This window comes from Mustelus asterias, chromosome 17 (assembly GCF_964213995.1).
Source record: "Mustelus asterias chromosome 17, sMusAst1.hap1.1, whole genome shotgun sequence".
In the NCBI taxonomy this organism is placed as follows: Eukaryota; Metazoa; Chordata; class Chondrichthyes; order Carcharhiniformes; family Triakidae; genus Mustelus; species Mustelus asterias.
This window is the reverse complement of record NC_135817.1, coordinates 84,388,317-84,452,317: the sequence shown is the minus strand read 5'-3', so window position 1 is coordinate 84,452,317 and position 64,001 is coordinate 84,388,317. Positions and strand designations below refer to the sequence as shown.

General features: G+C 45.8%; 2 protein-coding genes across 2 annotated transcripts; one reads left to right on the top strand and one right to left on the bottom strand.

Moving 5' to 3' along the window:
- Positions 1 to 5,206: 5,206 nt before the first annotated feature.
- On the top strand, positions 5,207 to 13,881 carry LOC144506655 (lysozyme C, milk isozyme-like). Its single transcript, XM_078233058.1, has 4 exons — positions 5,207 to 5,370; positions 10,396 to 10,572; positions 12,777 to 12,858; positions 13,627 to 13,881. Exons 1-4 carry the CDS (start codon positions 5,241 to 5,243, stop codon positions 13,691 to 13,693), a joined length of 456 nt encoding a protein of 151 aa, XP_078089184.1. The 5' UTR covers positions 5,207 to 5,240; the 3' UTR covers positions 13,694 to 13,881.
- Positions 13,882 to 20,079: 6,198 nt separating this feature from the next.
- hspa13 (heat shock protein 70 family, member 13) lies at positions 20,080 to 39,700 on the bottom strand. Its single transcript, XM_078233057.1, has 5 exons — positions 39,495 to 39,700; positions 33,314 to 33,654; positions 32,136 to 32,349; positions 27,518 to 27,685; positions 20,080 to 25,255 (listed from the first exon to the last, which is right to left on the bottom strand). Exons 1-5 carry the CDS (start codon positions 39,517 to 39,519, stop codon positions 24,669 to 24,671), a joined length of 1,335 nt encoding a protein of 444 aa, XP_078089183.1. The 5' UTR covers positions 39,520 to 39,700; the 3' UTR covers positions 20,080 to 24,668.
- Positions 39,701 to 64,001: the final 24,301 nt, after the last annotated feature.

Here is a 64,001-nt window from a genome sequence, read left to right as displayed (position 1 = left end):
CACGCACACACAGAAACACAAACACACACACACGCACACACAAAAACACACACACACACTCACACACACACTCGCACACACACACACACTCATACACACACAAACACACATACACTCACACACATACACTCACAAACACACACACACACACATACATGCACACACAAACTCACACACACACAAACATACACAAACACACACACATAAACACACACATACACACTCATACTCACACACAAACACACACACACACTCACACATACATGCACACACACACAAACATACACACACACGCACATACAGACAAACACACACATGCACACACACGCGCATGCACGCGCACAAACACACAGACATGCACAAACACACACACACGCACACACACATACAGTCAGACACACTCGCACACACACACACAAACACACTCACACACAAACACAAACTCACTCACACACAAACACACACATGCTCACACATACACACACTCACGCACATACAAACACACATACACTCACACACACACATTCTCACACATGCACACACAAACACAAACACACATACACTCAGACACCCACATTCTCACACATGTACACACAAACACACACACACACAAACGCACACACACTCACACACACACATGCACACACACACAAACACAAACACACACTCACACACATGCACACACACACACAAACACACACACAAACACACACATACACACTCACACACACAAACACACACACACAAACACACACAAACACACACATACACACACACACTCACACACACACACTCAAACACACTCACACACAAGCACACATGCACATACAAACACACACACACTCATGCACATACAAACACACACACACACTCACACACACACAAACACACATACACTCACATGCACACATTCCCACACATGCACACACAAACACTCACATGCACACACACACAAACACACACACACTCACACACATACACGCACACACACACAAACACACACACGCACAAACACACACACACTCATGCACATACACACACACGCACAAACACACTCACACACACACACTCACACACAAGCACACACACACAAGCACACACACACTCATGCACATACAAACACACACACACACTCACTCACACAAACACACACACAAACACACACACGCACAAACACACACACAAACACACACACGCACAAACACACACACACAAGCACACACACACACACACACACACACACACAAGCACACACACTCACGAACTCACACCTCCCCCACCCCGGCCCTTGTACCATCAGCAAACGGGAACTGTTCATCCTTGTCCCTCTTACTCAAACCTGTCACAAGTCCTGTACAATTCCATCATATGTCCCTCTCAATCTCCTCTGCTCCAAGAACAAGCCTTACTCCTGCTCCCATTTCTTATCTTCTTGTGTTCTGTTCCAAAAGAGGTACAGGGGAGAAAGGACAGTCAGAAGACCATAAAGAATGGAAGCAGTTTTCCAAATGGACCTTAAGCAGTTTTGCTATTCAGAAAGATCTTTTACCTCAATTCCATCTCCACACCTCATTCCCGTTTCACAGCATTCCCTCGGCGTCCAAAAATATATTGTTCTCAGTCTCTAACATACTCAACGGATGGGAATTTCCAGTCCCTCCCAGCCACCCCAGAACCCAGAACTCCCACCCGAGGTCAACGGACCTTTGACTTGTCTGTCACATTTATCAACCTTCCTGCGATGATTTCTGTGGAGAGTGAACTGGAAGATTTAGGCCAACGATTGAGTAGCCATAACTCTCCGGGATGGAGAATTCCAGAGATTCACAGACTTCCGAGTAAAGATATTTCTCCTCATCTCAATCCTAAATGATACAGACCTGGATGTACACAGCATAATATCAACAGTTACAGATGACACAAAGCTTGGAAGTATTGTGAATGGTGAGGGGTAGACACATGGTTGACTAAATTTAACGCATTGAAAACAGGAGGCACAAAGAGAAGCAACATCAAAGAACAGTGCAGAAACAGAGGGACTTTGGGGGTATATATATACAAGTCAATGAAAGTGGTAGAACAGATTGAGAAAGTGGTTAATAAGGCAAACAAGATCTTGGGCTTTGCCAATAGGGGCACAGAGAAACAAAAGCAAGAAGATTCTGGTGAAGCATTATAAAAACTGGTTTCGCCTCACCTGGAATATTGGGGCAAAATTTGCCATTCCGTCCGCCGCGGGAATCGGACCAGGTGAGGGGCGGACCATGGAAATGTCCATTGATCTCGGGCGGGATTTTCCAGTTTCGGGTGCGAACGCAGCCGGAAAATCCCACCCTATGTGTCCAATTCTTGGCACCACGTTTTGGGAAGGATGTGATGACATTGGAGAGGGTGCTGATGAGATTGATTAGAATGGTTTGAGAATGAGAGACTTCAGGACAGATTTCCGAAACTGGGATTGTTCTCTTTAGGGTAGAGACGTTTGAGAGGGGTTTTTACAGAGGTTTTCAAAATCATGAGGTGTCCAGACAGAATGGATAGAAACTTGTTCCCATTGGCCAAGCCAACATTTGTTGCCCATCTTAGCTACCCTTGAGAAAGTGGTGGTGAGCTGCTTTCTTGAACTGCTGCAGTCCCGAAGCTGTAGGTGCACCCACAGTGCTGCTAGGAAAGTAGTTCCAGGATTTTGACCCAGCCACAGTGAAGGAATGGCAATAAAATTCCAAGTCAGGATGTCGAGTGAGTTGGAGGGGAACCTCCAAGTGGTGGTGTTCCCAGGTATCTGCTCCCCCTGTCCTTTAAGATGGTAGCCGTCATGAGTTTGGAAGATGCTGTCTAAGCAGCCTTGGTGAGTTGATGCAGTGTGTCTTGTAGATAGTACACACTGCCATTGTTCGTCAGTGGTGGAGGGATTGAATGTTTGTGGATGGGGTGCCAATCAAACGGGCTGCTTTGTTTTGAATGATGTCAAACGTCTTGTGTGTTGTTGGAGCTGCACTCATCCAGGAAAGTGGAGATTATTCCCTCCTGACTTACATTTTGTAGATGATGGACAGGCTTTTGGGAGTCAGGAGGTGAGATACTTGCCACAAGATTTCTACCTTCCGATCAGCTCTTGTAGCTGCAGTATTTATATGGCCAGTCCAGTTCGGTTTCTGGTCAATGATAACCCCAGGATGTTGATAACAGGGAACTCAGTGATGGTAGTGCCATTGAATGTCAAGGGATAATGGTTATATTCTCTCTTATTGGAGATGGTCATTGCCTGGCATTTGTGTGGCATGAAGTTACAAGGGCCGGCACCGTTTAAAAATTAGGTGCCCCCATTTAAGACTGAGACGAGGAGAGCATTTTTCTCAGAGGATTGTTTGTCTCTGGCATTCTCCTTCCCAGAGAGAAATGGAGGCCAGGTCACTGAATATATTCAAGGCCAAGTAAGCTACATTTTTGATCACTAATGGAGATCAGGTTAATGGGGACAGACAGGAAAGTAAAGTTGAGGCATGGATTAGCCATGATCTTCTCAAATGTGAAGCAGGTTTGAAGGATCAAATAGTCTATTCTTGCTACTTATTCTTGAGCTGCATTTTAGCCCCACCCCAACCCCAACCAGGTGTGTTTTTAGTAGTTGGGGTACATAAAATATGTCAAGTGGCCAACCCACTCCCAACGGCATGGTGAGTGGGTAGCGAGGCAGTCTACCCTTAGGTCTATTGAGGTCATTGACTTAATGAGGTGGTAGCTAATGTCCTCAATCAACCCCTGCTGCGATAAATTGCAGGTGAGCCAGAGTAAAATGGCCATTTTTAAAATAGATCCTTTTGAAAGGTGGGAAGAAATTGTGGAGAGAGGGCTGGGTACATATCAACTGGGATGCGCCCTGTCTGCATTAGTGACACTCTACCTCCAAGATGTCAACCCCTTCCATTCCTCTCCCTGGCATCCAAAATCCCTACCTCCCCCATCCGATCACCCCAACCTCACTAGCATCCCACCCCCTGTCCCTCGGGTGCCTGATCCTTTCTACCCTAACAGACCAGGAGCAGTTTGCCTCATGGCCAAATCCAACCCCTTTCATATAAACGATCTGGAAGAAGGTGGAACTGGGGTGATCAGTAAGTTTGCGGACTACACGAAAATGGCTGGACCTGCAGATAGTGAGGAACATTGTCAGAGGCTACACAAGGATATAAATAGACTGGAAATTTGGGCAAAGAAATGGCAGATGGAGTTCAATCCAGATAAATGCGAAGTGATGCATTTTGGTAGAACTAACGTAGGGGGGAGCTATACGATAAATGGCAGAACCATAAAGGGTGTAGATACGCAGGGGGACCTGGGTGTGCAAGTCCACAGATCCTTGAAGGTGACGTCACAGGTGGAGAAGGTAGTGAATAAGGCATATGGCATGCTTGCCTTTATAGGACAAGGCATAGAGTATAAAAGTTGGGGTCTGATGTTGCAGTTATACGGAACGTTGGTTCGGCCGCATTTGGAATACTGCGCCCAGTTCTGGTCACCACATTACCAGAAGGACGTGGAGGCTTTGGAGAGAGTGCAGAGGAGACTTACCAGGATGTTGCCTGGTATGGAAGGGCTTAGTTGTGAGGAGAGATTGGGTAAACAGGGGTTGTTCTCACTGGAAAGACGAAGGATGAGGGGAGACCTAATAGAGGTGTATAAAATTATGAAAGGCATAGATAGGGTGAACGGTGGGAAGCTTTTTCCCAAGTCGGTGGTGACGTTCACGAGGGGTCATAGGTTCAAGGTGAGGGGGGGGCGGTTTAACACGGATATCAGAAGGACGTATTTTACACAGAGGGTGGGGGTGGTGGGGGCCTGGAATGCGTTGCCGGGCAAGGTGGTGGAGGCGGACACACTGGGAACTTTTAAGACTTATTTAGATAGCCACATGAACAGAGTGGGAATGGAGGGATACAAAAGAATGGTCTAGTTTGGACCAGGGAGCAGCGCGGACTTGGAGGGCCGAAGGGCCTGTTCCTGTGCTGTATTGTTCTTTGTTCTTTGTTCATTCTTGTCTCCTCCACCTTGTACTGGAATGTTTGTTCAACCACGGCATGCTAATCAAAGCTCAACACTAACCTGGTAAACATCGCTTATCTTGACCTTTTTCCCGGTTGTTGTTTGTTTAGTTCTGCGGAACTGATAGCTGCAGGTATGATCCTGTATAAAAGTGCAGTCACTGCCAGACCCACACACACGCATCTCCTGCTGACAAGATGAAGACTCTTATTTTCCTCAGCATCCTCCTCACGGTCTCCAGTGCCAAACTTCTTTCACGATGTGATGTTGTCCGTGCTGTAAGGAACTCTGTCCTGACCGCCTTCCCCAAGTACAGTGCAGCGGACTGTGAGTAACATTTCTCTATTCTGTTAGAGCAGAGCTGAATGAGGTTTCACCTGTCAGCTGACAGGCCCTTGATATAAAGTTGTAAGACTGAGAGAGCATCTCTTTTGTTAGAAAGTCAGAGGGCTGCTTAGTGTTGAGAGCAAAGTGTTGAGAGCCAAGTTCCGCACACATGAGGACGACCTAAACCGGGATGTTGGATTTATGTCACATTATCAGTAACCCCCACAGCTTGCCTCCTGGACTTGCAGGCAGTCCTGTCTGGAGACAATACACATCTCTTTAACCTGTGCTTAATGCTCCCTCCACCCACATTGTCTGTATCTTTAAGATCTAGCTGGTTGTAGGGATTCGCATTCTAATCAGTATTCTGTAACTTGATTTTTGTGTCTCTGTGCCCTGTTTGAGAGCACATTTCCACTCCATCTGACGAAGGAGCAGCGCTCCGAAAGCTTATGGTATTTGCTACCAAATAAACCTGTTGGACTTTAACCTGGTGTTGTTAAAACTCTTACTGTGTTCACCCCAGTCCAACGCCGGCATCTCCACATAGTGTTGAGAGCCCAGATCAGGGGGGGCTGGGATTCCTCAAGGAGACTCTTTCAGGTAAGTTCCTCTTCAAATTCAGTCATTTGCTTCCCCAGGGCAAGCTGGGAATGGACAGATTGCTGCACCTCACTTAGCACTCCCCATGATGGCCTGTTCGACCCACCCACTGCCCACCTTCCGTCTCGGCATCCCTAGTGGAGCACTCTTCCTGAGCAAGATCTAGCAGCAGACATCCTTTGGATCAAGGAATGGGGAACAGAGGAAGTCACTAAAGGTCCCTTAGGACAAACCCAATCTGTCCGAGAGCAGGCTTCGAACTGCCCTGGTGAGAACAGTGCTTGTTAAGCAGGTTCAGGACAAGCCAGGGTCCCTGTGCAGCCAACCCCCATCACTGGGGCCTCAGTACAACCCCCTCTGTTACTAGTGGAAAGACACAAGCAATGCTGAACATGACCCAGGAGTGTCCCCTTTACAGACTTATGGGGCAGACTAATCCATTAAAACTCAGAAAGTAAGGAGGCTATTGCTTGGCTTCGGGAATTTGCATTTGCTAAATAATTGAGCTGAATGCACTTACTGATTTTGGTGTGTTTTGCTTAGGTAGTTCTGATGTCAGTGGGTGAGTGTATGTTATGTTGATGAGGCCAGGTAATGCCTGTATTTGGTCTGGCCTGAGTAAATTGACCTTTGATTTTAACTATGTAAGAGTATAGAACAAAGAACAAAGAACAGTACAGCACAGGAACAGGTCCTTTGACCCTCCAAGCCTGCGCCGATCATGCTGCCTGCCAAAACTAAAACTGTATGCACTTACGGAGTCCGTATCCTTCCATTCCCATCCTATTCATGTATTCATCTAGATACCCCTTAAATGCCGCGATCGTACCTGCTCCCACCACCTCCCCAGGCAGCGCGTTCCAGACATTCACCACCCTCTGTGTAAAAAAATCTTGCCTCACACATCTCCTCTAACCTTTTCCCCACGCACCTTAAACCTCTGTCCCCTAGTACTTGACTTTTCTACCCTAGGAAAGAGCATCTGACTATCCACTCTGTCCATGCCACTCATAATCTTGTAAACCTCTATCAGGTCACCCCTCAACCTCTGTCGTTCCAGTGAGAACAAACCGAGTTTATCCAACCTCTCCTCATAGCTAATACCCTCCAGACCAGGCAACATCCTGGAAAACCTCATCTGTATCCTCTCCAAAGCATCCAAATCCTTCTGGTAGTGTGACGACCAGAACTGTACACAATATTCTAAATGAGGCCTAACTAAGGTTCTGTACAGCTGCAGCATGACCTGCCAATTTTTATACTCAATGCCCCGAACGATGAAGGCAAGCATGCCATATGTTTGCTTGACTACCTTATCCACCTGCGTTGCCACTTTCAGTGATCGGTGGACATGTACGCCCAGATCTCTCTGCCTGTCAATACTCCTAAGGGTTCTACCATTTACTGTATAATTCCAACATGGTTTGGACCTTCCAAAATGCATTATCTCACTCTTGTCCAGACTAAACTCCATCTGCCATTTCTCCGCCCAAGTCTCCAATCGGTTTATATCTTCCTGTATCCTCTGACAATCCTCTTCACTATCCGCAACTCCACCAATTTTTGTGTTGTCTGTGAACTTACTAATCGGACCAGCTACATTTTCCTTCAAATTATTTATATATACTAGGTCCCAGAACTGATCCCTGTGGAACACTGCTAGTCACAGCTTTCCTTTCAGAAAAGCACCCCTCTACTGCTACCCTAGTATAGACTGGATATTGGCCAATTCCTTTCACAGGATACTGAGTCTCTGGATTACACTGTTTGCCGGTGTGCTGACTCTCTCCTTTCAGGAAAGAGCTGGATTGGTTCCTGACTGGAGCAGAGGTCACATTGTTCGGAAGGTCAGTATCTGTAGAGATAATACTTAGTCCATCTGATCTCCTAGACTGGTTTTGATCGTCTGAGGGAATAGAGAAGTAGTTTCTCCCAAATATTTTCCCCCTCATTTTCTCTGGCTAGCCGTTGTCTTCAACCAGAGACCCCCGCAATGGTCATGATAGGGGATGGTGAAGGAGCAGTGGGGAGGAATTGTTTAGTCATGATGGATTAGTCATCCAGGTGTGAGACAGATCTGATGGACCAGCTGGTCTTTTCCAGTTCACCCATTTTGTGTGGTCACATATATCTCAGTCAAGCCAACAGAGACCAAACCACAGAACTATACATCACCGCAGAATTAGGGCAGAAAATGAGAAGGTTTTCACTGCCCTCTGTCGCCTGTGACATGATGCTTTGGGAAGTTTTCTTTAATTCATTTTCACTCCAACATTTTCCAAATCCAAAGATGTGCTGGTTAGGTTGACTGGCCATGCTATATTGACATTAGTGTCAGGGGGATTAGCATGTGGGGTTGTGGGAATAGGGCCTGGGTGGGATCGTGGTCGGTGCAGACTAAATGGGCCAAATGGCCTCCTTCGGACTGTAGGGATTCTGTGGATTCTATTCTATGGATTTTTATGATTCCCAATTCCTTTCCCTTCAATAGGTTTACAATGTAACCAATTTATCAGGTACGGTAAAGTCGCCAGAATACCAGGTGACCACAGGCTGCTCTCCACTTTGAGGGGGAGAGCTGACTGGTAGTGATTTAACCTGAAGATCACCACACCTCAGACTAGGGGCAAGGTTGAGAAGGTGGGGCCTTCATGAATAATCTCATTCACACCCAGAAAAACAAATTGAAAACTTGAGGCAAGTGATTGTTCCACCTTGGAATAATTTCTATCCATTAGATTGACCTAGGTTAAGCAATATCAGATCAGAGCACCTCCCTCCATGTCACCACCACCCCCCCCCCACCCCGCCCCATTCCCCCCGCCCCATTCCTAAAAGCGAATATGATCTAAGGCTGCGTAGGTGGATCTTAAATCTCTCATGCATTCTCTGTGTTATGGGTTAGGGGACCAAAGCAGGAAAGAACTGTTTCACCTTTATCAGGATACAGATATTTAACAAGGATAAAATCCAAGCAGAAAGTCTAGAAATTGCCAGTAAGTCAGGTAGATCAGGTTTATTTCAAGTCTTGTATTAGTATACAGTGAAAAGTATTGTTTCTTGCGCTATATAGACAAAGCATACCGTTCATAGAGAAAGAAATGAGAGAGTGCAGAATGTAGTGTTACAGTCATAGCTAGGATGTCGAGAAAGATCAACTTAATGCAAGGTAGGTCCATTCAAAAGTCTGACAGCAGCAGGGAAGAAGCTGTTCTTGAGTCGGTTGGTACATGACCTCAGGCTTTTGTATCTTTTTCCCGATGGGAGAAGATGGAAGAGAAAATGTCCGGGGTGCATGGGGTCCTGAATTATGCTGGCTGCTTTTCCGAGGCAGCGGGAAGTGATGACAGAGTCAATGGATGGGAGGCTGGTTTGCGTGATGGATTGGGCTACGTTCACTTTGTAGCTCCTTGCGGTCTTGGGCAGAGCAGGAGCCACACCAAGCTGTGATACAACCAGAAAGAATGATTTCTGTGGTGCATCTGTAACAATTGGTGAGAGTCGTAGCGGACATGTTATAGCGAAACAAACTGTAAAGAAGAGGACCAGCATCCTATCCTGTGCTGCTACTTTCCATTCTTTCTCTCATTTTGGTTCCCCCGTTTATATTGAAGTTGTGGTGGTTAAACACAGTGATGCAGCTAAGACAAGGTTTACTGGAGACTGCCCCCCCAACCTGTGTGGTGCATTGTGAATCACATTTGTGTTTTCCATATATTCTAACCTACAGCACCTTAAGAACGTGAGAACATAAGAACTAGGAGCAGGAGTAGGCTGTCTGACCCCTCGAGGCCGCTCCGCCATTCAATAAGATCATGGCTGATCTTTTTGTGGACTCAGCTCCACTTACCCGCCCGCTCACCATAACCCTTAATTCCTTTACTGTTCAAGAAGTGTACCTATCCTTGCCTTAAAAACATTCCATGAGGTAGCCTCAACTACTTCACTAGGCAAGGAATTCCACAGATTCACAATCCTTTGGATGAAGAAGTTCCTCCTCAACTCAGTCCTAAATCTGCTCGCCCTTATTTTGAGGCCATGCCCCCTACTTCTAGTTTCACCCGCCAGTGGAAACAACCCCCCTGCTTCTATCCTATCTATTCCCTTCATGACCTTATATGTTTCTGTAAGATCTCCCCTCATTCTTCTGAATTGCAATGAGTTGAGTCCCAGTCTACTCAGTCTGTCCGCATAAGCCAACCCTCTCAACTCCGGAATCAACCTAGTGAATCTCCTCTGCACCCCCTCCAGTGCCAGTATATCCTTTCTCAAGTAAGGAGATAAAAACTGTACACAGTACTCGAGGTGTGGCCTCACCAGCACCTTATACAGCTGCAACATAACCTCATTGTTTTTAAACTCCATCCCTCTAGCAATGAAGGACAAAATTCCATTTTGCTTTGTGTTCATTTTAATTCCTAGGGGCATGCCTGGCACATCATGCAAGTCAGTACAACACACTCGCACAATACGACGTGAAAGACAATGAAGGAATTGTCCAGTCAAGGGACTACGGAATCTTTCAGATCAACAGTAAATGGTGGTGTGCAGATGAAAACTTTCCAAATGGCCCAAATGCCTGCAGCACGAACTGTAAAGGTGGGTGAACCAATACAATTAGGGTTTAATTTCTCATTCCTTTTGTGAATAAGGTATATGCAGTTGGGAGTGCTGTGCATAGTTCTGGTTGTCAAGTTGCAAAACAGATTCAGAGATAGTGGAGAGGTGGCAAAACTGAGAGACGCTTGGAAAGGCTGAACAATCTGGGTCTCTTCCCTATTGAGAGGAGGAAGCTGAGGGGTGATCTCCTTGACGTATTATTCGAAGCTCTCACATCAAGGTTCCACCTGTGGGGAAGAGTAATTCATCAGCCAGCAATATAAGGTGGACACCAGCACATCAAACTTTAATATTCATGCTTGGAATGTGCATCACTGGTCAAGCCAGCATTCACTGCTGATGAGTAGGTAGTGTTGAGCTTGCTAAGCCATTTCAAAGGGCATTTAAGAATGTACTTCATTGCTGTGGGTTTGGAGACGCAGCAAGGTCGGGGCAACTAACGTCAACAGATTTCCTTCCCTGAAGGACACTAATGAACCGAACGAGTTTGATGACAATCCAATGGTTTCATGGTCATTGTTACTGACGCGAGCTTTTTATTCACATTATATTTAATGAATTGAATTTAAGTGCCCCAGAAACCATGCTGGGATGTCACGCCGGAACCCTGAATGATTATCCGCAGTATTTGGATGATTAGCCCAGAAACATAATCACTATCTGTGAGAATCTGTCCTTTGAATGAATATTTTGAGGTTGACATTGAAGTTTCCATCTGACCATTTGGTTAGAATGACATTTTCCAGGAGGGAACCTTTCCTGTCAGTTATAAAGCCGAGCTGGATCTCCCCACCCTCTGAGAACTAACACTGAAACACCCAAAGAGGAGTACCTCACCCTATAATCTGTAAAATGTGCGTGTGAAGTGGCGTGACCTGCTCTTCAACCAAGGGCAGCACGGTGGCACAGTGGGTTAGCACTGCTGCCTCACAGTGCCAGGGACCCGGGTTCGATTCCCGGCTTGGGTCACTGTCTGTGTGGAGTTTACACTTTCTCCCTGTGTCTGCGTGGGTTTCCTCCGGATGCTCCGGTTTCCTCCCACAGTCCAAAAATGTGTGGGTTAGGTGGATTGGCCATGCTAAATTGACCTTTAGTGTCAGGGGGGATTAGCGGGGTAAATGTGTGGGATTATGGGAATAGGGCCTGGGTTGGATTGTGGTCGGTACAGATTCAATGGGCAGAATAGCCTCCTTCTGTACTATCGGATTCCATGATTCAGCAACTTCTAATGGTTGAATAAAATTAACTCCCTGACACTTACCCTAAAATCAACACGGAACAATTAATTTATCTAACTGACAGTGAGCAAGCTAACTCAACTATTAACAAAACGTGTAATTCCCTTGACCAAATCTGGATATCCTGAAAACAAGACAGATTAATTGCACATTCATCTCATTGGTTCTTGTGGAACCTTGTTAAGTATAAAAGACCTGACATTTTTAAAGAGATGTTCATGTCCTCTGCACTTACCACTGAATTTGGACGCTGAGCGCGATCTTACGACCTCATCCCGCAGAACCTTCGGCGAGGCGGTATGATCGGGTGAGAGGTGAAAATTGAGAAACGCGCCCAAAGTGCCGCAAGACTGCGACTCGCAGTTCACTCTTCGAAAAAAAAACCAACGCGATTCTCGCCCGTTTTTTCGCTTGTTCGGTACTTAGAATGTTTTTGGTAAGACCGCACCCACCAATTCCAGCATGCAGCAACACTGGGGAGGTGATGGTCTGGTGGCGCTGTCACTGGACCAGTGATCCAATACCCTGGTGACGCAGGTTCATATTCCCCCCATGGTAGCTGGTGGGTTTGAATTCAATAAGGAACCTTTCAAACCAAAAGAGAAAATGCTGGAAAATCTCAGCAGGTCTGGCAGCACCTGTGAGGGGAGAAAAGAGCTGATGTTTCAAGTCCAGATGACCCTTTGTCAAAGTCCCTTTTAGCTTTGACAAAGGGTTGTCTGGATTCAAAACCCACGCAGAAACGGGGAGAATGTGCAAACTCCATACGGACAGTAAGCCGAGCCGGGAATTGAACCTGGGTCCCTGGCGCAGTGCTAACCACCGTACCACTGTGCCACTCATTTGTCCAAGGGATCTCTCAATCTAGAGCTCCTGAATTCTGTATTGAAACATATGGAAAATACAAATGTTGATTGTAACATCATTTTTCTTTAAATATTGTAGTTTTCCTGAAAGACAGCAAGGACATACAAGCAGACATCGACTGTGCAGCATTAATAGTGAACCAACAAGGAATGGAGGCCTGGTATGTAAAAGCCTCAATGTATTTTCTCACTTTGTACTGAGGTTGGAAAAGAGTGAGGGAATGTTGCTGGCTTCCATATTCAGGGTCGGAATATTGCAATGACAGTGTGGACACACACAAGCATTTCAATTCAAATAGACTTTTCAGAAGTCAGTGAGAGTGTGTTATAGAGAGTGTGACAGTGAGAGTGCGTTATAGAGAGTGTGACAGTGAGAGTGTGTTATAGAGAGTGTGACAGTGAGGGGGTGTTATAGAGAGTGTGACAGTGAGAGTGTGTTATAGATAATGTGACAGTGAGGGGATGTTATAGATAATGTGACAGTGACTGGTATTTTATTGATTATAGGGTTTTACTTCAATTGAAATCAAGAACTTTAAATATCTCAGAAGCAAGTGGTCTGTAAATTGCTTCTGCTTATTATTTTCAGATTTCTTTCTGGTCTCTTTGTTCCCATCAGCTTTTCCAACTACTGTCGGTTGATGGTGCATTGATTTTATACTGAGGGAGGGAATCTGTTGAAATATAATATGGGGTATTTGCAGACCAAAAAAATGGGATTGAATGGGCACACATTGTGGCCCCTCTGTAGGGTGGGTACGTGGCACTCCGTCCTATTAGGAATCAAAAGCTGCATAAGAAGAGGGATAGAAACTTTGGAGGGAAGGAGGAGTGAATTATTTTATTATTTCATGTCACTATACCTGTTAATGAAGCTTTTGTGATTCTTTTTGACTAAGATCCTGTTTCTTGACATTCTGTCTTTGCAGGCACAGTTGGGTTGAAAACTGCCAGGGGAAACTTGTTCGATTTTACACCTTATTCTGCGAGTGGTAAAGGACACAATCGTGTTGATCAAAACTCCTGACTTCCGATCCATCACAGCACGCAACACTTCCAGCCACTCGCTCTGCCAGTGCAGACACAATGGGCCAAATGGCCTCCTTCTATGCCATAACAATTTGGGAATTCTGAGACTGCTGGGAAGAAGGGAAGTTCCAACTCTCTGTCACAACTCATTATAAATAAACACAAGCAAATGTTAAATCTCCAGCGTTTCAATTGCCATTAAGCATCAAGATAAAAAAGTAAGCTTGTTAATATTACGTCAAGAAGTGTGAGAAGGAAAATTTAAACTAATGGATAAAAAGCATACACTAAGCACGTGGCAGTGAGGGACAGGAAGACAAAAGGGAATGTGAAAAGGTTAAAGAAGTTTTTAAAATGTTATTGATCCTGCTCCTCCACGTGTTCTGACCTTCGTCCATGGAATCCCTACAGTGCAGAAGGAGGCCATTTGGCCCATCGAGTCTGCACCGACCACAGTCCCACCCAGGTCCTAGTCATGTGCCACCACGTGGAAATCTATCAAAGGCCTTTTCAAAATATCAAATGATGACATCTACTACATTATCCTATCTACCTTTTCTGATACTTGTTGAAGTAATTCAATAAGTTTGCGAAAGCAATGCCTTCCTTTTTGGTATCCGTGCTGTCCAATCTTTATTATGCTCTCAGTTTCCAGATGTTTTTGTATGACATCTCTGATTAATGATTCCATTACATTAAGTGAATGGTCGATTGTTCTATCTCCGCGTCTACATAGGAATCAGGTTAACTATCTGCCACTCTGCTGGCACCTTTCTATTTTCTGATCCCTTCTCTAAATGATTTAATATATATGGACATAATCCATCCAGACGAGGAGTTTTCTCTTCACTCAGATTGATAAATTATCTCCGCCTTTCTACTTTTAAAAGTCTTGATTTAGCTTATAAAGATTTCTTCCAGGCTCGGAGGGCCAAATGGCCTCCTACTGCTCCTATGTTGATATCCATTTTGATCACTTCTTTTGTCATGTCCGCCATTATAGTTTCCCTCACAAATATTGACTGAGTAGATTCAGAGAGAGTGTTCCCAATGGTGGGGCAGTCCAGAACTAGGGGTCATAGTTTGAGGATAATGATAAGGACTGAGTTGAGGAGAAATTTCTTCACCCAGAGGGTTGTGAATGTGTGGAATTCACTACCACAGAATGTAGTTGAGGCCAAAATGTTGCCTGATTTGAAGAAGAAATTAGATATAGCTCTTGGGGCTAAAAGGATCCAGGGATATGGGGAGAAGGGGGAAATCAGTATATTGAATTCGATGATCAGCCATGATCAAAATGAATGGCGGAGCAGGCTCAAAGGCAAACTCCTTCTTCTAGTTTCTATTGAAGCAAAGTAAACCACTAGCATTTCTGCCATTTAAATCATTATTACTTGTCATTACCTTCATGGTTATATAGCCTATTATCACATTTATCACTTAAAGGCCCTATTCTATCCTGATTTATTCCTGTTATCCCATAGAAACCACACAGTGCAGAAGTTGGCCATTCAGCCCATCGAGTCTCCACCAACAGCAATCCCAAACAGGCCCTATCCCCTTAGCCCCAACTATTTACCCCGCTAATCCACCCCCCCCCCCCACCCCCCGTGACATTAGGGGACAATTTAGCATGGCCAATCCACCTAACCCGCACATCTTTGGGCCGTGGAAGAAACTGGAGCACCCGGAGGAAACCCACACAGACACGGGGAGAACGTGCAGACGCCACACAGACAGTGACCCAAGGCCGGGAATCAAACCCGGGTCCCTGGCGCTGTGAGGCAGCAGTGCTAACCACTGTGCCATCTTCCTTTTTTATATTCCTTGATGGCTTAATTTTGTAAGTTTCACTTTGCTTTGCTAATTGCTTCTTAATGAAATATCTTTAAGCAATAAACTCAAAACTGACCCAAAAACTGACACCAGTCCCCAAATTGAAAGTTTTCAAGTGGCAAAAGTGGGTAAAGGGAGTTACTCAAGACTGGCTGAAGGTGGGAAGTGATGTTCCACTGGATCCGTGCTGTTGACTATTTACATAAAGGATTTGAACTTGGGGAATCAATAAGAACAAAGAAAATTCCAACACAGCACCTGGCCCTTCGGCCCTCCAAGCCTGCACCGGCTATGCTGCCCGACTGAACTAAAACCCCCTACCCTTCTGGGGACCGTATCCCTTCATTCCCATCCTATTCATGCATTTGTCAAGACGCCCCTTAAAAGTCACTACAGGGTATCTGCATACATCATCATATTTTACCGGTGACATCAAATAAGGGAATATGGTTAATACGGCGGATGAATGAGGCACTAATAAACTTGCACAGCTTGCATGCAATTGACAAATGAACTTCAATATCGATAAGCAGCCAATCATGAGACGTTGAGAAATTTATTCACTCGGTGGGTTGTGAATCTTTGTAATTCTCTACCCCAGAGGATTGTGGATGATCCATTGTTGAGTAAATTTGAAGTTGAGAGCGATATTTGATCTCTCAGGGAATCGAGGAATAGAGGGAGGGCTGAAGGTCAGCCATTATTGCGTTGAATGGAGGAGCAGGCTCACAGTCTATTCCTGCTCTTATTTCCCCCATTTTTAAAAGGCTAAAAGAAGAGCAGTCCAAAGGCAACTGAACCTCTCTCCCTTGACATAGAGAAAATGAAGCCTGAATGTGGCAAAACACAGGCCAGAAGCAAATCAGTAGCCAGAAGTAATGAATCGATAACTAACCTGCTAAATCCAGCACACGGCACGGTGGCACAGTGGTTAGCACTGCTGCCTCACAGCGCCAGGGACCCGGGTTCAATTCCCAGCTTGGGTCACTGTCTGTGTGGAGTCTGCACGTTCTCCCCAAGTCTGCATGGGTTTCCTTCAGGTGCCCTGGTTTCTCCCACAGTCCAAAGACGTGCAGGTTAGGTTGATTGGCTATACTAAATTGACCCTTAGTGTCAGGGAGATTAGCAGGATAAATAAGTACGGTTGTGGGGATAGGGCCTGGGTGGGACTGTGGTCAGTGCAGACTCAATGGGCCGAATGGCCTCCTGCACTATAGGGATTCTATGATGATTCTATGGCAATGTAGGGACCCGGGTTCAATACCGGCATCGGGTGACGGCCTGGAATTTGCACACTCTCCTGCATTGTCTGCGTAGGTTTCTTCTGGGTGATCCGGTTTCCTCCCACAGCCCAAAAATGTGCAGATTAGGTGGACTGGCCATGTTAAATTGTCCCTTTGTGTCCCAAGATGTTTAGGTTAGGGAATTAGTGGGGGTCACAGGGATAGGGCGGGCAGAGGGCTTGGGTAAGATGCTCTGTCGGGTCGTCGGTGCAGACTCAATGGGCTGAATGGCCTCCTTCTATACTGTCTGGATTCTATGGAATTGTACAATCCTTTTAAAGAGGGGTGTGGAAGAGAGAAGGCTTCACGTCATTTTTGTTTCAATGTCCTGAGCTAGTTTAGCAAAAGGACAGTCAGCTGAGGTGGTCTAGAATTGTGTGTGCCCCATGCATGCAGCAGATGAGCCACATGTGAATCAACTATTTTTGACTCCAAATGCTGGCAGTGAGGAACCACAACGCAAATTCTACCTCATCTCCCAAAAGGCTGAGCAGTGTCCTGCCACTCGGTAAGATTTATCCCACCATTTTAGATCCGGGTGATCATATTATAACAACAAAATGCTGTACAACCCGGTTCCAGGTCAGCATGCTGACTGCTGTTTGCTGTGCTCAGACTGGCTGCCCAGTTTCCTACATGGGACACTGGTGACTGCACTTCACTGGTTGTGAAGCATTTGTGGTGTCCTAAGCTTGTGAAAGGCACTACAGAAATGCAAGTCTTCTAACAAGCTAACTTGATCATTTTTTTCCAATGTACTCTATCTAGCGATGTGGGAGTCATTGGCATGGCCAACATTTGTTGCCCAGCCCCAAGTGGTTTACTTGGCCATTTCAGAGGGGCAGTTAAACACTCACGCCCACTGCAGTGTCTCTGGAGTCACATGTAGGCCAGGCCAGTGATGGCAGATTTCCTTCCCTAAAGGACACTGGCAAACCAGGTGGGATTTTACAACAATCAATGATGTTCTCACGATGGGACTAGCTTCCAATTCCAGATTTTATTCAAACTATGGCCCCAGAGTATTAGTCTAAGGCACCAGATTACTAGTCCAGTGACATGATCACTATGCTGCCATCACCCCCCTGGCCCCCCCTCAGGCTCTCAGCCTTTAGGAATCCCAACTACAGCTCTGCATTATAGCATCAGTAATTCAGTTAAGTGATGTGGGTTTAGCTGTACGACAATCGCCCTATTTTCACATTGTCCTGTCCTCTGGTCAAAGATGTTTAACTGAGTCTCTCTCTATCTACCTTTCCAGAGGTAGAATAACGTTAACAAGGGATTGGTGTAAGCGTAAGGTACACGTAGTTATTTATGGTACAAGGGATACGGGGCTAAGATGGGTAAATGGAGTTGAAGTAATTGAATAGCAGAAAAGACTGAATGGCCAACTCCTGTTCCTGATAGGATTAACTATTCATAGAAACATGGAAAACAGCAGCAGGAGGCCATTCGGCCCATTTAGAGCCTGCTCCACCATTATGATCATGGCTGATTTGTGTCGATCCTCTCCAAGATGTCACTTAATCAGATACACCACTAAAGTTTATTACCAGATCTCTCATTATTTTGACGAAGGCCTTTAACTAATGCCAGTTCTTCAGTAGGATAACAATGCTCCAACTACAGTCGTCTGAGCTTGTACCTGGTCATTCGGATGGGAAGCCACAGCAGGTCTTAGTGCTCAGCACACTGACACTCGAACAAACCAGATATGGAGGCTTCCTTTGTCAATAACCTCCGAGTCCAAGGATACAACAATTGTGGAGTTGTCGACTCACTGTTGCAACTTGCTCTCTCAATTGGTCTACAGGAAACCCCAATGGTGGACAGCCTTTGGAACCATGAGCCCATAGTCACCTGCTGCCACCTTCCCCAGCCTACCACCCCCTCCCCCCCCCCCGCCGCCCCCAAGCGTTCTCCACCCACACCATATCATACTGAGAGGCTGGGATGTTCTGGTCGCGTTTGCAGGTTGAGCGGTGGGAGCAGAAAATAACACGAGAAGGCCGACATAAAACACAAGGTGTGATCGACAGCAGCAACCCCTCCACCCCCAAGTCAGTGACAGGGCATGTTTCCAGACATTCAACATCAGGAACAGGAGTTAAATATATTAACATCTCATTGTCAGGCCCCTATAGCTGAATCATCGCTCCCCCCCCACACCAAGTCAGAAAATCCATCCACATGGGCATGACGGTGTGAAACCTGACTGGTCTCCCAAGGCAGCACCTGGCGAGCAGAGCTTCCGGGGGAGCTCTGAGTGAGAGGGGGTCATGCCCGAGGTACCGCCCCCGGCATTGCTTGGGGACAGTGCTCACTGTCTGGGCAGTGCTAGTGCGCTTTGGTCACTGCCCAGGCAGTGCCGGAGGAATTCGTCTGCACCGGTGCAGTCTTTAAAAATGGCTCCCCGATCTTCGACGATAAGGTTTCTGACAGGCCAGGTGATTCAGTGGCTGTCCCACCAGCGAGACATCGTGGGAAGCTTTTTCTTCAAAGTCCGGGGCTACATGCCAGAGAAAGCCACTTCCCCAGCCCAACATCGGCCTTTGTCACTTTGTGGGATAATCTTGCCCATTCTGTCTGAGTGGTAGTCCCAGACCCTGGTGAGAGAGCTGGACTGCCCTGGTAGAAGAGGACACGCAGTGAATGGAAAAACAGCTCGTCTAACTGGTGAGGCATGGTCTCCCATGGGAGTGGGGGGGGGGGGGGGGGATCATGCCCGAGGGGCAGGAAGACAAACCCTGTAAGGTGGTAAAATTGGGTGGGTATAGTCACATTACAGAAAGGATATTATAAACTAGAAAGAGTGCAAAAAAGATTTACTCGGATGCTACCGGATCTTGATGGCTTGAGTTATAAGGAGGGGCTGGATAGACTGGGACCTTTTTTCCTTGGAGCGTAGGAAGCTGAGGGGTGATCTTATAGAGGTTTATAAAATAATGAGGGACATAGATAAGGTAGATAGTCACACAAACCAGGTAGTTATTTCTGGCTTCCCATTCTACGGAACTCTTGCACTAGTTGTTTGTCTTGCCCCCTCTACTGGAGGACGGGGGGGGGGTGGGGGGGGGGTGCGTGTGTGTGTGTGTGGTGGTGACATTTGGAATGACAGATCACTGTTTGAAAAGACACTCTCCTTGTCACTGAGAGATGACAAAATTGCCACAAATTGAGACACAATTCAGGAGTCAGTTCCAATAGAGGCACATTTTAATGTATTCTCCAGTCGAGGCTGCAATGAGGTACAAGGGCAATAATAGTTGTCATACAAAGTACAATAAATTAAACGCTACTGTATTATCTCATACAGATACTGTATAACATGTTCCACAGGATTGGAGGAACCTCAGTCCGTGATCAAATCAGTAACTCAACGCTCCCTGCAACTAATTTCCGTGCCAAAGAAACCTCTTCCAGGGGTAGGGAAGGTGTCGATTTGTTCCGATCAGCTGTCATAACACTGGTGGACAACTGGTGAAACTCCCATCCACGGGGCATCTGCAAAGTGTGTGTGTGTGTGTGTGGGGGGGGGGGAGCTGCCGGGAAGTGGGGGGGGGGGCACAGAATACAGGGAAAAGGTGAGGAAGGGGCCAGAAGGCATGGTCGCATAAATTATACAGCAACCAGCTCCCCCTAAATACCCAGTCTGTGGATCAAAGCATCAACGTGCACCCATGATTTAGACCATCCTGCGGGCTAGGGACACAGGGCAGAGCTAGAAAGCTGGACTCTCAGTGCTGTGGTTGTAAGTCCCAGCATTTGGGGGAAGAGAGAGCTCAGATCTTCCCAAGGGATGAGACACACAGTGGATTGTGTTCTTTGAAGGGGGGGTTGGAGGAAAATAAAAAGAAACCCACAACAGGCACGGCTTCACTCAATCCCCAGCTGCGTTGATGTCAGCTACCAAAAGGGAGACCAGATTTACTCCTTCATTGCTGCTGGTGAAGAGATCAGGAAAGAAGCAGGGGAAGGGAAGGAAAAGAAAGAGAAATCGGTGTCATGAAGATTTCAGTACAAGGCATGTTAACCTTTTCATATCTCGCTTCAAGTATGCACTAGAATTTTTAAGTGGTGAGAGATTCTGATATGGAATCTGCTGCCTGGAAATGATGGTGGAAGCAGATTCAATTCAACTTTCAAAATAAATTAACCGGATAAATACTTCATTGATGAATGAAGGATAAAAACATTTGCAGGGCTGCGAGTATAAAGCAGGACTGGGGCTAATTGCATAGCTCTTTCAAAGAGCTGACACAAACAGGATGGGCTGAATGGCCTTCTTCCCCAACCTATGATTCGATGAAAAATAATGTGGTTTTTCCTGATGAAAAATATAACTCCGCAATGTGGTTTCCCTTGAGGCAGCTAACAGCGGGATGAAACGTCAGACCAATCAACAGTAATAAACCCAAAAGGAATAAAGGAGGAAACTTCTTAAACCAGAATAGCGAGGATGGGAAACTTGCCACCACACGGAGTGGTTGAGGTAAATAGCACAGATGCATTTAAGCTGAAACTAGAAGGGCAAAAGGGTTTGCCGATAAGACCCAGTGGAGTAAGTAGAGTGAGAGGAGGCTTGTGTGAGGTGTAAACACTGGCACAACCCTGTTTGGTCAAATGACCACTTTCTGTGCTGTAATTACTACGGAAATGAGGTGCCCATAGGGTCGACACTGGTAGGAATTATTCGACAGGATAGGCACGGACAAACAGGGCTGTGCGGTGCGGCTTTCCCTGTGGAGGTTGGCACTAATGCATCAAACCAAAATTGAGTTGATCATCACCGTATACAGGCGACAAACATTCTTAATGATCAAATGAAATTGATTTGGACTAAAAGTGAAGCAGTGGCACAAACCCTGAACTTTAAAAACAACCGCCACCAAAATATTTCTCCCATCCACAGCTTTACTGAGATTTTTGAAGAATCCTCAGTCAATTTTAAAAGAGGGACACAGTTCATATGTCCTGTAACAGCCATACAACAAGGTGTCATGTTAACACTGGGGTGCCACTGGCAGGGAGATAAGTTCCAGCATCACAACAATCATAGAATCCCTACAGTGCAGAAAGGAGGCCATTTGGCCCATCAAGTCTGCACCAAAAACAATCCAACCCAGGCCCTATCCCTGTAACCCCACATATGTTCCTGTAAATCTCCCTGATCCTAAGGGGCAATTGAGCATGGCCAATCAACCTAACCCGCACATTTTTGGACTGTGGGAGAAAACCGGAGCACCCGGAGGAAACCCACGCAGACACGGGGAGAACGTGCTGACTCCACACAGACAGTGACCCAAGGCCGGAATCGAACCCAGGTCCCTGGCGCTGTGAGGCTGCAGTGCTAACATTGTGCCACCCACAATGTCGCACACACGTATCTCAAATCGGACTTTGGGGATTTTATTTTCCATCCTTGGCCTCTGTACGTTCTAACACCAGTTGTTCCATGGTGCTGCAAGTACCAAGGGCCAAGGGGAGAGAGCAGTGAGGATTGGCCGAGATAACATCGGAAATAAAAGATTATTACAGAGGCAAGGGAGGACACAATGATTCCAACACGACATTGGGTCAGTAACTGTGTCAGAGCTGAAAGTATTAGTTACAGGAATGGATCAGAATTTTGTAAAGTGTGAACGTGCGAACGGACATGTAGATACCCCTTTAAATACTTAACTGAGGAGGACTGTCTCATTCAAAATTCCTCGCGATAGAAAAGTATTTTGTGATGTGTTGGTACAAAAATAGCTTATTTTGTGACTATCCTTTCCCCAATCCTCACTGTCTTGAACCCATTTCCCATTCTTCTTCAGCAGAAGCAGGGAGCTCCCGTGTGGCACAATGTGGCTCAGGCAGATTAACCCCAGAAATGTCCCGGAAGCCTGAAAACTGTGCTACCAGGCAATGTAAACAGGTCTGATTGAGGAGTCCTGATGGAATATTCTCCACTTGCCTGCACACGCACAGCTGCAACAACAGCTCAAGTCAACCCCATTCAGGACAAAGCAATTCCATTCAGTCTGTCTGGCAGTTGAAATCTCCACTCCCTCCAGCACCGTTGCAGGGGTTTGATGGGGCGGCAGGGTGGCACAGTGGTTAGCACTGCTGCCTCTCAGCGCCAGGGACCCGGGTTCGATTCCCGGCTTGGGTCACTATCTGTGCGGAGTTTGCACATTCTCCCCATGTCTGCTTGGGTTTCCTCCGGGTGCTCCGGTTTCCTCCCACAGTCCAAAGATGTGCAGGTCAGGCGCATTGACCCATGTTAAATTCTTCCTCGGTGTACCCGAACAGGCGCCGGAGTGTGGCGACTAGGGGATTTTCACAGTAACTTCATTGCAGTGTGAATGTAAGCCTACTTGTGACTAATAAATAAACTTTATAGAGTGTGCCATCTCCACAAGGTGCACTGCAGCAATGCACCAAGACACATGGAAACACCACCGCTTGAAATGTCCCCTCACAATTGGATAGACCATCATCATTTGGGACTGCAATATCACTGGGTCAAAATGCTTTGGAACTCCTATCCAAACAGCTCAGTACCACATGGACTGCAGCGGTTCCAGAGGTTGGCTCCCCACCATTGTCTCAAAGACAATTAGGAACAAGCACTAAATGCCAATCTTCCCAGTGGCAGTCACGCCCCAACAATGTATTTTAAAAACTATCAGAGCATAACTGGACTCCCCAGAGGAGTGGATAATTTATTAAATGCTTACCCGTTGCTATGATTTTCAAACTCGTATCATATCAAGGTCTTCAAGCTAGGTTCAATTCATAAAGACTTCATGTACAAAATTTTTAAAAATATATATATATAAATATATATTTAATAAATGTATTCCACCTTCACATTTTGGCGTATGGCACTGTTTAAATAAACAAAACAACTAAAGTATAAAAATTACTTTTAAATAAACAAACCTTCCCTCAGGTAGAAGCACTGATTCTTTTCCCCCACTCCCCCCATTCTTTGGGTGACTCTTCTGAGGAAGATCTTCTCAGACCGTCCATCACATGGTCAGTACCTGCATTGTCCAACTCATCATCAGGCTATTGACAGGACATTTTTAAAATCCATTGTCTTTTATCGTCAATCCTCTCCTGAAGGTATCGTCATCGAGAATCAGCCGTCCACTTCTGTGCCTCTCCGAAGGTTGCTCATTCTTTGACTGCCATTTAAGACAGGTAAGTGTTGCCAGGTCAAGGTCAATGTTTTCTTGACCAGATGTCCAATGCCCCAGCGCTGGGGAGCAATCAGAGACAGGAACTTGGCCTGCCTTTTCCCGCCACCTGTCCCTGTGACAGTCGAGGCCAATTCTATTGGAAAGTCAAGCACAGGAACAGTGTGGGTCCTGGCGGAAATCCCACAAACTTCCCGCGGCCCACTGGGCTTGATGGAATGCAATGAGTCAGGTTGGCACAGGGATTCATCAAGAAAGGAACATTAAATGGTGCAAATCACAAAGAACCGATTCTGCAAATGTTTCAACAAGCAGCGACATTGGTGAGCAGCTCAAACAATGAGCAACAGAGTCTAAGTAATAATCAGGGTTAGTTCATTGACAAGCCATATCTTAAAAAGGGAACGTGGAACCCCAAAGTGCTGAAAAAGGGGAGCTCCCAAAATTAACAATGGCTAAACTTGTGGAATGATTGAACAGAAGACTGGGAGGGTGATCTGAAGAGAATGGGAATGGTGCTAAGGCTAACCGCTCATTCACCCACCTCTGATCCAGACCATAACACAAAAAATAATCGTCGTTCAATCCTTATGTTCAATGCAGGGGGGTGCGGTCGGAATAAGGAGTCCATTAGTTGAAGTTCACTTTCTGGAGATGTCTATTGGGAATCTCTAAAGCGCTGACCTGCAGGGGCCAAGAGCCTCCCATGATCCCTGCCTGGATGGCAACACCAATTACTACAGCCAGGTCAGGATCCACCGAGGTGTTTGGTTCCTTGCCAAAGAACTCGCGGATAACCTGGCGTATCCGCGGGATGCGGGTGGAGCCACCGACAAGCACGATCTCGTCCACTTCATACCGGCTCAGGTGTCCGCGGGACAGCACTTCCTCCACGGGGTCCAGAATCTTCTCAAACAGATCTCGGTTCAGCCCCTCAAACAGATCCCTGGTCACCGTCTCTTCAAACAAAACGGTGCTGCCCCTGCCACCGTCCTCGTCTTCTCCTCCTCCCACGCTGGAGTCCGGCAGTGACAGCGGCACCCGGATTTGCACCGAGTCGTAGAGGGTCAGGTTCAGTTTGGCCGCTTCCACGGCTTGGCGCAGGTGGTGCACATCCTGCTTTTGGGTTGGTACAGTTCCATACCGCTGGTGGAACTGTTTAAATAGGAACTGCAGCAACCGCTGGTTAAAATCCTGGCCACCCAGCTGGTTGTTACCTGTACAAATAAACAACTCGGACAGATTAGAATCTTGCAATGGACAGGACAGAGCAAGGCCATTTGGCCCACTATGCCTGTGCTGGCTTTTAGAAAGAGTTCTATAATTGGTGGTGCTCCTCTCACTGCTCTTGGCCCATAATATTTCAAAATGAAAATGTTTTACTCTGTATCTAACCCCGTGCTGTACCTGTCCTGGGAGTGTTTGATGGGGACAATGTATAGGGAGCTTTACTCTGTATCTAACCCCATGCTGTACCTGTCCTGGGAATGTTTGATGGGGACAATGTATAGGGAGCTTTACTCTGTATCTAACCCCATGCTGTACCTGTCCTGGGAATGTTTGATGGGGACAATGTAGAGGGAGCTTTACTCTGTATCTAACCCCGTGCTGTACCTGTCCTGGGAATGTTTGATGGGGACAATGTATAGGGAGCTTTACTCTGTATCTAACCCCGTGCTGTACCTGTCCTGCGAGTGTTTAATGGGGACACTGTAGAGGGAGTTTTACTCTGTATCTAACCCTGTGCTGCACCTGCTGTAGGAGTGTTTGATGGGGACAGTGTAGAAGGAGCTTTACTCTGTGTCTAACCCCGTGCTATACCTGTCCTGGGAGTGTTTGATAGGGACAGTGTAGAGAGAGCTTTACTCTGTATCAAACCCCATGCTGTACCTGTCCTGGGAGTGTTTCACAGGGACAGTGTCGAGGGAGCTTTACTCTGTATCTAACCCTGTCCTGTCCTAGCATTTCTTTCTGGGGACTTCAATCTGAGGCCATTGGTCACAATCACGCAGAGTTCCATTTCCCAGTCCTCTCCGAAGCTGAGCCAAGTGTTCTATTTTCAGAGTTGTTGACGTGTTAAACTTTGGAGATTTTATGAAGTATTTGGTCTGATCGTTCGATAAGATTTATATCAGAATAAGATGTATATTACAAAGTGGCCACACTTCAAAAGAGTGGCTGCAAAGTGCTTCATATATTCTCGACAGCATGAAAGATGCGATGTGCACGTTTTACTTTTTTTATCACTTCGTCCTAGCTGAAATGGGCGCAGGAACATTGCAGTGACATTTTAAGCAGCATAACACAAACATTTACCAGTTTAAACCCTGGGCACTCTGCTTGGAGATGCGGATGTTGGGAACATGAACTCTGTTCGCCAACACCAGCATCCTTCATCCCTTTAAGCAACAAATACTTGGGCTCGTGCTGTTCTAGTTAGGAACATAGGGACAGGAGGAGGCCATTCTGGCCTCCGAGCTCTTCTGCCATTCAATGAGCTCATGGCTGATTTATACACTAGCTCATTTGCCTTTATACGTGAACAAACATCGCTTGCTCATTGTGGGAGAGGATTCTGCAATTCTTGTGTCAAGTATTTCCTCACCTAACCGCCTTCAACATTCACTCCCTCCACCACTGATGCACAGTGGCAGCAGTGTGTAACATCTACAAGATGCACTGCAACAACTCACCTAGACTCCTTTGACAGCACCTTCCAAACCTGCTACCACGACTGCCCGGAAGATCAAGGGCAGCAGACCCATGGGAACATCACCACTTGCAAGTTCCCCTCTCACCATCCTGACTTGGAAATATATCGCCGTCCCTTCAGTGTCAGTGAGTCAAGATTCTGGAACTCTCTCTAACGGCACTGTGGGTGTATCTACACCTCACGGTTTGCACAGGTTCAAGAAGGCCACCCTGGAGTTGGCTCAAGGGCAATTAGAGATGGGAAATAAATACCTGCCTGGTCCATGATGCCACACCCAGGGAATAAATAAATAAAATCTCCTGAATGTCCCAGCTCTGATTCTGAAGTTATCTTTGGGATTTTCTACTCCGCCGAGTTGTGAATGCTCAGTCATTGAGTATGTTCAAGACAGACTGATTTTTGAGTATTATGGGAAGTCAGGAATATGGAGGTAGTGCAGAAATGTCAAGTAGGAGACTATATTTGATCTTATTGAATAGCAGAGCAGGGTTGAATGGCCTCTTCAGCTCCCATTTCTTATGGCCGTCTTAAATTGCCTCAACCAGCTGAAGAAAGTATCTCACTATTAAACCCATCAATTTAAATCAATTTAAGCCACCCATTAATCTTCTATAATGAAGGGTATACAGATCCAAGCATGTAATCTCACCACCCAATCTTACCCTTTGCATTCTGCTCCATCTACACCATACTCCTTCCCAGGCCAACTTATCCTTTCTGGGAAAAAAGTGACAGCACCCAGAACCATACAACTCGATCCTTTTACCTGCCATTGCTCTGGTCAGGAACATTCCTCCTTGTTTGTTCAGCAGGGATACATCCAAGGTGCCGCCTCCCAGATCCACCACCAGCACATTGAAAACATCCACCTTGTGGAGCCCGTAGGCCATGGCTGCTGCTGTTGGCTCATTGATCACTCGCAGAATGTCCAATCCTGCAACACAAACAGTCAGGCTCACTAAACCGGTTCACCGCCCTCGGGGTACGATTAGTGGCTGGGGTGTGGCTAACGCAGCTCGCATACTGGAGGGAGAAAATTATAATACATCTCTGTGCATGTACACACGGAACATTTGCAAAATGGAGATCTTAGGCGTAGGTCACCTTCCCAACTCCTCCGAGGGTAATCAATCCATGGATTAAGCTCCCAGGAAAGGAAACTAAAAGCAGTGTAAATGGGTGTCAAGGGCTGGCGAACGTGCTTCTGGGGGTATCAACGACTGAGGGATACACGGGGACGGCAGTGTCAGAGATTCTGGGTACCAGCAACCTTAGGCACTCTTAGTCGACTTGAGTACAAACAGCTCTGGACACCATGTATAATCCAATGTGAGGCCTTTAATGACTTGTGCACAAGGAGAATCACCGTGCAGCTGACCTGCAGGTGTTTCTGACGTTACAGAAAAACAACTTAGCAATTATAGGCAATTACAGCAAATCAGAAACAAGCATTTTTTCTAATCCTTCATTTGCATACATATTCACCAATTAAATCCTGGCCTTTTCACCCTTTCTCATTCGATGAAAGACTGACTTCTGCTAATCCTTCATTTGCATAGCACATCCCCATATCTCGCCTTTGGTATTTGTTATGGAAAAATCTGGTCTTGCTCACCCTCTGGTGAAGGTCGAAAAGCAGAATGTTATGGGGCCTACGCAGGTGAAGATTAGCCTGTTCGAGCTGAAATAGCAAACACTGACTCCTTTGAAGGTCTACAAGCTGATAAACATTTTCACCAGCTGTTTCAAAGCTGTTACAGAGAAGGCGTGAAACTTTAATTTGGACAGTTTAGCTTCCGCACGATTTAGCTCCCAAGCTGTGAAACTTCAATCTGAGCATTTTAACTTCCACATCGGGACACAAGGGAAAGAGGGATACGGGGAGATGGTGGGACAGGAGGAGCAGGTGGGCAGCTGGAATTGAGGGATATGGGGAGAAGATTGATTTGGTGGGATTGAGGAATAAAAGGAAAAGGTTGGGAAAAGGGACACAGGGATGTGGTGAAAAGTTCGATAGTTGGATATGATCTATAGAAAAGGAAGACTGGGCCATGTTTTCCTGTTCCTAACACACCTACTGATGTTCAGTCAAGAATCCTTTCCTCAATTCTCTTTTATAGCAGGCACAGGCGCTGTTACTTAATGTAAAAAGTTTATTTATTATTCACAAGTAGGCCCACATTAACACTGCAATGAAGTTATTGTGAAAATCCCCTCGTCACCACGCTCTGGCACCTGTTCAGGTACGTTGAGGGAGAATTTAGCATGGCCAATGCACCTAAACAGCATGTCTTTTGGATCTGGAGCACCCGGAAGGAAACCCATGCAGACACGGGGAACATGTGCAAACTCCATACAGACAGTGACCCAAGCTGGGAATCGAACCTGGGTCCCTGGCGCTGTGAGTCAGCAGTGCTAACCACTGTGCTGCCCCTTAGCAATAAAACCCTGAAATTGTCATGCTAAAGTCAGCCTGTACATTGTAATTATATCATCTCCTTCATTTCTACATAATGTATTGTTCACCTCATGGCAGCCAGCTATCTATGAGGAAGATTTACTTCCGCCTCCTGCACTTACTTTCACCCTCTAGACAGTTGCACATATCAAAATGTCAAATGCATCCTGAAGGAACAGAAGAAGTGACATCAGAGATTTCATCACCCCCGGCTGTGTGGAGTTTGCATGTTCTCCTTGTCTGCGTGGGTTTCCTCCGGGTGCTCTGGTTTCTCACCACACTCCAAAGATGTGCAGGTTAGGTGGACTGGCCATGCTAAATTGACCCTAGTGTCAGGGGGATTAGCAATATGTGGGGTTGCAGGAATAGGGCCTGGGTGGGATTGTGGTCAGTGCAGACTTGATGGACGAAATGGCCTCCTTCTGCACTGTAGGGATTCTATTCTATGGATATCTTTAGACCATCACAAGTTAATTCCTGACGGGAATGGACTCTCACAGAACAAAGCCCAAAGATGCGCAGGTTAGGTGGAATGGCCATGCTAAATTGCTCTTTGGTATCCAAAGAAATGCAGGTTAGATGGATTGGTAAATGGGCAGGGTTACGGAGATAGGGCAACGAGTTGGACCTGGATAAGATGCTCTTTCAGAGAGTCAGTGCAGACTCGATGGGCTGAATGACCTCCTTCTGCTCTGTCGGGATTCTATGATAGCTGTCTACAGTTTGTCAGTAAATCTTGCACAGAGAGGCTGCAGTGTCACTGTGGAGTGTGGAAATGTGTTGAACTGGTGCAAGCGAAGAGTCAGAACATTTAGCTGCATGGTACAAGCTTTAATACTTTATTGACCCGTGCCATACCTGCCCTGGGAGTGCTGATGTTAAGTGACCCATTGCACAGAAATAACATTCCACTCATCAAATGAGCAATGATGAAAAAAGAGTTCATGTTGCTCTGTGCATGGTGACGGGGTACGGAGCATCCAGCTTGCCAGGTCCATGAACTGACCAAAAGTAAGCAGACCTCAAAACCATCCAGCTTGGCTCACTTGGCGGAGCGAATCTGAATTTGACAATTAAAGCCCTACCTGGCCTCCATTACTGGTCACAGATAAAATGTTAAATTAGGTCTCCACCAGCCTGCATCTAGGTTAGTGCAGAGAATTCTCTCGTTTTCCTGCAGCATCAGTTAAAAACAAATCGGCAGTTCACTCAGTTACTGTTAATGGAATCTTGCTATGTCGAGATCGGCTGCTGAGTCTCTCACATTACAATGATGACTACACTTTAACAAGACACAGTGTCATTCTTGGTTCAGTGATATAATTCTTAAATGACAGCAGATCGCCACAGTATAAGACTGTGGTACATTACTGGTGGGGACGGGTCTGTCACTGTATAACACTGGGGTACAGTACTGGTGGCAACGGGTCTGTCACTGTATAACACTGGGTACAGTACTGGTGAGGACGGGTTAGTCACTGTATAACACTGGGATACAGTACTGGTGGGGACAGGTCTGTCACTGTATAACACTGGGGTACAGTACTGGTGGGGATGGGTCTGTCACTGTATAACACTGGGGTACGGTACTGGTGGAGACGGGTCTGTCACTGTATAACACTGGGATACAGTACTGGTGGGGACAGGTCTGTCACTGTATAACACTGGGGTACAGTACTGGTGGGGACGGGTCTGTCACTGTATAACACTGGGGTATAGTGCTGGTGGGGACGGGTCTGTCACTGTATAACACTGGGGTACAGTACTGGTGAGGACGGATCTGTCACTATAACACTGGGGTATAGTGCTGGTGGGGACGGGTCTGTCACTGTATAACACTGGGGTATAGTGCTGGTGGGGACAGGTCTGTCACTGTATAACACTGGGGTACAGTACTGGTGAGGACGGGTCTGTCACTGTATAACACTGGGGTATAGTGCTGGTGGGGACGGGTCTGTCACTGTATAACACTGGAGTACAGTACTGGTGAGGACGGGTCTGTCACTGTATAACACTGGGGTACAGTACTGGTGGGGACGGGTCTGTCACTGTATAACACTGGGGTACAGTACTGGTGGGGACGGGTCTGTCACTGTATAACACTGGGGTACAGTACTGGTGGGGACGGGTCTGTCACTGTATAACACTGGGGTACAGTACTGGTGGGGACGGGTCTGTCACTGTATAACACTGGGGTACAGTACGGGTGGGGACGGGTCTGTCACTGTATAACACTGGGGTACAGTACTGGTGGGGACGGGTCTGTCACTGTATAACACTGGGGTACAGTACTGGTGGGGACAGGTCTGTCACTGTATAACACTGGGATACAGTACTGGTGGGGACGGGCCTGTCACTGTATAACACTGGGGTACAGTACTGGTGGGGACGGGCCTGTCACTGTGTAACACCGGGGTACAGTACTGGTGGTGACTGGTCTGTCACTGTATAACACTGGGGTACAGTACTGGTGGGGATGGGTCTGTCACTGTATAACACTGGGGTACAGTACTGGTGGGGACGGGTCTGTCACTGTATAACACTGGGGTATAGTGCTGGTGGGGACGGGTCTGTCACTGTATACCACTTGGTTACTGCACTGGTGGAGGCACGTTGGCCCTTAATGTTGTTAGTTAAATAACTGAGATTGAATTACGATTATCCAGTGCAGAGACCTGAGCTAATCCAGGCTGACACTCCCAGTACAATGCTGAGACAGTGTCACATCATCAGAGGTGTGCCTTTTTTCCAATGAAACTTTACATTGAGACTCTCTCAGGGGAATGTACAAGATCCCACTGCCACTATTTCATAGCAGAGTTCCCCCAGTAAGCTGAGCCAACAAAATTATCTCAAATTGGACAAACACTCCAACCAGAGATGAAAGAAACCTGGCGAGCTGTTACCATGGGACCAGCAAGCTTACCCGCCAGCTGTGCAGCTTTCACCGTGTGGTTCCTCTGCCTCTCGTCAAACTCTGCCGGTACCGAGATCACAGCTTTGCTCACCGGTATCCCCAGGTACTGCTCTGCCATCCTCTTCAATTCTAACAGCAACAGCGAACCAATATACTCCGGTGATATGCGCAATGATTCATTAGCAAAAACAGAGAACTCAGCATCGCCCTTGTTGTACAATATCTGTAAAATGAAAACACACAAATTACTCAAATAATACTGTGAAACATACCAAACACTCCCAAGTGTTCCGACTCCACCTACACTGAGACCCCCACCCCCACCAGTACTGTACCCCAGTGTTATACAGTGACAGACCCATCCCCACCAGTACTGTACCCCAGTGTTATACAGTGACAGACCCATCCCCACCAGTACTGTACCCCAGTGTTATACAGTGACAGACCCATCCCCACCAGTACTGTACCCCACTGTTATACAGCGACAGACTCATCCCCACCAGTACTGTACCCCAGTGTTATAGTGACAGACCCGTCCCCACCAGTACTGTACCCCAGTGTTATACAGTGACAGACCCATCCCCACCAGTACTCTTCCCCAGTGTTATACAGAGATAGACCCGTCCCCACCAGTACTGTACCCGTGTTATACAGCGACAGACCCATCCCCACCAGTACTGTACCCCAGTGTTATACAGTGACAGACCCATCCCCACCAGTACTGTACCCCAGTGTTATACAGTGACAGACCCATCCCCACCAGTACAGTATCCTAGCACCCCAGTGTTACAGTGAGCGACCTTACCCACCAGTACCGTATCCCCTACCTCCCTCCATCACCCTCCCTTGTCTATCAAAAATCTTGCACTCAGCCCTGAACCTATTCAATGACCCAGTCTCAACTGCTCCCTGGAGAATCCCAAACACAAGCCACTCGCTGCAAGAAGAAATTCCTCCTCATCTCCATTTTAATTTTCTCTGCCTTAAGGAGTTTATTTTGCTTCTCCTCGCTCTTCTTTCCAAAACTGCACACTTCAGTTTCCTGTGTTATATTTTACCTATGCCCTCTAATCTCTTCCTGAAGTCTGCTCTTAACTATCGCTGCCACATGTAAGAAACCCCTGTTTCCCTCAACCCTGGCACCATCTCTGAATTGCAACTAACAATCACAACATTTCCATCATTACCTTGAACTGGTAGCGGCTGCTTTCGGTGCTCAGTTCCTCCTGTGTGAAGCGCTTCCCAATGAAGCGTTTGGCATCATACACAGTGTTCAATGGGTTGGCATCTGCCAGTTCCTGTGCCTCGTACCCTACCAGTATCCCTTGGTCAGTGAACAACACCACACTGGGCAGGCTCTTCCGCCCGGCCTTGTCCGCAATCACTTCCACCTTGCCGGAGCCAGGCTGGAACACACCAACCGAGCAGTAGGTGGTGCCAAGATCCACTCCGATCACCTTCGGCTTGGGTGGGGGCAGGTACTGCTGTGCCAAGTAACCAGCCAATAGGAGGGCCAGAATAGAGGAACCTGGGGAAACACAGGAAACCGAATGAGAAACCTCTTCAAACGAAGATGTGGAGTTGCCGGTGTTGGACTGGGGTGGGCACAGTAAGAAGTCTCACAACACCAGGTTAAAGTCCAACAGCTTTATTTGGTATCATGAGCTTTCGGAGCGCTGCTCCTTCATCACTCACCTAAGGAGCAGCGCTCCGAAAGCTCGCGATACCAAATAAACCTGTTGGACTTTAACCTGGTATTGAGAGACTTCTTACTCTTCAAACAAAAGAAGACAAAACTCGAGGGGAACTCCAGTGGGGTCTTGCCTTTCAGTTTCCTCTTGCTCATTGACCCAGAACCCCAATGGAAACCCAACTGTGTTTGTCAGCCCTTGGTCAGTGGACAAAACTCTCCCTTCAAGTCAGAGATTTTTGGGTTCAAGACCCCCTGCAGAAACTGGAGTATAAAATCTAGACAGATACCTCAGTGCAGTACTGAAGGAGTGCTGCACTGTCAGAGACAACATTTCTCCCAAGTGACATTAGAGAGTCCACCTGCGTCCTCAGCTGGACATGAAAGGCCCACGGCATTATTGGGATAGAATTAGGGCAATTCTCTAGTGTCCTGGCCAATATTTATTCTCTTAACAAGCTTCATCTTACAAATAACATCCGGTCCTTATCTCATTGCTTCGTGTGGCCAGAGATTCAGCACTGTGAAACTAGTACAGTGTGTAAAATGTACACACAGGAACGCTGACAAAGGAATAAGGCATTTATCATTAGGCATAGCCTTTTGATCTGAGATTATGGGTCCGAACCCCTGTTGGGAGTCTCGATCGCAAAGTCCCGACTGACATCCCTGGTGCCAGTACTGATTTTGATTTGATTTATTATTGTCACATGTATTAACATACAGTGAAAAGTATTGTTCCTTGCATGCTAGACAGACAAAGCATACCGTTCATAGAGAAGGAAAGGAAATGTGGTGTTACAGTCATAGCTAGGGTGTAGAGAAAGATCAACTTAATACGAGGCAGTTCCATTCAAAAGTCTGACGGCAGCAGGGAAGAAGCTGTTCTTGAGTCGGTTGGTACGTGACCTCAGACATTTGTATCTTTTTCCCGATGTAAGAAGGTGGAAGAGAGAATGTCTGGGGTGCGTGGGGTCCTTAATTATGTTGGCTGCTTTGCCGAGGCAGCGGGAAGTGTAGACAGTCAATGGGTGGGAGGCTGAGAGTGTGGCACTTTGTCAGACACGTGAAACAGAGGCTGCTATGGTTTACTAATTGAACAACTCGGTATAGATTCACATGAAAGGTTGGATTATCGGACGCCAGAGGGCATGTGGTGCCAACACCCAGAACAAACGTGTGCTTTCTGAAACTGAAGGGAACTGAAGGAAAGACAGCGAGAGTGTGAGGAAAGATAGGGAGAGTGGCACGGTGGTTAGCGCTACTGCCTCACAGCGTCAGACACAGGGTTCAATTCCAGCCTTTGGGTGACTGTCTGTGTGGAGAGTGCACGTTCTCCCCATGGGTTTCCTCCGCTTGCTCTGGTTTCCTCCCACAGTCCAAAGATATGTAGGTTAGGTGGGTTAGCCATGGTAAATGCGCGGGGTTACAGGGTTAGGGTGGGGTGGTGGGTCTGGGTAAGATACGCTTTCGGAAAGTCGGTGCAGACTTGAGGGACCAAATGGCCTCCTTCTGCACTGTCAGAATTCTATAGGGATGGACATAGGGAAAACAACCCAAAAGGGATAAGATTTCATATTTGCATGTGTTCCTATGGGCACTCATAAATTAACTATGAGTTAATTTAAATCATACAGTTACCAAGGAGAAACAAGTCTGACATTGGACATCATGAATTTAATTTGCATAGAAAGATTGTTAAATAGTCTTTTTTCACCTGATCAGAATGTCAGACTATTCACTAAAATTACACCAGGGAAGGAGAGGAAAGAATGCGCAGCAATCTCATTTGCAGTAATGTCAATCATATCAACCTCACCTCAGAGTCAGAGACTGGTGGGTGCAAGTCTCCCTCTATAGTCACAAGCCCATAATCTAGACTGACTCTCTAAGTGCAGTGCTGAGGGAGTGCTGCAATGTTGGTGGTGCCATCTTTAAGATGAAACATTAACCCAAGGTCAAGCCTGTCCCCTCAGGTGGATGGTAAAGATCCCGTGGTACCAATCAATGAAAAGTAGATGAGTGCTTCCCAATGTCCTGGCCAATGTTTTATTCCCCGATTAATATCATTAAATAAAACTGATCATCGTCACACTGCTGTTTGTGGGAGCTTGCTGTGTGGGTATTGGCTGCCGTGCCTCCTACAACAGTGACCATAGATTTTTCAATTCCTTCTGCTGGTGAGATCTTCCAGTTTCCCTCAAAGATGACCCATCGACCATTTGGGCCAAATGGCCTCCTTCTGCACTGCAGATTCTATAATGGCCGAGAAGGGCGTTGACAGCATTCATTAAGAGATCAGAATGCGTAAGTGACAAAACAAAGGTGCAGAGTGTCAAAGGATGACCTGAGGCATGTGGCAGATGGCCCTAGTGAGGGGGAAACAAGATGGAAAGCGAGATTCGGGGTGGCATGGTGGCACAGTGGTTAGTGCTGCTGCCTCAGCGCCAGTGACCCGGGTTCAATTCCGGCCTCAAGTCACTGTCTGTGTGGAGTTTGCATGTTCTTCCCGTGTTTGCATGGATTTCCTCCGGGTGCTCCGGTTTCCTCCCACAGTCCAAAGATATGCAGGTTAGGTTGATTGGCCATACTAAATTACCCCTTAGTGTCAGAGGGACTAGGAGTGTAAGTATGTGGGGATAGGACCTGGGTGGGAATATTATTGGTGCAGGCTTGGTGGGCCATATGGCCTCCTTCTGCACTGTAGATTCTATGATGACCCCTCGCGTTGAGTTCCCTGGCAACGGGATGGGTGAGCCACACAATAGCCCACAGACTTTGGTGGTAGCCAATGGCAGCCACATTCGCCACAGGAAAGCTCACTGTGGGGGGTGGCGGGGGAGAAACTATAGGGTTCACTCAGTAATGAACAACTCACCTCAGTAACATCCTGTTCAAGAGAAAACTGATTTCTCCCTGATTAACATTCTTTCCTCAACTAACAAAGGGGGAAAATTCAAGGAGAACATCACAGCGCAACGTTGAAACCATAAATCTCAACCTGTCCAGGATGCTGGAGACTGTTACCTTTTAGCTCTACTCAATTCCCCAGCCCACGAACACGATGCCTGCTACAGTAATATTTTTAGAACATAATTCTTCATCAAGATGTGGGCTTCACTGGGAAGGTCAACGTTTCTGCCTGTGTGGAGTTTGCACATTCTCCCTGTGTCTGCGTGGGTTTCCTCCAGGTGTTCGGGTTTTCTTCAGGTGTTCTGGTTTCCTCCCACACTCCAAAGGTGTGTAGGTTACACGGATTAGTCATGGTAAATGCACGGGGATTACGGGAATAGGGCAGGGGAGGGGTGCGCCTGGGTAAAATGTACTTTTGGAGAGTTGGTGCAGACTTGGTAGACCGATTGGCCTCCTTCTGCACTGTCAGGATTCTATGGATCCCCCTGGATCCTGACAAAAACACTGCACTACCATACTCCCTTGAAAACATGTCTGACTCGGTGAGTGGTGTCCAATACAGTAACATTGGACATCCCATTGTGTACCACTCACCCTTTTCTCAGAAGCCTTTGCACTATCAGCAAACGCGTCACCTCTTTAATCAATAACCATGAGCCCTCGTGCACCAAATACTTTGGATCTTATTCAGCCAAAAATATATCTAAGGTTTGTTTTGTTATCAGGAGCATAGAGTGGTTCGAGGGAAAGGCAGGTGCTGCTAAAAATACTGTAACAGCCACTATCTAAATCACACATCAGCACATGCTTAATGACCTTCCAATACACATTAAATAATGATGCGACCTTCACAGTAAACCCCCCCCCCCCCTTCTCTTTATGAAGCTGCTGGGATATCAGGGTACCTTCCCCTCTCACCACAGGGGTGGCCACTAGCCTCGTGAGCCCACACCATGTGCGGCAACAGGCTATTTGATCATGGGAGCATCACAGCTGAGCCAGATGTAAACACTACATATTTGGAATATTTATAAGTACAAAGTATACAGGGAAGAATATACATATCTATTTTATACAGAGGAAAATATTATACAGATTGATATAATTATTTCATATAGTTAGTTATATATACAAGATGACACTATGTCAGATACAGACAAGCAATTATTGCTCCATAAGTACAAAGGATATTTAAAGTAAGATGACAGGAGGTAACAGACAGCATTATACTGCTCTAAGTACAGTGTTACTTTAGAGATATATGATAGATGCCTGTATATAAAGGAAGACACTGGTATATCTTTCAAAGATGCTATAATGCTCTATAAGAGCAGTGTTAAAAGAGGAATGTACGGTAGACATATATAATGCAACATTATAGCATGGTTCACAGAATCTCTACAATGCAGAAGGCGGCCATTTGGCCCATCAAGCCTGCACTGACAACAATCCCACCCAGGCCTTATCCCTGTAACCCCACGCATTTACTCTGCCAGTCCCCATGACACTAAGGAGCAATTTATTATGGCCAATCAACCTAACCCGCACATCTTTTGAGTGTAGGAGGAAACCGGAGCACCCGGAGGAAACCCACGCAGACATGGGAAGAACATACAAACTCTACACAGTCACTCGAGGCCAGAATTGAACCCGGGTCCCTGGCGCTGTAAGGCAGCAGTGCTAAGCACTGTGCCACCCACATTGCTAGTTAAAGAGGAAATTAATGTAATGTTTTCACAGGAGGAGGCCATTTAGCCTGCCATGTCAATGCTGGGCCCTGCAAGAACAATTTACCTAGTCCCACATTTCTGCCTTTACCCTGTCGCCTACACATGTTTTTCTCATCAGGTGTTTATCCAGTTGTCTCTGAAAACCATGATTTGACTCAGACCCTGGCACACTCTCTGACAGTGCATTCCAGAGCCTAATCACTCACTGGGTAAAAATGTTTTTCTGTGTGTCACCTCTGGTTCCTTTGTCAATGACCTTAAACCTGTGCCCTCTGGTTGTTGATCCTTCCAGCAGTGAGAACTGTTTCTCACTTTCTACTCTGTCCAGGCCTCTCATGATTTTAAATACCTCTATCAAATCTCCTCTGACCCTTCTGTTCTCAAAGGAAAACAGTCCCAACTTCTCCAATCTATGCATGTAACTGCAGTTCCTCATTCCTGGAATCATTCTTGTGATACTTTTCTGCATTCTTTCTAAAGCCTACACATCCAATCTAAAGCGTTGTTACCAGGGGTGTTTGTATACCTCAAACAGATGCTGCACTGCTTTATGAGCAGTGAAACTATGGGGGTATATGATTAATGTGTATAAATGGGAGATAGCTCTATAGGCAGTGAGATTATGGGTATATATGATAGATGTATATAATGAGAAATTGTTCTATAGGCAGTGAGACAATAGGGATATATGGTTAAGGTATAGAATTGGAGATTGCTCTATAGGCAGTGAGACAATAGGGATATATGGTTAAGGTATAGAATTGGAGATTGCTCTATAGGCAGTGAGACAATAGGGATATATGGTTATGGTATAGAATTGGAGATTGCTCTATAGGCAGTGAGACAATAGGGATATATGGTTAAGGTATAGAATTGGAGATTGCTCTATAGGCAGTGAGACAATAGGGATATATGGTTAATGTATAGAATTGGAGATAGCTCTAAAGGCAGTGGGACTATAGGGATATATGGTTAATGTATAGATTGCTCTATATGGCACCCTATGGACTAACCCCGGGAGTCAGGGACACTCACCCAGGATGGCCATCGCTCCGGCCATGGTCAGGCAGCTGTGATCCCGGTGTATCCCCGCTCTGTTCCCGGTGTGCTCCGCTCCCGGTGTATCCCCGCTCTGTTCCCGGTGCTCCGCTCCCGGTGTATCCCCGCTCTGTTCCCGGTGTATCCCCGGTGTGATCCGATCCCCGCTCCGCCGCCTCTCCTCACTTGGGCTGACTGTACCTAGCGGTGCCCGGGGCATGCCGGGACCGGTAGTACTACCAAATTTCCGGTTCCGCCGCCTCCCGTGATGTCAGCGGGCTTACGGGACTACAACTCCCGGCGGGCAGGGGAGCTGACAACGATCCGAGGGCGGCAAGAGTAACCCCATCCCCTCTCCCCAGGCTGAATCAGTAACAGTGACACTGGCAGGCCGGAGGAGACACAGTAAGAAGTTTAACAACACCAGGTTAAAGTCCAACAGGTTTATTTGGTAGCAAAAGCCACACAAGCTTTCGGAGCTCTAAGCCCCTTCTTCAGGTGAGTGGGAATTCTGTTCACAAACAGAGCTTATAAAGACACAGACTCAATTTACATGAATAATGGTTGGAATGTGAATAGTTACAACTAATCCAGTCTTTAAGAAACAAAACAATGGGAGTGGAGAGAGCATCAAGACAGGCTAAAAAGATGTGTATTGTCTCCAGACAAGACAGCCAGTGAAACTCTGTGGGGGTTACAAATAGTGTGCCATGAACCCAATATCCCGGTTGAGGCCGTCCTTGTGTGTGCGGAACTTGGCTATCAGTTTCTGCTCAGCGACTCTGAGCAGAACACACGAGGACGGCCTCAACCGGGATATTGGGTTCATGTCACACTATTTGTAACTCCCACAGTTGCCTGGACCTGCAGAGTTTCACTGGCTGTCTTGTCTGGAGACAATACACATCTCTTTAGCCTGTCTTGATGCTCTCTCCACTCACATTGTTTTGTTTCTTAAAGACTTGATTAGTTGTTAGTATTCGCATTCCAACCATTATTCATGTAAATTGAGTCTGTGTCTTTATATGCTCTGTTTGTGAACAGAATTCCCACTCACCTGAAGAAGGGGCTTGCAGCTCCGAAAGCTTGTGTGGCTTTTGCTACCAAATAAACCTGTTGGACTTTAACCTGGCATTGTTAAACTTCTTACTGTGTTTACCCCAGTCCAACGCCGGCATCTCCACATCAGGCCGGAGGAGCACACAGCACCTGACCCAACTGTTGCTTAGGCATCTGGGGACTCTATCTCAGTCCACTTGTTCATTTATAAAGTGTATGCTGGGGCCCTGTGGAGGTCTTCTGTAAGAGTTTAACGACACCAGGTTAAAGTCCAACAGGTTTATTTGGTAGCAAATGCCATTAGCTTTCGGAGCGCTGCTCCTTCGTCAGATGGAGTGGAAATGTGCTCTCAAACAGGGCACAGAGACACAAAATCAAGTTACAGAATACTGATTAGAATGCGAATCTTTACAGCTGATCAGGTCTTAAAGATACAGACAATGTGAGTTGAGGGAGCATTAGGCACAGGTTAAAGAAATGTGTATTGTCTCCAGACAGGACAGCCAGTCTACATCAACATCCCTGGGAAGATGAGGTTCGACCTGATGGAAGTTTATAAAATCATGAGGAGTATAGACAGGGTGAACAGTTGGAAGCTTTTTCCCAAGGCAGAAATGGACGGTAGCACAGTGGTTAGCACTGCTGCTTCACAACTCCAGAGACCTGGGTTTGATTCCCGGCTTGGGTCACTGTCTGTGTGGAGTTTGCACATTCTCCACGTGTCTGCGTGGGTTTCCTCCGGGTGTTCCAGTTTCCTCCCACAGTCCAAAGATGTGCGGGTTAGGTTGATTGGCCATGCTAAAATTGCCCTTAATGTCCTGAGATGCATAGGTTAGAGGGATTAGTGGATAAAATATGTAGGCGTATGGGAGTAGGGCCTGGGTGGGATTGTGGTCGGTGCAGACTCGATGGGCCGAATGGCCTCTTTCTGTGCTGTAGGGTTTCTATGATTCTATGAAATGACAATTACAAGGGGCACAAGTTCAAGATAAGCGGGGAAAGGTTCAGTGGAGATGTGCGGGGGAAGTTTTTTACACACAAGGTGGTGGGGGCGAATGCACTGCCGTTTGAGGCAGATATGTTAGCGACATTTAAGACAAACGTGGATAAACACATGAACAGTCGGGGAATAGAGGGATGTAAGCAGTTGGTCTGGATAGGACAACATGATCGGCACAAGCTTGGAGAGCTGAAGGGCCTGTTCCTGTGCTGTACTGTTCTTTGTTCTTTGTTCAGAGGTCTTGGATGTAAATAATAGTTTTAAGAAAAGCTAAGTACTGACTAAGTTACTCGTGGAGTACGTGAAATCAGAAGAACATATGAAAATGCAAACTAGAAGCAGGCCACTCGACCCTCAGGCCTACTCCACCATTCAATAGCTCCACTTTCCCACACACCCCGATAACCCTTCACCCCTTTGCTTATCAAGAATCTATCTCCCTCTGTCTTAAAAATATTCAAAAACTCTGCTTCCAAAGCCTTTCAGGAAGAGAGTTCCAAAGACTCTGAGAGAATAAAATCTCCTCAGGCAGAATTTTCCAGCCGTGCTTGCTCTGAAACCGGAAAATCCCACCCGAGGTCAACGGAGCTTTACATGGTCTGTGTCCTGCCCGCTCTGACTCCCCTGGTGGGCGGGACAGGAAAATTCCGCCTCTCTTCTCTGTTTTAAATGGGCAACCTCTTATTTTTAAACGGTGACCCCTAATTCTAGATTCTCCACAAGAGCAAACATTCCCTCCACAACCCCCTATGAAGACTCCTCAGGATCTTACATATTTCAATCAAGTCGCCTCTTATTCTTCTAAACTCCAACATATACAAGTCTAGCATTTCCAACCTTTCCTCATAAGACAACCCTTCCATTCCATTCTCTTAAACCTCTGAACTGCTTCCAAAGCATTTACATCCTTCCTTAATTAAGGAGACCACTACTATACACAGTAAATAACTGTATAACTGAAACATAACCTCCCTATCTTTGGATTGAAGTCTCCTTGCAATAAACAATAGCATTCCACTAGCTTTACTAATTACTTGCTGTACCTGTATACTAACATTTCGAGATTCACGTACTAAGACACCCAAATCCCTCTGCACCTCGGAGATCCTCAATCTCACACCATTTAGATAATATGCTTATTTTGTATTCTTCCTGTCAAAATGGACAACACAAGTAAAGGGCAATGAGACTAATCATCCAACATTGCTATCCAGAGCCGCAGATTACAACATACACGTAAAAATGTACGTTGCTACAGCAGCTTGAACTCCTTGGGGCGTCAGTCGTTCAAAATGTCTGGTGTGGTGCTAACAGCATGGGGTTCAATCACAGTTCCAGCTGGGATTTGTTTCTTTTCCCTAGCTGTGGCGAAGGTCACGGTGTTGTGGATTACAAACATATGAACAAGGGGCAGGAATAGGCCATTCAGCCCCTCGAGTCTGCTCTGCCAATTAATAAGACCATTGACTTGTCTTCAAGCAGAGAACTAAAGAAGAAGATTGTGAGGGCTGGGCTGCTGAGTTTACTGATGACCATGAAACCATTGTCGATTGTCAGACAAAAACCCATCTGGGTTCACTAATCTCCCTTTAGGGAAGGAAATCTGCCGTCCTTACCCGGTCTGGCCTACACGTGATTCCAGAGCCACAGCAATGTGGTTGACTCTCAACTGTCCTCAGAAATGGAGGGCAGTTAGGCATGGACAATAAATGCTGGCCCAGCCAGCGATGCCCACAGCCTGTAAAAATATGAATGCAGAAAAAGACGCTTTCCGGGCAGCAGGAACTCTGAAATACAAAGTGGCAATGCTGAAAACACTGAGGCTGTTAGGGAGGATCTGTGGACTGAGAAACTGAGTTAACATCCCAGGTCAGTAACCACATCAGTATTCAGATGGAAAGGCTGAATTGCTCACTTTGCTTTTCTCTCCTTCGGGGTGCCTCTTTTTACGAAAGGACCATTAGGACTGATGACTAAAAGCTTGGTCAAGGGGTTTTAATAAGTATCTGTAAAAGGAGGAGGCTGAGGTGGAGAGGTATAGGGACGAAATTCCAGAGCTTAGGGCCCAGAGAACTCAAGGCACAACCACCAATGGTGCAGTGGTTAAAATCAGGAATGGCCAAGAGGCCAGAATTGGAGGAGTGCAGGGAGTTTGGAGGTTTGTAAGGCTGAAGGAGGTTACAGAGAAAGGGAGAGTGGAACCCATGGAGGGACAGGGGCATCCGTGGCAAGGACGCATTTATTACCCAACCCCAGTTCCCTGAGAATGTGATGGTGGGCCTTCATCTTGCACCTCTACGGTCCTGTGCGATGAAGGTGTCAACCCTCTGAATTGACCGAGGAGGCATGTTTTACCCTCTTGTTGATTCCCTCACCAACTGCCGCAGACCCAGTCTAGCATCTATGTCCTTTAGGACTCATCTAGCTGGATCACTAATGGAGCCGCCTTGGGGATGGATATTCTGTGATTGTGCCACCATCAGTGCTTCCTCCTTGCAGTGTTCAACATGGAGTACTGATTCATCTGACACGGTAGGAGAGTGGTGTGGTCAGAAGGAGGTTCCCTTGCCCGTTTTTGACCTGATACCATGAGACTACAAATAGGCTTACATTAACACTGCAATGAAGTTACTGTGAAAATCCCCTAGTCGCCACACTCTGGTGCCTGTTCGGGTACACTGAGCGAGAATTTTTCATGGCCAATGTACCCTAACCAGCACATCTTTCAGACTGTGAGAAGAAACCGGAGCACCTGGAGGAAACCCACGCAGACACGGGGAGAACATGCAAACTCCACACAGACAGTGACCCAAGCTGGGAATCGAACCCAGGTCCCTGGCATTGGGAGGAAGCAGTGCTAACCACTGTGCCACCGTGCTGCCCTCCAGTTGAGGACAGCCAGGTCTACTCTCCCTCCCGACCGTATGTCACTGTGCCGCCATCACCTCTGGTTGGAGCACTGCTCTTTCATCAAGTTTAAAGTTTATTTATTACTCACAAGTAGATTTACATCTATTGTGAAAATCCCCTTGTCGCCACACTCTGGTGCCAAAGTCTGAGGTCACGTACCAACCGACTCAAGAACAGCTTCTTCCCTGCTGCTGTCAGACTTTGAATGGACTTACCTTGCATTAAGTTGATCTTTCTCTACACCCTAGCTATGACTGTGACACTACATTCTGCACTCTCTCCTTTCCTTCTCTATGAATGGTATGCTTTGTCTGTATAGCGCTCAAGAAACAATACTTCTCACTATATGTTAATACACGTGACAATAATAAATCAAATCAAATCTGTTCACCTACATTAGCACGGCCAATGCATCTAACCAGCATGTCTTTCTGACTGTGGGAGGAAACCGGAGCAAACCCATGCAGACATGGGGAGAATGTGCAGACTCCACACAGACAGTCAATCAAGCCAGGTATCGAACTCAGGTCCCTGGCACTGTGAGGCAGCAGTGCTAACCACTGTGCCACCGTGCCATTTCAGGTGATGGAGGAGCAGCGCTCCGAAAGCTCGTGATTCCGAATAAGCCTGTTGGGCTTTAACCTGGTGTTGTGAGACTTCTTGCTGTGCCCACCCCAGTCCAACATCGGCATCTCCACATCATGGCAACCAAAGAAAGTTGAGAAGTTTCAAACAACGCACCTTCCTGAGAAGCCACAAGGAGGAGCAAGCAAGCTACCTTTGCTCATTGAATTGCATTGTGAATTCACGTTGTTGACTGTGTGTGGACATAACCTTTCCTCAGATGACTCAGTGGCATTTGCAACGTGGGTTGTGGCAGCAGCCCGCTGTCCTTATCATTGTTTATCTTCCAGTCCTACTCCTAATAAGCACAGCAACTGGCAGAACTCAGCTATAGGATCGCAACCACTTTAATTCCAAGCTCTACACCTGAGGAGAGATGTGAAGGCTTTGACGAGGTGCAGAGGAGACTTAGCAGAATGGGACCAGGGATGTGGGACTTTGGTTCAGTGGAAAAGCTGGGATTATTCTGCTCGAGGGAGAGAAGGTTAAGGGGGGATTTAATTCACATTTCTGGCAGATGTTGACAGAGAGGATGATGAGAAATTGTTTCCACTAATAGGAGGGTCAGTAGGTGGAAGAGACATATTGAATATAATTGACTAAAAATCCAGCATCGGGGTGGGAGGGGGCATGGAGGGGGCTGGCAGGGGGAGAGATGATGAGTACTTTCCTTTAAAAACAGTTGATTGTTATGAATGCTGTTTTGGAATGTATTGCCTGAAAGGGTGGTGAAAATAGATTCAGTTATAACTTTGGTATTGAGCAGTAGAGAGCAGCTGCCAGGACTTGCCCATTCCTTTGCTACTCCTCAGTTGATTGCAATATTTTTTTGTATTTTGATAAGGCTCAGAGTGTCACTGCTGAACCATTTACGTTGCAAATAACTCAATCCAACAGGATTTTCTCAGCTTAAACACTAAGTTGGGTTAGTTTTTATTGTGATGAAAACTCACCCAAATAAAGATATTTTAAAAAATCAACCCACATCCCGATCTTGTCAACACACACACACACACACACAAATACACACACACATACACACACACACAAATACACACACACATACACACACACACAAATACACACACACATACACACACACACAAATACACACATTCACACACACAAATACACACATTCACACACACACACACAAATACACACACACACACACACACACACAAATACACACATTCACACATACACACACACAAATACACACATTCACACACACACACACACAAATACACACATTCACACATACACACACACAAATACACACATTCACACACATACACATACACATACACACACAAATACACACATTCATGCACACACACAAATGCACACATTCGCACACACACACACACACACACAAATACACACATTCACAGACACAAGCAAATACACACATTCACACACACACACAAATACACACATTCACACATACGCACATTCACACACATACACACAAAAATACACACACACATACACAAATACACACATTCACAGACACAAGCAAATACACACATTCACACACACACACAAATACACACATTCACACATACACACATTCACACACATACACACAAAAATACACACACACATACACAAATACACACATTCACACACACACACACACACATTCACACGCACACACAAATGCACACATTCACACACACAAATGCACACATTCACACATACACACACAAATACACACATTCACACACACAAATACACACACACACAAATGCACACACAAACACACACATGCACAAATACACACACACACACACATACACGCATACACAAACACACACACACTCAACACAAACACACACACAAACTCACACACAAGCACACACACACACAAGCATGCACATACAAACACACACGCAAGCACACACACTAGCACACAGACACAAACATACACTCACACACACACGACACAAACACAAAGGCATATAAGCATGCAAAATTACAAGCTATTCGTTAGAGGAGGTTCGCTTTTGGCCAAATTAAGATTCAATGATAAAAGGTAAACAAACAAAATAGACAGTTCACTGTTTATGAGGTTCACTGTTTGTGAGGTTCACTGTTTATGAGGCGTGCGCTATTGTCCATGGCTGAGGCACGAGATCTTGAACTTTCAGTGGGGTTGAAGCTAATGTAAATTGCAATTTCTGGAGACAGTTTATTTTAAACCTTTTTCAAATTCAGCGCTATTGTATCTGAGGTGCCTTCAATTGAAATTCTCCATCTCTGTCATGCATTCCAAAAATGTGACAGAATGAGAGAGAGCGAGAGAGAAAGATTGATGTGACTGCTTCATTGCAGACTACCTATTTGAGACTGCCAGGGTATTGTAATATGAGTCAAAATGGTTGTTCTGGTCACATGACCTGTCCCCCCATAATCAGTTGGGCATTCCACAAAAAGGTAATTGATTAGATCATGCCTGGACAGACCTTGGTTATTGTGTTACAGCCTAAGTGAGCCCCAGCCATCACTTACGAATATAGTCACTGTCCCGGTAGATTTTCTGTATCTGTCTGAAAGGTAGATTAATAGAAATTGAAAGGTTGAGAACCAATTACAAGTTTCTGTTCATCTTTGAAGTAATTCTTCTGCTAAAAGTAAAGTTTATTTATTATTGTCACAAGTAGGCTTACGTTAACACTGCAATGAAGTTACTGTGAAAATCCCCTAGGAAAACAAAGGTTTTTTAAGGGATTGGTTTTTATATTGATAAATATTAGAAATAAGGTGTAATGATAAGGGCTTAATTTAATGTTTCTGTGGAAGGAAGCATAAAAGCTATAGTTAGATTCATGCTGGACAAAGGTGTTTGTGGAGTTGGTTTTAGTTTCAACTATCCTTCTATTGTCCTTAGAGAGTGTAACGGTGTGAGGAGTAAATAAACTAGAACAAAGAAAATTACAGCATAGGAACAGGCCCTTCGGCCCTCCAAGCCTGCACCAACTATACTGCCCGACTGAACTAAAGCCCCCTACCCTTCCGGAGACCGTATCCCTCTATTCCCATCCCTACTCATGTGTTTGTCCAGATGCCAGCTAAAGGCTGGCAAAATTAGTTGCTTCACAACTGGGGGCCATTTAAGGTAGAAAGAGTTTTGTTTTTTAGCTACACTTGGCAGTTGGAGACAAGACACTGGGAAGTGAACACCCCTCATCTCTACCAGGAGAAGCTACACGGGACAAGGGAGCTGCAAAGAGGCAGACTGCCAAAGATGTGTCCATTTTAACGCAAGGAGTGTTGTGAACGAAGTGGATGAGCTTAGAGCGTGGATCACTACTTGGAAATATGATGTGGTGGCCATTACAGAGACTTGGATGACTCAGGGACAGGACTGGTTACTTCAAGTGCCGGGTTTTAGATGTTTCAGAAGGGACAGGGAGGGAGGCAAAAGAGGTGGGGGAGTGGCACTGTTGATCAGAGATAGTGTCATGGCTGCAGAAAAGATGGACACCATGGAGGAATTGTCTACGGAATCTCTGTGGGTGGAGGTTAGGAACAGGAAGGGGTCAATAACTTTACTGGGTGTTTTCTATAGGCTGCCCAATAGTAACAGGGATGTTGAGGAGCAGATAGGGAAACAGATCCTGGAAAGGTGTAATAATAACAGAGTTGTCGTGATGGGGGATTTTAATTTCCCAAATATTGATTGGAATCTCCCTAGAGTAAGGGATGTAGATGGGGAGGAGTTTGTTAGGTGTGTTCTGGAGGGTTTCTTGACACAGTATGTAGATAAGCCTACAAGAGGAGAGGCTGTACTTGATTTGGTATTGGGAAATGAACCTGGTCAGGTGTCAGATCTCTCAGTGGGAGAGCATTTTGGAGATAGTGATCATAATTCTATCTCCTTTACAATAGCATTGGAGAGAGATAGGATCAAACAAGTTAGAAAAGTGTTTAATTGGAGTAAGAGGAATTATGAGGCTATCAGGCAGGAAATTGGAGGCTTAAATTGGAAAGCGGTTTTCTCAGGGAAATGTACGGAAGAAATGTGGCAAATTTTCAGGGAATATTTGTCTGGAGTTCTGCATAGCAACCTTCCAATGAGACAGGGAAGTTATGGTAGGTTACAGGAACCATGGTGTACAAAGGCTGTAATGAATCAAGTCAAGAAGAAAAGAAAAGCTTACAAAAGGTTCAGGGAGCTAGGTAATGGTAGAGATCTAGAAGAATATACGGCAAATAGGAAGGATCTGAAGAAGGAAATTAGGAGAGCCAGTAGGGGTTCATAGATTCATAGAACAGTACAGCACAGAACAGGCCCTTCGGCCCACAATGTTGTGCCGAGCTTTATCTGAAACCAAGATCAAGCTATCTCACTCCCTATCATCCTGGTGTGCTCCATGTGCCTATCCAATAACTACTTAAATGTTCCTAAAGTGTCTGACTCCACTATCACTGCAGGCAGTCCATTCCACACCCCAACCACTCTCTGCGTAAAGAACCTACCTCTGATATCCTTCCTATATCTCCCACCACGAACCCTATAGTTATGCCCCCTTGTAATAGCTCCATCCACCCGAGGAAATAGTCTTTGAACGTTCACTCTATCTATCCCCTTCATCATTTTATAAACCTCTATTAAGTCTCCCCTCAGCCTCCTCCGCTCCAGTGAGAACAGCCCTAGCTCCCTCAACCTTTCCTCATAAGACCTACCCTCCAAACCAGGCAGCATCCTGGTAAATCTCCTCTGCACTCTTTCCAGCGCTTCCGCATCCTTCTTATAGTGAGGTGACCAGAACTGCACACAATATTCCAAATGTGGTCTCACCAAGGTCCTGTACAGTTGCAGCATAACCCCACGGCTCTTAAACTCAAACCCCCTGTTAATAAAAGCTAACACACTATAGGCCTTCTTCACAGCTCTATCCACTTGAGTGGCAACCTTTAGAGATCTGTGGATATGGACCCCAAGATCTCTCTGTTCCTCCACAGTCTTCAGAACCCTACCTTTGACCCTGTAATCCACATTTAAATTAGTCCTACCAAAATGAATCACCTCACATTTATCAGGGTTAAACTCCATTTGCCATTTTTCAGCCCAGCTTTGCATCCTATCTATGTCTCTTTGCAGCCTACAACAGCCCTCCACCTCATCCACTACTCCACCAATCTTGGTGTCATCAGCAAATTTACTGATCCACCCTTCAGCCCCCTCCTCTAAGTCATTAATAAAAATCACAAAGAGCAGAGGACCAAGCACTGATCCCTGTGGCACTCCGCTAGCAACCTGCCTCCAATCCGAAAATTTTCCATCCACCACCACCCTCTGTCTTCGATCAGACAGCCAGTTACCTATCCAATCGGCCAACCTTCCCTCTATCCCACACCTCCTCACTTTCATCATAAGCCGACCATGGGGGACCTTATCAAATGCCTTACTAAAATCCATGTAAATGACATCAACTGCCCTACCTTCATTAACACACTTAGTTACCTCCTCAAAAAATTCTATCAAATTTGTGAGGCACGACTTGCCCTTCACGAATCTGTGCTGACTATCCCGGATTAATCCGCATCTTTCTAAATGGTTGTAAATGCCATCCCTAAGGACCTTTTCCATCAATTTACCAACCACCGAAGTAAGACTAACCAGTCTATAATTACCAGGGTAACTTCTATTCCCTTTCTTAAACAGAGGAACAACATTCGCCATTCTCCAGTCCTCTGGCACTATCCCCGTGGACAGCGAGGACCCAAAGATCAAAGCCAAAGGCTCTGCAATCTCATCCCTTGCCTCCCAAAGAATCCTAGGATATATTTCATCAGGCCCAGGGGACTTATCGACTTTCAGTTTATTCAAAACTGCCAGGACATCCTCCCTCCGAACATCTATTTCCTCCAGCCTATTAGCCTGTAACACCTTCTCTTCCTCAAAAACATGGCCCCTCTCCTTGGTGAACACTGAAGAAAAGTATTCATTCATCACCTCGCCTATCTCTACTGACTCCATACACAAGTTCCCACTACTGTCCTTGACCGGCCCTAACCTCACCCTGGTCATTCTTTTATTCCTCACATAAGAGTAAAAAGCCTTGGGGTTTTCCTTGATCCGACCCGCCAAGGACTTCTCATGTCCCCTCTTAGCTCTCCTAAGCCCCTGATTCAGCTCATTCCTTGCTAACTTGTAACCCTCAATCGAGCCATCTGAACCTTGTTTCCTCATCCCTACATAAGCTTCCCTCTTCCTTTTCACAAGACATTCATGAGAAGGCCTTGGCAGACAGGATTAAGAAAAACCCAAAGGCATTCTACAAGTATGTGAAGAGCAAGAGGATAAGACGTGAAAGAATAGGACCTATCAAGTGTGACGGTGGGAAAGTTTGTATGGAACCGGAAGAAATAGCAGAGGTACTTAATGAATACTTTACTTCAGTATTCACTATGGAAAAGGATCTTGGTGGTTGTAGTGAAGACTTGCAGCGGACTGAAAAACTTGAGCATGTAGATATTAAGAAAGAGGATGTGTTGGAGCTTTTGAAAAGCATCAAGTTAGATAAGTCGCCGGGATCGGATGAGATGTACCCCACGCTACTGTGGGAGGCGAGGGAGGAGATTGCTGAGCCTCTGGCTATGATCTTTGCATCATCAATGGAGACGGGAGAGGTTCTGGAGGATTGGAGGATTGCGGATGTTGTTCCTTTATTCAAGAAAGGGAGTAGAGATAGCCCTGGAAATTATAGACCAGTGAGTCTAACCTCAGTGGTTGGTAAGTTGATGGAGAAGATCCTGAGAGGCAGGATTTATGAACATTTGGAGAGGTACAATATGATTAAGAATAGTCAGCATGGCTTTGTCAAAGGCAGATCATGCCTTACGAGCCTGATTGAATTTTTTGAGGATGTGACTAAACACATTGATGAAGGAAGAGCAGTAGATGTAGTATATATGGACTTCAGCAAGGCATTTGATAAGGTGCCCCATGCAAGGCTTATTGAGAAAGTGAGGGGGCATCGGATCCAAGGGGACATTGCTTTGTGGATCCAGAACTGGCTTGCACACAGAAGGCAAAGAGTGGTTATAGATGGGTCATATTCTGCATGGAGGTCAGTCACCAGTGGAGTGCCCAGGGATCTGTTCTGGGACCCTTACTCTTTGTGATTTTTATAAATGACCTGGATGAGGAAGCGGAGGGATGGATTGGTAAGTTTGCTGATGACACAAAGGTTGGAGGTGTTGTGGGTAGTGTGGAGGGATGTCAGAAGTTGCAGCGAGACATTGATAGGATGCAAGACTGGGCGGAGAAGTGGTAGATGGAGTTCAACCCAGATAAGTGTGAGGTGGTTCATTTTGGCAGATCACATAGGATGGCAGAATATAATATTAATGGTAGGACTCTTGGCAGTGTGGAAGATCAGAAGAATCTTGGGGTCCGAGTTCATACTTCGCTCAAAGCAGCTGTGCAGGTTGAGGCTGTGGTTAAGAAGGGGTATGGTGTACTGGCCTTCATCAATCGAGGAATTGAGTTTAGGAGTCGTGAGATAATGTTGCAGCTATAGAGGATCCTGGTCTGACCCCACTTGGAGTACTGTGCTCAGTTCTGGTCGCCTCATTACAGGAAGGATGTGGAAGCCATAAAAAGTGTGCAGAGGAGATTTACAAGGATGTTGCCTGGGTTGGGGAGCATGCCTTATGAGGATAGGTTGAGTGAGCTCGGCCTTTTCTCCTTGGAGAGACGAAGGATGAGGGGTGGCCTGATAGAGGTGTATAAGATGTTGAGAGGTATTGATCGAGTGGACAGTCAGAGGCTTTTTCCTCGGGCTGAAATGGTTGCCACAAGAGGACACAGGTTTAAGGTGCTGGGGAGTAGGTACAGAGGAGATGTCAGGGGTAAGTTTTTCACTCAGCGGGTGGTGGGTGGGTGGAATGGGCTGCCAGCAACGGTGGTGGAGGCGGATTCGATAGGGTCTTTTAAGAGACTTTTAGATAAGTACATGGAACTTAGTAAGATAGAGGGTTATAGGTAAGCCTAGTAATCGCTAAGGTAGGGACATGTTCGGCACAACTGTATTGTGCTGTAGTTTTTCTATGTTTCTAACCAGATTCAGTCTAAATAACTAGGGAATTGGGACGAAAGAATCGCTTAATAACACTGCGGTATACACTCAGATTCTTCTTCTGTGTCTGCTTTCTGATACAACTGCTTTATCTCTCCATCTTTCTGTTGTAACTCTGTAAACTTCCCTGAATTAAAAATATACACTTCGATTTGATTTGATTTGATTTATTATTGTCACATGTATTAACATACAGTGAAAAGTATTGTTTCTTGAGCGCTATACAGGCAAAACCTACCGTTCATAGTGAAGGAAAAGAGAAAGTGCAGAATGTAGTGTTACAGTCATAGCTAGGGTGTAGAGAAAGATCAACTTAATGCAAGGTAGGTCCATTCAAAAGTCTGACGGCAGCAGGGAAGAAGCTGTTCTTGAGTCGGTTGGTACGTGACCTCAGACTTTTGTATCTTTTTCCCGATGGAAGAAGGTGGAAGAGAGAATGTCTGGGGTGCATGGGGTCCTTAATTATGCTGGCTGCTTTGCCGTGGCAGCGGGAAGTGTAGACAGAGTCAATGGATGGGAGGCTGGTTTGCGTGATGGATTGGGCTACATTCACGACCTTTTGTAGTTCCTTGCGGCCTTGGGCAGAGCAGGAGCCATACCAAGCTGTGATACAACCAGAAATAATGCTTTCTATGATGCATCTGTAAAGGTTGGTGGGAGTTGTAGCTGACATGCCAAATTTCCTTCATCTTCTGAGAAAGTAGAGGCATTGCTGGGCTTTCTTAACTATAGTGTCGGCATGGGGGGACCAGGAAAGGTTGTTGGTGATCTGGCCACCTAAAAGCTTGAAGCTCTCCACCTGTTCTTGTTCTTTCTCAAGCATCTGGTCAAAATTGTTTCTGATAACTGAACCTCAGACCTTATCTTTATTTTTTTTATTTCTCTTCCTGTCTCAACCTGTGACTTTTGTTGATTGAAACAGAGTTGGTAGATACAGCTATTTGTGTCACTATCAGAGGAGATATTTGGGGATTATGATGAGGTGAACAAAGCCATCGTAGGTGCATATGAACTAGTGCCAGAAGACTGGGAGGGGGCACTCCAGGCAGCGTTTGCTGCCCTTATCCTTCTGGGTGTTACAAGCCACAGTTTTCAAAGGTTCTGTCGATGGATACTTGATTACTCATTGTTGCCACTGATTGGCGGTGGTTTGAGAGGGTGAATGATTAAAGTGGTGGATGGGGTGCTGACAAATGGACTACTTGGTGTGGGTTGATGTTGAGATTCTTGGGTGCTATTGGAGCCACACTCATCCAGCAAAATGTAAGGTATTTCTTTGAACTCCCTGTGCCTTGTAGATGGTGGACAGGCATTGGGAAGTCAGGGGATGGGTTACTCGCCGCAGAATTCCAGTCTCTGAACTGTTTTTGTAGCCACAGCATGATTATGGTTGGTCCAGTTCAGTTATTGATCAATGATAAACATCAAAATGTTGATAATGGGGGCTTCAGCAATGGAAATGCCATTGAATGTCATGGGGAGATGGTTAGATCCTCTCTTGTTGGAGATGGCCATTGACTGCTACTTATGTGGCACGAATGTTACTTGCCACTTGTTAATGCAAGCCTGGATATTGTCTAGGTTTTGCTGCAAGCAACCACAGGCTGCTTCAGTATCTGCAGAGATGCAAATTGTATTTAACAGAGGACAATCATAAGCAAACACCTCCATTACTGACCTTATAATGGAAGGAAGGTCATTGATGAAGCAGCAGAAGATGTTTGGGCCGAGGACACTACCCTGAGGAACTCCTGCACTGATGTCCTGGAGTTGATAGACTGACCTCCCACCACCATAACCATCATCCTTCATACTAGCTATGACTTCAACCAGCAGAGATTCCCCCCACCCCCAATTCACATTGAGTCCAATTTTGCTAAGGCTCCTTGATGCCAAATGCAGTCAAATGCAGCCTTGATGTCAAGGGCAGTCACTCTCACCTCACCTCTGGAACTCAGTTCTTTTGTCCATGTTTAAACCAAGGCTGTAAAGAGGTCAGGAACTGAGTGATCCTGGTGGAACCCAAACTAAGCATAAGCAGGTTATTGCTGTGCAAGTGTCACTTGATAACAATATCGGAGATACCTTCCATCACTTCGATCAAGAATGTTCTGATGGGGTGGTAATTGGCTGGGTTGGATTTGTTCTTTATGGCGTACAGGGCTTGCCTCGGCAACTTGAGACATTGTTGGGTGGATGCCAGTGTTGTGGCAGCACTGGAACAGCTTGGATAGTTCAGGAACACAAGCCATTAGTATTATTGTGGGAATGTTGTCAGGGCCCAAAGCCATTTCTCTGGTACTTTAGCCTCATGATATCAGCACTGTGCTACTCCCCCATCAAATGCAAGTTCTTTCTTTAGTGTTGTCTCTCTCTCTCTCTCTCCTTGCCTTTCTCTCTTTTGTTTTCTCTCACTTTTTTTCCTTCGATTCTTTCTTTTTTTGAAATGTGTTAAGGAAACAATTAGAACTGTGTGACTGAAAGACAGTGTTCTGCCCGGTAAGTTTGGGTAAAATTGGAATCTATTGTTGAAAAATGGTTTGTTTTGTTGAAATGGAACCCAACGTTCTATGAATGCACACAGCGGCCGGATATGAGCCATAAAAGAAAACCACTAACACTTTGTGAAGTGGAAAGTTTGCCCAGATGTACCACAAAAGAATCTTTCAAAAAATATGTTTTTTTAAAAAAAAGATTCTTACATTTTCATGTTTAGCAAAGGTAGACTTCAGGTAGCGTAATGGAGGACAATGGGGACGAAGCAGAAATAGTCGAGAGCTTCAAGCTTTTAGGTGTACAGATCACCAACAATCTGTCCTGGTCCCCCCGATACCGACACTATAGTTAAGGAAGCCCACCAATGCCTCTACTTTCTCAAAAGATGAAGGAAATTTGGCATGTCAGCTATGACTCACCAATTTATACAGATGCACCATAGAAAGAAGTCTTTCTGGTTGCATCACAGCTTGGTATGGCTCTGGCTCTGCCCAAAACAGTAAGAAACTACAAAAGGTCGTGAATGTAGCCCAATCCATCACGCAAACCAGCCTCCCATCCATTGACTCCATCTACACTTCCCTCTGCCTCGGAAAAGCAGCCAGCATAATTAAGGACCCCATGCACCTTGGACATTCTCTCTTCCACCTTCTTCCTTCGGGAAAAAGATACAAAAGTCTGAGGTCATGTACCAACGACTCAAGAACAGCTTCTTCCCTGCTGCTGTCAAACTTTTGAATGGACCTACCTCGCATTAAGTTGATCTTTCTCGACACCTTAGCCATGACTAACACTACTTTCTGCACTCTCTCCTTTCATTCTCTGTGAACGGTATTCTTTGTATAGCATGCAAGAAACAATACTTCTCACTCTATAGTAATACATGTGACAATAATAAATCAAATCAAACATAGCAAGAGAACGAGTGGTGAGATGAAGATTTGGAAGTATTGTGAACTACCAGAAGTAGAGGGGGGGATTGTGAGATACCAATGTTGTCATTGGACCAGAGATCCAGAGATCTAGAGGCCCAGACTAATTTTCTGGGGACACTGACAGAGTTTATGATCCCGTCAACCCTGCAAGGCCCTGATATCAGGGGGCTTGTGCCAACATTGGGAGAGCTGTCCCACAGACTAACCAACCAGCAACCAGGAATAAAACACGCATGGAATCTTACCTGACAGACAATGCCCAAGAAACCACCATTACCGTCCCTAGGTATACCCTGTCACAGCTCCAACTTCGCCCCTCTGCCCAATCCCCCTCTCCCTAAGTTGATAATCAGTATTCTTCCATGTTGAACACCAAACTGAAAGAAGAACTTAGAGTGGTATGGAAAACAAAAGTACTCTGGGTGGGGGACTTCAATGCCCATCATGAAGAGTGGTTTGGTAGCACCAAGCTGCCCAAGTCTTAGAGGACTTGAGGAGCTTGGGAAAGCACGGTGGCCCAGTGGCTAGCACTGCTGCCTCACAGTGCCAGGGACCCGGGTTCAATTCCTGGTTTGGGTCACTGTCTGTGCGGAGTTTGCACGTTTTCCCCGTGCCTGCATGGGTTTCCTCCGGGTGCTCCGGTTTCCGCCCACAGTCCGAAAGACGTGCTGGTTAGGGTGCATTGGCCGTGCTAAATTCTCCCTCAGTGTACCCGAACAAGCATCGGAGAGTGGCCACTGGGGGATTTTCACAGTAACTTCATTGCAGTGTTAATGTAAGCCTACTTGTGACACTAAGAAGTAAACTTAAGCTGAAACATCACTGCTAGACTGGGTCTGCGGCAGGTGGTGAGGGAACCAACTAGGGGGGAAAACCTACTTGATCTCATCCTCACCAACCTACCTGACACAGATGTATCTTTCCCTGACAGAATTGGTAGGAGTCATCACCTCGCAATCCTTGTGGAGACAAATTCATATTGAGGATGCCCTCCATCGTGTTGTGTGGCGCTGCCACCGTGCTAAATGGGACAGATTTTGAACAGATCCTGCAACTCTATGAGGCGCTGTGGGCCATCAGCAGTAGAATTGTTCTCGATCACAATCAATAAACCCATGACCCGGCATCTCCCTCACTCTATCACTGCCATCAGGCTGTTACAATTGTTTTCAATGACCTGCCAATGGAGGAACAAGCATCAAAACTTAAGCCAGGCTTCCATCTCCCCAACCCAACCAAAGGTTTGTCTTCGCACTATTCCCAGCCAGGGTCACAGATCCCAATCACATTTCTACCTCAGCACAAGGTCCCATCCTCAGCAAGAGCCCATCTCCCACCCCCGATGCTAACCCACTGAAGGGCCAACTTCCTCCCAACTCAAACTCAGGCTGGCACCAGTGGGTTTATTGCTCCATGGGGAGACCATTCCTCACATTCCCAGCTGTAGAGTTTTCACCAGGCTGTTAATGAGAGTGCTTAACTCATTTTCACAACGTTAGTGTCAGTGCAAGGCTGGCAGTTTCTTTCATTCATTCGTTCATGGGATCTGAGCATCGGTGGCAAGGTCAGCATTCATTGCCCATCCCTAATTTTCCTGGAGAGAGTGGTAGCGAGCTGCCTCCTTGAACTGCTGCAGTCCATGAGGTGTAGTACACCCACAGTGATGTTAGGGATGGAGTTCCAGGAATTTGATCCAGTGACAGTGAAGCAATGGTGATATATTTCCAAGTCAGTATGGTAGTGGCTTGGAGGGGAACTTGCAAGTGGTGGTGTTCCTATGGGTGTGCTGCTCTTGAAGTGGTGGAAGGTGCTGTGGAAGAAACCTTAATGTGTTGCTGCAGTGCATCTTGTAGATGGTACACACTATCCATCGATGGTGGAGGGAGTGGTTGAAGGTGGTGGATGGAATGTCAATCAAGTGGGCTTTGTTCTGGATGGTGTCGAGCTTCTTGAGTGTTGTTGCAGCTGCACCCATCCAGACAAGTGGACAGTATTCCATCGCACTCCTGACTTGTGCCTCATAGATGGTGGGCAGGCTTTGGGGAGTCAGGATATGATTTACTCATTGCCTTTTTGCCCTGACAACTGAGTGGCTTGCAAGACTTCAGAGTTATGAGACAATCACTTTGATGGCTCTGCCTTCATCTGGGCCCTAAACTCTAGAATTCCCTCCCTAAACCTATTGCCTCTCCACCTCTCTCTCCTCATTTAGGAAGATCATTAAAACCTATCGCTTTGACCAAACTTTCAATCACCTGTGCTAATATCACCTTATGTGGCTTAATGTCAAATTTTGTTTGATAATTGTTGAGTGCCTTGTAATGTTTTATTATGCTACATTGAAGTGGATTATAATCCTTTGTGGGACTATTCCAGATCACGCATAATCCTTGGATGACCACTCTCACTTAAGATTGAGAAAGATAGGCCCCACAGACACCGAAATGGATCTGAAGGACTGATTCACCAGACAATATTACCGTGCTCCAGAAAGTCTTTTTAACAAGTTTTAGGTGGATTCTAACAACCTGGATATTGTCACAGTCTGAGCATTCTATTCTTCAATGAAGTCTAGCAAGATACCTCCATCCCAATTAATGGGGGAACTATCATTACCACACTACAGCACCAACCTTTACCTTGAGACTCGCTGGAGTGACTCCAATGAATCTAAGAATTCTGCAGTATAGTTCCAATATTTATACCTGAAAAGAGTTAAACCAGCAGGAAACATGTTGAACACTCGTGCTAGACAACATCCTTGATTTGTCATCAACACCCTTCGATCAAACAGGACGTTGAGAGCGCGGTTACTTCCTTGCAACACCAGTTTGCAGAATTCAATTAATAAGTTATCCCTCAGGCTATCCTTCATTAGATTGTGGTATCTTACAAGTTATCAATGCCTTACAGAGGTAACCATAATGTGGAAATGCCGGTGTTGGATTGGAGTGCGCACAGTAAGAAGTCTCACAACACCAGGTTAAAGTCCAACATGTTTATTTGGAATCATGAGCTTTCGGAGCGCTGCTCCTCCATCCTTCAACATCACTCACCTGGTGAAGGAGCAAAGCTCCGAAAGCTCGTGATTCCAAATAAACCTGTTGGACTTTAACCTGGTGTTGTGAGACTTTTTACTGAGGTAATGTCGAGGTCAGTTCCTGTTTGTTTATGGAACTACCTTGTGCTAGAGGACATATCATATTCCGTGCTACAGGATGCTGTTGTCCTTGAACATGCAACTATGTCCAAGCATATTCATAAACCTTTTAAAAATTTTCTTTTTGTCCAGAAGGGAAATCTGCTTTTAATTTTTAATCCCTATCCCATAGGACAATCACTCTTTTTAATCTTATAACTTCATATGTACAACTGGATTGCTTCCCTGTATAATCTTCAGAAATAGCACCACAGCTTAGCAAAGCCACGAAAAGGCAAACCAGCCCACTTTTTATTTCTAGGGTAGATGTGGGAATCTATTTCAAAGGAGAGGAGGGGTGTTACCTTCTGTGTCCTGGCCAATATTCATCCCTCAATACAACAACACAGAAAAGGATCATCTTGTCATTATCACATTGTGAACTGCATTCATAATGCACAATAATGAACAGATGTTGGCAGGATACGGATGTTATTCTGTGATGCCAACATAACCAAAGCAGAATCAGAAGTAATAGGGGGATAGGATTGGAATGTGAGGAAGTTATGCTTAACTTATATCAAAGGTTGCTTTGACCTCATTTGGAGGATTGTGTGCACTTCTGGTCACCATATTATTAAAAGGACATAGAGGCTCTGGAAATGGTGTGGACAAGGATGATAGCAGAAATGTGTGGGTATATTGTGACGATACTGTGCCTTTGAGCCATGCTCTTGTACAGGATTTGCTGTAGCAGTTTTCTGCACTTTTGGAGCCATAGGGTCTACCAGCATCCTGTATTGTTGATACAGCAGCAGACTTGTTTCTAATGGCTAGAATGTTGGTGTTAATCCGGACTAATGCTGTTCTGCTGTTTCCCCCTGGGATTTTGCAGAGTGGGACTTCATTGGGGTGATTGGCAGGTATGGTCATATGACGGGGAAGCTGGTCTTTCACGGAATATATTCAAGCTGAGAAGCTGTTTTTGGAGTTGAGAGAGCAATGTCTCTATTTTCCTCCCTTTGAAGTTGGAGACTGGAATCTTCCAGGAGAGAAGTCTCTTTTTTCAGAGATTCGGCTGTATGAGAATTGGTGCTTTGGAAGCGGCAGAGGGAGAGGTATCCATTTCTGTCTCTGGGGTCTGGAGACTGGAAACTGACAGAGGCTGGGTTTGTTTCTCTACGGTCTTGCTGTTTTGTGGATATATCCTTCTCTGAAAATTGCTACCTGGACTTCTATCTAAAAGTGTTAAAAAGCTGAAAATCCAGCATCAGGTGAGCATACTTGTCTTCGTGCTAATTCTGAAGAAGGGTGTATGTCTATGGGCTATTGCTTTAAATTGGAATAACAGAGATAGTTGGCTGTTAAGAGTTATACTGTGTCGTGTTTAAGTCTTGTAATTGGTAAAAGTTATGATCATTCTTTTTGTTATATTCTAAGTGTGTTCTTAAATAAACTTTGGAGAATCATAGAAACCTTACAGTGCAGAAGGAGGCCATTCAGCCCATTGAGAACTGACAACAATCCCACTCAGGCCCTATCCCCGTAATCCCAAGTATTTGCCCGACTAATCCCCCGACACTAAGGGGTAATTTAGCTTGGCCAATTCACTTAACCCGTGTGGGAGGAAACCGGAGCACCCAGAGGAAACCCAGGGAGAATTTGCAAACTCCACACAATCACCCAAGGCTGGAATTGAACCCGGGTCCTGGTGCTATGAGGCAGCAGTGCTAAACACTGTACCATTGTGCTGCCCATCAAACTTTGTTTGATAAAAGCTTCCTAGTGGGTCACTTGGATCATACCTGGAGTGAAACACCTTGTGCTCACCCTCATGCCAAAATCAAATGTAAAAGTTAGGTCTAGGCTAACTTCACAAAAGTTGCTGGCCTGCGTCTTAACAATATATATCAGGAAAGGATTGACAAGTTGTATCTCTTTGGCTCTTGAAGAAAAGTCTTGGGGAAACCTTATAGAAGAATTTAAATTATGGAAAGTTTTGATAGAGTGGACATAGAGTTTCCTCTTGAGGGGATGAGCAGAACTACAGAATCACCAAGAAATCCAATCGGGAATTCCGATGAAAATGATTTACCCTTAGAGTGGTGAGAATGTGGAACTCACTACCACAGAGTGGGTGAAGCGAATAGTATACACCTATTTAAGGGGAAGCTAGACAAATTAATGAGGGAGCAGGGAATAGAGGGTTACAATGGTAAATTTAGAAAAATGGGAGAAGGTTTAAGTTGAGAATAACTACCAGAATGGACTGGTTGGGCCAAATGGCCTCTTGCTGTGCTGTATATTCTAAGTAATCAACACAACTTGTTGGTGTTGTGTGAGGTGGCATTACATGCAGATCAGATTGGGTAAGGACTGTTGGTTTCCTTCCCCAAAGGGGCATTAGTGAACCAGTTGGGTTTTTAGAATGGATGCAACAGTTTCATGGCCACTTTTATTGAGGACACCTTTTATTGCCTCTTTTTAACTGGATATAAATTCTCAAACGGCCAGGGTAGATTAGTTCATACAGTCTGCATTTTTACTCCAGTTTTCTGGGTTACCTGTTACTCCAACAATGCCAGGCCAGGAATTCTACAGCAAAACTTGAGTGTGATGCCTTCCATGGCCAGATAGCCTAACAATCCACATGTGAAGTACTGGCAGGTTGATGCAGTTGGATTTACATCGGAGCAATTTTAGAAGAGGAGGGAAATGTAGCAAAAAAACTAGAAAGATTCAGGGGTGAATTAATTGAAATGTTTAAGGTGATTAAAAGAGTTAATGTAAGGACATAAGTGGGAACATAATATGAGTGGGAGGAGGTTACTTGACACCTTGACCCTGCTCCAGCATTCAACAAGTCAGGGCTGGTTTTAAAGTTAAAGTTTATTTATTAGTCACAAGTAGGCTTACATTAACACTGCAATGAAGTTACTGTGAAAATCCCCTAGTCGCCACACTCTGGCGCCTGTTCGGGTACACTGAGGGAGAATTTAGAATGGCCAATGCACCTAACCAGCACATCTTTCAGACTGTGGGAGGAAACCCGGAGGAAACCCACGCAGACATGGGGAGAACATGCAAACTCCACACAGACAGTGACCCAAGCTAGGAATCGAACCCGCTCCCTGGTGCTATGAGGCAGCAGTGCTAACCACTGTGGCATTGTGCCACCATCTTCGGCTTCAACTCCTGATTCCTAAGCTTTCCCCATATTCTTGAAGTACCCAAAAACATATCCACTTTGAATACACTCAACAATTTTGAGTCTCCACATTTCTTTGGGCTAGAGAATTGCATAGTTGATGGGAAAGGATAGCTAAAGAAAAAAATATTTCCTGTGATAAGGAAGTCCGGAGCAAGGGGTTTTGTCTTCAAATTAATGTTCGGATACTCAGGGGTGAGATCAAGAAGCAATTCTTCACACAAAGGGTAGCGGAAATCTGGAACACACTTTCCCAAAAAGCTGCTGAGGTTTGACATCAGTCGAGATTTCTAAAGCTGTGATTGCTGTGGGTTGGGATCTAGGATAAGTGGGGAGTTGGGCGAGTCAATTGAAAATCTCAGAACTCAAGATTGCTAGATTTTTGATAGATGAAGGATGTTACAGAGTTACAGAACCATGGCGGGTTGAGTTATAGATTTGCCAGAATCTGATTGAATGACAGGACAGACCCAAGAGGATGAATGGCCTCCTCCTGTTGCTATGTTCCTGAGGAATAAAAGATTTATCCCCTACCTTCAACCGGGAGTAAGTATCATTCTGAACAAACCTCCAATCAGAATCAGTTTGATGCAGTGAAGAAAACCACATTGGCTGGTGACCGCAAGATGGTTATTTTTATCTGATAGTTTTATTAGTCTAATATGCAAATGCATTATTCTACAAGTATTTCCAAAATCGTATAGTTTATTCAATGAGCCACACGTGGAATGTCTTCATGTAAATTCATTAAAGACCCTGGCCGAAAACTTACATCCTTATCCGTGGCTGGGATTCTCCAGTTCCGCTGAAAGAGTTTTGGCCGGAACATCAAATTTTCCATTTTCACTGGCAGCGGGGCAGACACGGACAAGATTGGAGAATCCCACCATCCCGAACCCCCCTGCAACCACCTCCACCCCAAAGTGTACAACACAACAGCGGAGAGGGAACAATCCGAGCCAGAACTTAAGACACAGGAAATTCAGAAACAATTGTGCCAAATCCATCCAGATAAAATATCACAATCTAATAAATATGCG

What these genes read in the sequence shown, in the direction of transcription:
- LOC144506655 (XM_078233058.1), top strand. Translation starts at nt 5,241, where the DNA reads ATGAAGACTCTTATTTTCCTCAGCATCCTCCTCACGGTCTCCAGTGCC. An exon ending in CTGCAGCACGAACTGTAAAG is followed by an intron (nt 10,573 to 12,776) that starts GTGGGTGAACCA and finishes TAAATATTGTAG; the next exon opens with TTTTCCTGAAAGACAGCAAG. An exon ending in CAACAAGGAATGGAGGCCTG is followed by an intron (nt 12,859 to 13,626) that starts GTATGTAAAAGC and finishes CTGTCTTTGCAG; the next exon opens with GCACAGTTGGGTTGAAAACT.
- hspa13 (XM_078233057.1), bottom strand. Translation starts at nt 39,519, where the DNA reads ATGGCCGGAGCGATGGCCATCCTGG. An exon ending in CGGAGCGATGGCCATCCTGG is followed by an intron (nt 33,655 to 39,494) that starts GTGAGTGTCCCT and finishes GTGTTTCCCCAG; the next exon opens with GTTCCTCTATTCTGGCCCTC. An exon ending in GAAAGCTGCACAGCTGGCGG is followed by an intron (nt 27,686 to 32,135) that starts GTAAGCTTGCTG and finishes TTTGTGTTGCAG; the next exon opens with GATTGGACATTCTGCGAGTG.